We start from the raw sequence: 72089 nt of genomic DNA, 5'->3' as shown, positions 1-72089 counted from the left end.
AGCCCAATTTGCCTTACTATCAGTGCCTAACCAGCCCATGAAGGCTTAGGTGCACGATAGGGTGTGACCTTGACAGTGATTGGTTCCTCTTCCTCCCTTGCCATGCCACCCACCCTTTTTGGCTTTAAAAAGAGCTGCTCTCAGTTAATAAATGAGTTTTCTACCTGCTGGATTTGGCTCCCTGTTGTGTCTGATTGTCTCCCTGGCTGAGGGAGGCTGGGGAACAGGCAAGTGCCACACTTACCTTTCCTCAGACCCCATCTGACTTTCATGGGATGGACTAAGACCCAACAGGGGATGTACAGAGAGATTACAGTTATATACATAATGAGTACATTTCTTGTCAAATATTGTTACCCCTGTTTCCTTTGGACAACTACTTAAAAATTAAAGAAAAATCTCCATAAAATTAGAAGTTGGTACTTGAATGATGTGTGGTGGGGTCAAGGAGAATGGGGTATGTGATTGAAGAGGAGAAGAAGGGGGGGGGAATGTAGACAAGAATCTAATGTATATCTTACAAAATTAAGAGTGAGGGAAGAGGTGGGTAAGAGGTGGGTAGGGGAGGGATGGGTGAGAATGCTGAAAAGGTAACATTGATCAAAATATATTCACCGACTGCTTTGCTAAATGGCAACTCCTTTGTAAAACTACTTAAAGATAATTTAAAAAATAAAATCACATAAAACTTGGCAAACAAAAAATTACTTGTTGTTTGTAGTGATATAGTGTTGATAGCTGTGTCATTTCATGTCAGTACTCCTGAGAATAGCTTAGTAATGCATACCAAATTTTCTACTAGATATAGAAAGGGCAAATAGGAGATGTCCTTGAAGTAACATATACAATGACCTTTACTATAATGTAATTTTGTGGGAAGAAAATAAGCAGCGATAACAAAGTTGTTAAATGAATTATGATATATTCGTATGATGAAATGTCATTAAAAGCAGATTTTCAAAGAATATTAACATAATGAAAGCATGCGAAAAGAACTTATTACAATATATCAATTTTAATTTACAATGCATGAACTTGGGAGTAAGCATAAAGGAAACATCAACAGGTAGCAACAATGAGGTTTGAACCTTAATCATTGTGCTTCCTGGACAGGTACCCATTCCAGAAAGCCACAGCTGCAACTCTGATTTTGATCATTCTTTTTGAAATAGGGTTTCACTTGCCTTCTGTACGCTTATTTATTTGCTTAAGAGGAACAAGTTTTTAAGAACTAGGGCTCCCATCTACAATTCTCGCTACTCAAGAGGCTAAGATCTGAGAATCAGGGTTCCAAATAAGCCTGGGCAGAAAAGTCCCCATGATCCTCTTTTCTCCAATTATTCACCAAAAATAGGAAGTGGAACTGTGTCTCAAAGTGGTAGCGCTTTAGACTTGAGCAAAAGGACTTAGGGACAGTGCCCAATCCCCCGAGTTCAAGCCCCACAACTGATAAAAAAAAAAGAACATGTTAAATGTGAAAATACACATATTATGAGTTATACATTCAATTGGATATTTTACACAAAATAATGAAGACTACTTAGTTTATGAGAAAATGTCTGCAACATATCCTTGAATGATGGGGAGAATAAAATGATCTGTGTATATGATGATTTCAATTACACAAATTCATGAAATTAGAAGCAATGAAAGATAATTCAAAATAAAAAAATATTTTGATGTTTTCCATACATTTATTATAATTTTTGGTGCAAACTTTAACAACTACTTCTTTCACAGTTTACTGGCTATATTTGTGGTGGTTCTGAGGGCTTGGAGCTACTTTGTTGCTGTTGATTTGCAAAGAGACCTACTATATTGTCCAGGCTGTCCTTGAACTCTTGTGTGTGCTTTTTTTTTTAGCCTCTTTAGACATACTTTGCTTTCACAATTTAAGTAATATAAGCCAATGGATATTTATTTAAAAGACATTCAGTTTTTATGTAACATTGTATTTGTACAACAAAAAATGGATAATTAGAGTTTAATGGACATTTATTAGGTCTTGGTATTCCTTTTAAAACAGTTGAAGTAATTGCAGTTAAATATAATATTCCAAAATGAAAGACTTTCACATATTTAGAATTTCCATATTACATATTACTGATGGGATATTTTTGCTTCCTTAGGTATAAAATAAAATTCATTGATTTTGTGACTGAATTTTGCTGGCATTTGGAGATAATGTGATGAGAAGCTTCATAATTAAGTTCTTCCCCAGCTGTCCATAAGTTTAAGTTCATGATCCTTCAGCAAAGGACTAGGTTGGCTAGGATCTAGAATAGCTATATTCTCCAAAGTCACACACCTCCAGTGATGGTTGGACATTCAGCTTGTATGCAGATATAGTTTCAGATATAGCAGATTCAATGACAAGAGACAAATTTTCTTTTCTTGGATTAATCTACTTAGGCTACCATAAGCTTAATTCTCTGATCTCAGACTCCTGACTACTTGGATTACAGACATGAGCTCATGGTGCCCAGCTTGAGACAGAAAAATTTCCTAATTTTATGTAAATAATAGAAGAAACTCAAAGAAATATAAGAATGAGAAACAAAAAGTAAGAAAGTACATATCAAAATCAAAGTTTTCAAAAACCAGTGAACAAGAAAATTTGAAAAGTTACCAGAGAAAAGAAAATAGTATAAAAGAATAAAATACATTCTTTAAATTTTTTTTATTGTGAAAATACTGTACAGAGGGGTTACAGTTACATGAACAAGGTAATAAGTACATTTCTTATCAAACATTGTCTGGTTGCTCAACCAATTCCAATTTCATGGAAAAATGAAAATTTAATAATTCCTTATGTGTGTATGTCTATGAGCCCATAATGAATTATACTAAGTTCTAGAGACAGTGTAGATGGTGTTAGTAATACTTAAAATCATCTCAAAGTCTTTTATTTTGTGTTATTAAGTATATGAATTTAAATTTAATATAATTAGCCAATTTTTATTCCTAATCACTACTAATAGTTCCACATAGAAATATGAATTTTAGAGCTAGTTATTTTCTCTTCTAGAGATTTCTTCTGCTGGAAGGATGTGAATAACAATGTTACAAATTATTTCTCAGTCTGTTAATTTTCATGACTGTCAGCTATGTCTTGTGTACATACCAAAGTAAAAAATAGAGACATTACTTCTAGTAGAAAAACTAACAAAATTCTCTAATAACCTAGATAAATAGACTTATAGGTAAAATCCATGAAATGTTTATTGATTATACACATTTTGCCATTTATTTAATGGATTTTAACTGTATCATAGTGAAATATTAAAGTATTTTTCTTAGTTTCATTTTAATCCTATAATCCTCAAATAACCCCAAAATGTAGGATGGAATTTAACAGGACCTGTCACTCTAGCTTAACTCCTTGGATACATCTCTGCTGCCATTCATTATGTCATAATTTTAGGTCATTTCTGTATAATGTAGACTTTAAAATCCATGAAAAATGCTGCTTTGCATTCATTAAATTGATAAGCAAGGTAAAGTAAATGCAAGTAACCAAATACAAATAAAGCAAATACAAATGTTTAACAGTTCACAGAAAATAACAACCATCTTTAAAAACACATGAAGTCATCAAGTCACAGTTGCAATTCAAAACATATACAATGAAACAGAAGTGAGATAACAACTTTAACTAATGAAGAAAAATAAAATTTCATTATATGGATGTTTCTTGAACTGTGATGGGATCATATCCCAATGAACTCACTGTACATTTAAAATAGCATGTCATGATCATATTTAATGCATCTATTCTACTTTGTATAAGCGTTTAGCAACAGACTACAAGATAGACTGTTGGAAATTTACCTCTATGTGTGTGATCATGAACTGTTGTCTGGAATCTCAAGAGTGTGGCTATACATATTCCTAGAGCAGGAAAAGGTTACAATTCACAATAAAATTCTAAATATATATTGCTTCAATATTTTGACAGAAGAGGACCCTATTGGAAGTACATGACTATCTTTATTCAGTATTTGTGTTCTTGTAAGTATGTGTGAAAGAGACCCTTTATATGCACTTTGTTGTGAGGAATTCAAACTGAGTTAATCTTTTGTAGAGTAATTTGATAATACTGTTCAATATAGAAAATATTCATACTTTTAAGATATCATCAGAAGACTAAGCTCTTTGCAAATATGAATGACTACCTATACAGTATGCTCTTTTATTTTTTTTACTAGATTCTACATTGCATCTAAATTAAAGGGCAATGTTTTCTGCATCTTGAAATTTCAGCACCTAGGGATTAAATGATTATGTATACAAGTTCCAAAGGAATGTTATAGTTCATGCCTTCTATTTATTACTCTGTTGAGGTAAGTCTCTTTCAGTCATTTTATTTTATTTCTTTAAAGAAAAAATAACAATAGTAACTCCTTCATGAGACTATCATAAAAAGTAAGTCACAGAAAGCTCCGATATATAGTTTTTCACGTATAGAAAAAATAAAGGTCATCTATTATTCATATCTATACTGATTAACACATATTTAACAAGATTCACTATAAAATTTTAGCTGGCCAATTTGTAGAAGGATTTTTTTAAATATTTGATAAATGTTTTTCATGTTGTAAATGATAATATATTCACTGTCATTTATCCATGCCTTTAAAAATTGTGCACAACATAAGATAGAGTACCATCAATTATCATTTATTTGTGAAAAAGGCAAAAAAATAATAGATTTGTGTATCATCAATGGGTACATTGATAGACTAAACTAATTAGCCATGAACTCTGAATTTTACATTGAGATGAATTTGGAGAGAGAACAGTGAGAGAAGTCTTGGAATAGTGTAAAGAGTATATGTGTTTCACAGTAATAAATTGTAATTTTACCTTCATAAAGTGTCCTTTCTCATAACCTGCCTAAACCCTTCTCTTTCTTTCATGCTTATGATAAAAAAGTCTTCTTTTGAAGTCTTTAAATTTCTCTGACAATTTTCTGTCCCACTTCATTAATATTATATTCTACAAATTATATTCTCATTTTTTGCTGTAATTAATCTAAGTGTTCTTGCTCACTGACTATGAGCTGCTGTACAGAAGGCATTATGACTTATTTCTTGTTGGTCTCCCATATCCAGTATAATTAATATAAAGTTCAATTTCAAACTAGAAGGTTAAGACAATGGAAATCTTATTATCTCAGTATGAAAGTAATCAACAATACACAACATGTATGTAATGAGCAACTCATGGGCTTTATGATAAAATTTCATGACTAAATACTTGACAATAAATGTTTAGAAATTATCCATTGTTGTTCCAGGGAAGAAGATAAATTTATGCTACTTAACAAACTTGCACTTTGAAGTGAATTGTGTTGTACCACTTACTATATTCCAATTGTTGTTTTAAACTTTAAAATACATCATTTTTTATAATAACAATAGAAATATTTACTGAAAAAAATAGGACTTACAGCAAATGTTATTAATATTATTTACATTCTAGTACAATAATTCAATTGACTTATTTCATGTCATGTTCAATTACAACAAATGCAACTGATGTTTGGTAACAGTATTTTTCTTTCACCAAAAAAACCCTTCTACTTATGATTCTTTTACTTCATATTTTTATTAGCATCAGCAAGTTTCATAAGGGGTGTTAATTATGACAGGTCTATACAATACAATGTTCCTTGATCAGACTCACCAACTCTTGCTTTCCCTATCCCCCTTCCTAAACCATCTCAACAAACTCCATCATTCCATTTTCACACATAAACATAATGTATTTTGAAGTTAGGCGCCAGTGGCTCATGCCTGTAATACTAGCTACTCAGGAGGCTGAGATCTGAGGATCACAATTTGAAGCCAGCCTGAGCAGGAAAGTCAATGAGACACTCATCTCAAATAAACTACTTATAAAAGGCCAGAAGTGGAGCTATGCTTCAAGTGGTAGAGTGCAAGCCTTGAGCACAAAGAGGCTCAGGGACAGCACCTAGGCCCTTAAATTGTTTTCTATTTCCAGTTTGGAAATTGAACCCAAAACCTTGTACATGCTACCAAGGCAACTGTTGTATCACTGAACAACCTTCAAAACTGGAGATCTTAATAATCCAAAATTTGGCAGTTTCTTTGGGGAAAGAAAACATGAGAATACTCATTATAAACAACTTAGCACTCCATATAGTTTTTCATCAACAAAGGAACTCACCTTTTTAATTGCTACTTCATCTGCAAAATAAATATATTAATAATATATAACTTGTGACATTGTATTGATAGCAACATATATCAATGAGTAAAATAGCAAAGTTTCTTAGCAAATAATTTTCATTAGTCTTGTTTACATCAATTTAATCATAATTGCTAATTTATTAAACAAAATATTATTATAACAAGTTCTACTATCAAAACACAATATAAAATAAACACCTTATAAAAAGTGAGATGTAGACAGCAAGGTCCCACTCAAGCACAATGGTAGTCTCCAGACCAGCTTTTTAAACTCTGAGTACTAACACTTTTGTGTTCATTATACCAATTGAAATCAGTATAGATTTTAATGAAATGGAAAATTAATGTAGAATACAAATAACACTTTTGTGTTCATTACATCAACTGAAACCAGTATAGATTTTAATGAAATGTAAAATTAATGTAGAATGCAAATGAAGTAAATAGTATGAATTTATATACAGGATGGCTAAAAAAGTGTGAGAATGAACGGGTGTGTACATAGGTTTTACATAATGTCTATATCTCTATCTATCTATCTACTTATCTATATCTTTGCAGTATTAAATTAAAAATTTCAACCAATTTTTCTGGATTTTGGTGAAGTCATCATGTATCACCTTATGAAAAAAATCTCTGAACAAATTACCAATTTTCCAAATATAACTGACAATTCATTACTAAACCTATGATTATTTTTTCAAATTGTAATTCAAAGCAAATGAAAAAAATAACACTACATGCAAGGTTACTCAAAAAAAAACACAGAATACCCAACATGTTTACCCCTAAAGAACAATCAATGTGAACAGATAATTGAACTGATTAGGAAAGACCCAAATATGCTCCAGATTTCCTGTTATAAATTCAAATTCTTTATACCCAAGTTTTCAAAAGTTTACTTTTGTGTATCCTAGAGAATACAGAAATATGTGAAGGTTATCATTAGAGGAAATAATGAAGAACATAAATGTGGAGGTTGGAGCAATTTAATCTATTGTAGTTACAGAAACTGGCTTATAAATATTCCATGTTGAGTTCTTACACACAATGTTCTAAATCTGGGAAGTGGCACTGTGGCTCAATGGTAGAGTGCTCTCCTTGAATTGAAGAGCCAGGGACAGCACTCAAGCCAAGAGTTCAAGCCCCACGAATGACAAAAAAAAGTTCTAAATTTGCAATGAGCTTTGTAATCTAATATAGTGAGATGCCCTTATTGGAATAGACAGAAAACTTTAATCAATATGACATCTGCATTACATAGTGTTCTCAGGCTGAGCTATTCAGTTAGAACCTAATTGCCTCAAACTCTCATGTAGCATTAACCTTTTGGGAATAGCAGAAACATGAGCATATTATATTCAGTGAGATATTTCAAGGAACTTTGAAATAATTTATCGTTAAATCTGCTTCAGGTACACATCAAAAATTCAAATTAGCTTTTAAATATGAAACTATGCATTATAGAATAAATACCAAATTCGTTTCTTTCTGGTTTTAAGTAGTCTATTCCATCTGCCACTATTTGATACTATTGGACTATTGTGGTCTACATATTTTTATATTTCTAGAGTAAAAAAAATTTTCCTATAAATGTGCCTCTTTATGGAATCTTTCTTTTCTCACAGCACATATATGAACTCTTCATAACTTCAAATTTCCTCCAGCTTTTCCTCATGCTTGTTATATATTTTCTAAGAAGGCAGTTAGTCAAAGGGCCAAATCAATGTGGACACACCAGATTATATAAAATTAAGGGTGATGTTTCCATTACAGTTTTTAGCTCCTTTCTTATAATTCCCAGCATTCCACTGACCTTTTTGAACTTGTATAGCAAGCTATCTTATTCCCTTCTAAATTTGTCTTGGCTCATTTATATTGAGTTTAATAAAGCAAATCAAAATTGCTCATCTCGTTCCTATGATGAAAGGACAGATGGACAAAGGTTGTATGCTGTGAAAAATCACAGCAGTACATTAATTGAGAAATCCTTCTAAATAATGGAAGAGAATGAATTTCAGGAATGTTATATTTTACTTTCATGGGCTGAGATTAAAGTGTCAAATTTATGTTTATAATTTTAAATTAACTATATGTCTATGCATAATTATTTGCTATGAATAAATACAAATATTAACACAGATTATATTCAATGAGTACAATTGAAACCTCCCATCTTTCACACATGTTCCAAAATTCTTGATACTTAATCCATAATTTTATTGGGGATTATTAAAATTTACATTTTTTCATTCAATTTTAGCAATGAAAATGTTTTTGAACATATAGGGCATATGGATAATTTATATCAGGTAGCCACACTATAGAAATTAATAAATATAGGGCTTAAAAATTACATAAAATCATTTCAGATTATAATAATCATTAAAATATCTTCCTCACCAAAAATAATTACATGAATGGACTAAAACAAAACATAGCAGATTTCAATTTACAAGGGACACTTCTTAGAAATAGGAGATGAATAATGAATGCTATAAATGTAATTAAATATTAAAAGAAGTAGATACGATATCCTATGGAAGCACACATCAACATAAGAATAGTGCAGTTATAGTGAATATAAATAGGCAATAGCCTAATGTCAATCCATTAGGGAATTACAACAGTTTTATATTTTATGTGATCACTAAATGGCTTCAACTCATATAGGCCAAATAAATAGAATTAACAGAATATAAAAATTAACATTTGTATTCAATGATAAAATATACATGTCTTAGTATCTCATTACTTGCTATGATTGGCTGACAAAAATATCAGTGATTAAGTCAGATGTGATTACGTGAGATCCCAACAATCAGTAGATTGAAGTAAGAAGACCTCCAGTTCCAGGTAAGCAAGGGCTACATTAAAAAAAAAGTTTCAAAGAAGAATAAAGGAGAATATATATCAATATTTGAATAATGCTAATGTCCATTAACCCATTTGATAAATACATATAGACAAATATGTTTATAACAATTAAAAACAATTATAACACATTCACTTCAAGTGCATATGGAAGCATCATCAAAATGTATCACATATTTAAAATACTAAACATGTCTCTGCAAACTTCAAGGGACTGAAATTATAAATTAATACATTACTTGATTTCAACTGGATTAAAAATGCTGACTAGAAAAGCCAAGATTGTAAAAAATTGAGACCACATGCTTGTAAGTAAATCATGGAAAAGATGAAGTATCAAATGAAAAATTAGAAAATATTATGAAATGAATGACATGTTCAGAACTAAGAACACCCAAAATTCTAAAATATACCAAAAGACATACATGTATGCTGATTAATGATTCTCACTATATTTGTTAGGAAAAACAGAATGCTAAAAGTTAATGTGCTCTGGGTGTACTGTAAGAATTTAAGAAAACATCATATGAAACAAGAGAAAATAAGTAGAAAATAAGAACAAAGGAGGGGGTAACAATGCTCGGTAGGAAATGGACTCATTACCTTGCTCATGTAACTATAACCCATCTGTACAGTATCTTTACAATAAAAAATATATATTAAGAAAAAAGAAAAAAACAAAATTTAATAAGATAGGAAACAAAATTCACTAAAATAGCAAATAAAATTGCTTTTTGAATAACCTATGCATACCATGGATGCAGCATATCATGTCTTGCATTCAGAATACTAGGAACAAAAATCAGAATCACAGAGCATTACCTAGGTGGCTGACAACCATGAACTACATTCTGTACTAATCAATGCAACAAAGTGAGAAAAAGAAATAGCTATTCTTTATTTTAAAAAAAAATATTGTACAGAGGTGTTACAATTACATGAGCAAGGTAATGAGTCCATTTCCTATCGAGCAAAGTGGTAAACTTCATTTCCCCACAGAGTGAGTATCACTGCTAAATTAGTTCACCCTTTGTTCTACCATTTCTGTGCATTCCACACCTCCCCAAATTAGGCAGACTTACAAAGGGTAGAGTACAGAAATCAAAAACAGCAAAAGGAAAAAAAAATGAAGTGGAGGGAGGGATAAAAACACAGGATAATATAAAAACAGGTTTCAGTTTCTTGGAGTTCATTTCAATAAACACCAATTTATATGATCATGTGTAATAGTTACTGGGCCCTTAAGAACAGTGGGTGTGTGTAGTGTAATCAAATTTTAATAAAACATTTGAAGGCACCTTTTGGAGCTCATAGAAATTTACTAGGCCATGACTTAGGTGTTGAGTATCCAAATGTCTTTAGACAATTACCCATGTGTGTAGGTATGTTCATCAAAGTTCATCAAATAACAAAATATGTACATAGGCATATGTATACATATATTCATATTTCAAAGTTTACATATATACATATCTATATATATGTAATTGTTTGCTTTATGTTTTGCTTGCAGCATAGTCACATAATGTTTTTATAAAATTGTGGTTAGGGAAATTAAAAGTGATTTTGTGCTGAGGCAATATACATTAATATTCCATTTATGTATACAGTTTTATATATATAAATATGTATATTAAATGTTTGAAATTTGTACTTCAAAACAATCAAATTTAAATATATAAATTTTTCACTTTTTGTAAATGAAGATCATCCTCTCTTTATAACAATAAACCAACTTTACTTCTTTTAACTTTCTAAAATAATTTATGTATTAAAAGAATTTTGTTTCTTGAAAACTGTTAAACTTGATAGAAACAAAATCCACTTGAAAAAACATAAGTTGGCAGAGCGATTTAACAACTGAATGAATTTAAACATTATTTCTTTATTTCTTCCAGTTGTATGAGCCACCTATTCATGTCTTGCACAATATTGTTGATTTGCTTTAAAACATTAAAAATTTATATTATTTATTATTTGTTTTTAAAATATGGTCCTGAATTAAAAACGTTATACATATATTGTCATCTTTTGTTTTAAATATTTTGAATTTATGAAACTGCCACTCAGTCTTTTATGATGGTTTTTATTCTATTATTTTTAGTCTCTTCATTAATTATATTTTTTTACTAGTGCTTATATCCTTAGCATTTTCTTTTATTGTCTATAGGCTTACACTTGCATTCTTTATTAGGTACAATTTAAATATCCCCACATTACTACCATTTTGCTTATAAAGAATATATTCAATAATATAGACTTATTTATAAGTTGGATTTTGAAAACTGATTTTAAAATATATCTTTGATTCTCTTTGAGGCAGAATATTGCTATATTGCCAAGGTGAAACTCAGACTGGTTTTCTTCCTATCTCAGCATTTAGAGTGCTAAGGGTACAGTTTTATGCCATCATATTTAATTCTTTTTTCAAACATATTTTAGACAAGTGCTTTAATTTTATTTTGCTTATATTATAATCACATTTTCATTTACAAAAATACAGTTTGGGAATTTAAACTTGCTTATGTGCTATGAGGCAATTTATATTAACATTCCAGGACTGCCTGGAAGATGGTAGCACTGCCACAAATAAACTCACTAGGTGTCACTGATCAGAGATTTAGGGTCTCAGGACACATTTCACCTCAATAGAGTCACATCATTCGAACTCTAAATAGATAAAGACATCCTATTACAGAAGAATTGACTCCTCTGAAAACAAAAGAAAGAAAACAGCAAAACAGTAACCCTAGTCCTGCTGTGCAGCTGCAGAGGGCATATGGCTGCTAGCAGCTCCATGGCATGCAACACCCCATGTAGTATGGAGAGACCCAGAAAAACAAACCTGAAGTACCATCAATCAAACTTTAAAAACAGGACCACTTAACAGGCCCATATCAAGCATTGAAATAGAAACAGCAATGAGAGACCTCCCATCTAAGAAAATTCCAGGACCAGATGGTTTTACAGCGGAATTCTACAAGGCCCTCAAAGCAGAGCTCACACCAAGACTACTCCAACTATTCAATGAAATTGAAAGAGAAAGTTCACTACTGAACACATTCTATGAAGCCATCATAACCCTCATCCCAAAACCAGGCAGGGACTCATCAAGGAAAGACAACTATAGACCCATTTCTTTGATGAACATTGATGGAAAACTTCTCAACAAAATTTTGGCCAATCAACTTCAAAACTCATCCAAAAAATCATACACCACGATCAAACAGGATTCATTTCAGGGATGCAAAGCTGGTTCAATATATGCAAAACAATTAATATAATTCATCACATCAACAGGAGCAAGGATAAGAACCACAGGGTTATCTCAATAGATGCAGAAAAAGCATTTGACAAGATCCAATACCCCTTTATGATGAAAACTCAGGAAAAATTAAGAATCCATGGAACATTCCTCAATACAATAAAGACTGTATATGACAAACCTACAGCCAGCATTATACTTAATGGTGAAAAACTAAAGCCATTTCCTCTTAACTCAGGAACAAGACAAGGATGTCCACTCTCTCCACTTCTCTTCAATCTAGTATTAGAATGCCTAGCTAAAGCAATAAGACAAGATGCAAACATAAAGGGGATCTAAAAAGAAGGGAAAGAAGAAGTAAAACCCTCCCTCTTTGCAGATGACATGATCTTGTATTTAAAGAATCCCATAGACTCCAGTCCCAAATTTCTCTAGCTGATTCAAAACTTTGGCAAAGTAGTAGGGTATAAAATTAACCCTCAAAAATCAATGGCTTTTCTGTATGCCAACAATGAGAAAGTGGGGCTGAAATTAGGAAATCCACTCCATTCGTAATAGCCCCACAAAAAATAAAATACCTAGGAATTAACCAAAGAAGTGAAGGACCTCTATGATGAAAAATTTAAAAACTTGAAAAAGGAAATCAAAACAGAACTTAGAAAGTGGCAAAAACTCCATTGCTCCTGGATTGGAAAGATCAACATCGTGAAAATGGCAATACTTCCCAAGGCCATCTACAAATTCAATGCGATACCGATCAAGATTCCAACCTCATTCTTCAAGGAAATAGAAGAGGCAATCCAAAAATTCATATGGAACAACAAAAGACCTCGAATAGCAAAAATGATCCTCAACAGAAAGAATAATGTTGGAGGAATATCAATACTAAATTTCAAACTCTACTATAAAGCCATAGTAATCAAAACACAAGAGCAGACCTCAGGACCAATGAAATAGAATTGAAAACCCAGAAATGAACCTACAAACCTATAGCCATCTAATCTTCGATATGGGAACTAAAACAATAGAATGGAAGAATGACAGCCTCTTCAGTAAATGGTGCTGACAAAATTGGTTAAATACTTGCAGAAAACTAAAGCTAGATCCTTATATATCACTCTGCACCAGAATCAACTCCAAATGGATCAAAGACCTCAGAGTCAAATCAGACACTCTGAAAACACTACAGGATGGAATAGGAGAAACCCTAGGTTTCCTTGGCACAAGCCAAAATTTTCTTAATAGTGACCCAGAAACACAACAAATCAAAGGAAGGTTGGACAAATGGGATTGCATGAAATTGCAGAGCTTCTGCATGGCAAAGGACATAGTTAGCAAGATCAATAGAATGCCCACGGATTGGGAGAAGATCTTCACTAGCCGTACAATGGACAAGGGTCTCATATCTAAACTATAACTTGAACTCAAATAATTAAATCCCCCGACAACAAATCTTCAAAGAAACAACAGCCCATTAAATAAGTGGGCTAAAGACTTAAAGAGAAACTTCTCTGAAGAGGAAAGAAGGATGGCCAATAGACACATGAAGAAATGCTCAACCTTCCTAGCCATAAAAGAAAGGCAAATCAAAACAAGATTCAGATACCACCTCACTCCAGTTAGAATGGCAAAAATCAAGAACTCTAATAATAACAGATGCTGGAGGGGATGTGGACAGAAGGGAACCTTACTGCATTGTTGGTGGGAGTGTAAACTTGTTCATCCACTTTGGAAAGCAGTATGGAGGTTCCTCAAAAGACTCCACATAGAGCTCCCCTATGACCCAGCAATCCCACTTTTGGGCACTTACCCAAATGCTTACAAACAATACCACACTAAAACTAACAGCACTACTATGTTTATTGCAGCATTATTTACTATAGCTAATATATGGAACCAAACCTGATGCCCCTCCGTAGATAAACGGATCAAGAAAATGTGGTATATGTACACAATGGAATTCTATGCCTCCATCAGAAAGAATGACATTGCCCCATTTGTTAGGAATTGGAAAGGCTTGGAAAAATTATATTATGTGAAGTAAGACAGGCCCAAAGAAACATAGGTCCCATGGTTTCCCTTATTTGCAATATCTAGTATATATCTAAGTCAAGCACAAAAGGTCAGATAAGGTGATATTAGGGAAATGAACTCTAAGATATGTACTCAAATGTTTGTTTTTTCTTTCATGCGATTGTTTCTAACACATTTATAAGATTATTTCTTTGTTGTTTTGTATGTCCCTCCCCCACACTATAACCCCTGCTTTCACTGTATTTGATGTCGGTATAATTTGTGGAGGGGAAGGGGAAAAACAAATCGTTTAAATAGGGATACAGGTGGACCCATTGCAACAATGAGATGTACAAGTCGTTATGTCGAAAACGAACTTTACAACTTTGGTTTGGGGGAGGGCGGGGAGGATTTGATGGGGGGCCGGGGGAGGATGGGAAGGGATGGGAAGGGAAAACAAAGGAGAAGGCTACAATGCTTGATAAGAGATGTACTTATTATCTTGCCCATGTAATTCTAACCCCTCTGTACAGTGTTTTCACAATAAATTTTAAAAAATACCAAAAAAAAAAAAAAAAATAGAAGAAAGCACTCAGAACCAGACCCATGTGTAAAGTCCTCTCCTGGATGGTAAGCAGACTCCACCCTCCTCGAATCAAAGTCTCCGCCCAGTACCTGCATTACCTAGGCAACTGGCACACCTGGAAAAGGTCATATCTGCATCTGCTGAGGTCACATCTGAATGTGATATGGCCACACCTTTCTCCACCCATACCCTAGATAAGGCCTAGCCTAGGCCTAACGCCCTCTTTTCTAGCTCTTTTCTCTCTTTCACAGCTCTCTCCCTTTCCCAGCTCTCTCTCTTTCCCTGCTCTCCCAGCTTTCCTTCCCAGGCCTTTCCCCACCGTGTGGAGAATCAAGATGGCCTGGGACAGCCAGAATGATGAATAAACCTACCCCTTACCTGAATACCACGTGCATGGTATGGTTCTTACTCGGCTACCTCTTTTTAAAAACCTAACACTGTGGAAACCAAGGAGGGGAATCAGTGAGGACCCCAGATTCCTCAGCGGACCCCACTCTGACTCTGTCTGTCTCCCCGGTCTGTTACTGAGTACTCAAGCACCTCTGCTCCTGCTGTCACTCCCTCAACATCAAGAATCAGCACCACCTAACAAGTGCCCCAAAGCCACTTCTCCAGTCAACGTCATGGCCCTAGCCATCCCCACTTTCCTGATACCCCCTGCTACCACCAAGCCTTGCTGGCATCACCACCCACAAACCCCCCACTGTGAACCTGCCCTCACATCTGCCTATCAAAGAGACCTCTCGACAAGTATCCACTGGCCAGTGCAACACCATCTCCAGATCCTGTGAGTAACCCATCTGGGACCCTTCCCTGGAGGAACCCAAAGTCCCCATCCAGAACCCCCACCTAAAAGGGAAGGATCATATCTGAAGAGAACACAGACCCAAACTCTTTTCCTAAACCTTCCATGGCAATCCAGGAAATCCTGGGACACAGTGGGGACCCTGTGCTACTAGCACACTACAAATCCTAAGTCCTAATGAATCTCCCACAAGCAGGCCTGAGAATGGGATTCTAGGTAGCAGCCACAATCCCATGTCAAGAGTGTGTCTGAATAAAACCACGTCACAAGCAAAGCTGACCAGTGCAAGAGACAGAGTAGACAATATCGTGGAGACTCAAACTCCCACAAAACATACTGGAAACCTCTCACTTCATTATTATTTTTTTCTATTTTCTTTAAATGTCCTATTTTAAATTTTTTTGCTTCTCTTGTCTTTTCCTTCGATCAGTGCTATTCTGTTTAATTCTAGATATACTAGTCTAGACTGCTACGTTTTTTTCCTATTTGTGAGCACAATTAATAAGGCTTTATCTTTGATTACTCAATTTTGTGCTTCTTTATCAGTGTTAATATTTCTAATTTAAGCATTATTCTTATATATGCATAATTTCTTACTTTGATGTTGATTTTTATTCTATTTTTATATAATCTTAATTTTTTATTTTTAATCTCTTTCCCTATGAAACTATTAGTTCCCTTTCTTCTGTTCCTTTCCTTCTATATATTTCTCTACTCTTATCTCCTCTTATCTCTCTGTTTTTCATTATACCCCTCAATTTTTTTTCACTTTAACTCATTTCCCTTAATTCCTAACCCTATGGTCCTCCCTCATTTTCTTTAGTACAATGATACCCAATTGTTTGTATCTGAGTTAATGTGCATTTGATACCATTTTGACTGAACATAAGTGGCACATGTTGTTACCTATAAGGTTCAGGCTACTTAGTCACTAACCACAGATCACTTCACTGGTTACAACTGTAGGTAATCCCAATTCCCAAACTTCAACATTCCTCTCCAAATAAAGAAAAAGAAAGGTAAATAGGGAAACACTTATCTATCATTTTGAACCTCTATCATCTGTACAACTACAGAGTGCTAGGCTGGTTCCTATCCTAAAATCGTGTTTTCTTGTCATATTGGAGTGGCTTTTGTTTCCAAATGGACAGAACTAACCATAGAAACACAAGGAAAACGGTTAGTCAACAAATCTCAACTCATACTCATAATAGTCAATAGAGCAGTCATGGAAAAATCTAGAGATAATCCTCAAAATGATTTTAAAACACTGTTGGTAACTATGCTGAATGAAAACATTGAAAAACTGCACATGGTTATATGTGAATGAGTTGAGACTAAATGAAAAGTAATAGAGGAATTCACCGAATCCACAAACATAAATATGAAGGAACTCCAACTGCCCAATGAAATTATGGGCACCCAGTTAAAGGAGTTCAGAGAAAACACTCAAAACCAAATCAAGAAAGTAAATGAATCAATACTAGATCTAAAACAAAGCTTCAATAGAGAGATGGAAACCATCAAAAATGACCATCAAGAAGGAAGGGAGATTAAAAAAATCAAAACAGAAAGTCTTGATAGCAGGCTGAACAACACAGCATAATCCTCATCCCAAAATCAGACAGTGATTCATTAAAGAAAGAAAACTATAGACCTATTGTTTGATGAACATCGTTGCAAAGCTTCTCAATTAAATTCTGGCCAATCAACTTCAACAATTCATCTAAGAAATATACGTTATGCTCAAACAGGATTAATTCCAGGGATGCAAAATTAGTTCAATTAATGTAATGTAATTCAACATATCAGTAGGAGCAAACACAAGAGACAAGTGATCATCTCAATGCAGAAAAAGCATTTGATAGGATCCAACACCCATTTATGGTTAAATCTCTGGGGAAACTTGGAATCCATGGAACATTCCTCAATATAATAAAGGCTGTACATGACAAACCTACAGCTAGCATTAAATTTAACAGCAAAAGGCTAAAGCCATTTCCACTAAAATCAGGGTTGAGACAAGGATGTCCACTCTCTCCACTCCTCTTCAATATAGTACTGCAATTCTTACCTAGAGGAATGTGGCAAGAGTGAAACATATAGTGGATCCAAACAGGGAAAGAAGAAATAAAACTCTACCTCTTTGCAGATGAAATGAGCCTGTATTTAGAGAATCCCATAGCCTCCTCTCCCAAGTTACTTGAGTGAAACTGAAACTTTGGCAAAGTAGCAGGCTATAAAATTTATGCACAAACATCAGTAGCATTTGAATATGCCAACAATGAGAAGAGCAAGGCTGAAATTAGGTAAGCAACCCCTTTCATAATATTGTAAAAGAAATAAAATACCTAGGAACTAACTTAACCAAAAAAGTGAAGGATCTATACAATGAAAACTTCAAAACTCTGAAAAAGGAAATTAAAGCAGATCTAAGGAAGCTGAAAAACCTCCCATGCTCCTGGATTGTTAAGATTAACTTCATGAAAATGCAAACACTTCCAAAGGCAACATCCAAATTCAGTGCAATACCCATCAGTATCCCAATTTCATTTTTCAATGAAATAGAAGAAGCAATCCAAAAATTCATATGGAGTAATAAAAGACCCTAAATACGAAAACCAATCCTTAGCAGAAAGAACAGTTCTAGAAGAATATCAATACCAAACTCCAAACTCTACTACAAAGTTGTAGTAATAAAAACAGCATGTTACTGGAATAACAGGCCTGATAACAAATGGAATGTAACTGAAGATACAGAAAGGAACCCCCAGATTTATGGCCTTGTAAACTTTGATAAGAGAGCCAAAAACCAAGATGGAAGAAACACAAACTTTTCAACAAGCAGTGGTGCAAAATTGGCTAAACACATGCAAAAACCTGAAGTTAGATCCTCGTATATCACCCTGCACCAGAATCAACCCCAAATGCATCAAAGACATCAAGGTAAAAGCAGATACATTGAAAAAATTACAAGAAGGAACAGGGCAAACATGAGGGCTCCTAAAATGAAGGAGGAAATAATAGTTTGTAAAAACAAATGTACTCATTACTTTGCTCATGTAACTTTAACCCCCTGCTCATCATCTTTTCAACAAAAACAAACAAACAAAACAAACCCAAAGCATTCCAAGCAGGATTCAAATGATATTTTCCGGTCTGTTTCTACTTTTTAGTAACTATGACCACTATTTCTTTGAATAAAAAGTTATGTATATATATATATATATATATATATATATATATATATATATATGCAATATAGACATATACTATATATATAATTTTCTTTTATTTTTTAAATTTAATTTAATTTTATTTGTGAACATACTGTACAGAGGAGTTACAGTTACATGGGCAGGATAATGCGTACATTTCTTACCAAGCATTGCAGCCTCCTCCTTTGTTTAACCTTCACATCCCTTCCCAGCCTCCCCCCTCCCCCCTAATCCCAATCCTTCTCCTTCCCCCCCCCCCCCCCCCCCCCCCCCCCGCACCAACGTTGTAAAGCTCGTTTTGGACATGACAACTTGTACTTCTCATTGTTGCAACAGGTCCACCTGTATCCTTAAACAACTGGTTTTTCCCCATCTCCTCCACAAGTTATACTGACATCAAATATAGTGAAAGCAGGGGTTATACTGTGGGGGAGGGACATACAAAGCAACAAAGAGATAATCTTATAAATGTGTTAGAAACACATGCATGAAAGAAAAAGACATTAAAATACACATTTAAGGGTTCATTTTCCTGACATCACATTATCTGACCTTTTCTGCTTGACTCATACATATACTAGATATTACAAATAAGGGAAACCATGGGACCTACGTTTCTTTGGGCCTGGCTTACTTCACTTAATATAATTTTTTCCAAGTTTTTCCATTTCCTAACAAATGGGGCAATGTCATTCTTTCTGATGGAGGCATAGAATTCCATTGTGTATATATACCACATTTTCTTGATCCACTCATCTACTGAGGGGCATTTTATATATATAGCTAAGATATATATATAATTTTCTATGTACATGATCAAAAGTTTGGGGGCAAATATGTCAGAGTGACTCTTTAAGTTTCACTATCTAGTCATTTAACAAATAATTCTGATCTGTTTAGAGGGAAAATTTAGGCTTTACATTGGTTCATGTCATTACCAAGATTATCACTCTTTTTTCCCCAACATTTTTGTGCATGTTTAACTAGTTTTGAAATTATTAATTGACTTGGGTCATTTATTTTTGTATCTTACAAACTTTCTCAATTGTTGTTTCATACTTTATTTTTAGATTAACGTGGATTCTCTAAACACCCATTTATACTGTCTGCCAATATTTTCCCTTTAAAGTCCATACACATTGATTTTTTTCTCTTATTTTTTCTACCACAATGTTGAAGATATCAATAATGGTACATATACTTTATTCTTTACTATGCAGAAAATGCTTTCAAAATTTCACTAGTCTTGTAATTTTTATCCTAACCATTTAGAAGATGTTTTTTGTATGTTAAGGATTGGATAATCTTAGTTTTAAGTTAAAAAAAATTAAGTGGATGCCGAACACTACCTTATAGCCACAATATCTACACAAATGACCCCTTAATCAGAAGCATGACATTATTTTCATGTAAAACTAAATCATCATCATTTGGAGAAAATTTCAAATTTTCATGGAATAATATATTTATTACTTATCACTCAATTTAAGAATTTGTTTATGTGTGTTGGTTATACATTTGACTTTTAAATATATCTAATTCATAGGGTCTGAGATAACCTCCTATATTAAAAACAACCAGAACATATGGTCATTTATATATAGAAGAAATTCATTCTCTTTCAAATAATAATCCAGAAGTAGCTAATAGGTTTTCTCTGCCAGTTACAACTACAAAAACACAGCTTGCATCTTGGATTCCTATTTGGCTCTTCCTCTTCTTACTACTGTATCTACATTCTAGCCATCAAAAAAAAAGAGGGGCTGGGAAGGTGGCTTAGTGGTAGAGTGCTTGCCTTGCATGCATAAAGCCCTGGTTCGATTCTTCAGCACCACATAAGCAAAAAGAAAAAAGCCCAATGTGGCGCTGTGGCTCAAGGGGTAGAGCACTAGCCTTGAGCTGAAGAGCTGAGGGACAGTGCCCAGGCCCAGAGTTCAGGCCCCATGACCAGCAAAAAAAAAAAGAAAGAAAGAAAGAAAGAAAGAAAGAAAGAAAGAAAGAAAGAAAGAAAGAAAGAAAGAAAGAAAGAAAGAAAGAAAGAAAGAAAGAAAGAAAGAAAGAAAGAAAGAAAAAGATGAAAGAGAAGTAAATATAATTGTTCCTGATAACTTTGCTTACTTTCATTTTTTGGGTGTTTCAACTCCAGTTTCAGTTATTCATCTTTTAGGTCTGATAATATTAAATGTTTAAATCCAGATATAAACAATTTAATAAACTTGAATCATGTGCTATTTTGAATAGTGTAATGAAATTTTGTCGGACACTCGGTTCTCTGTTCTTCCCCACTGAATAGGAATCATCATTTTTTTCTAATGCAACAATATTCTATATACTACTTGACCACTGGTCATGTAATAAGCATGTGGTTGTCAGATGAACAGCATTACAGAGCTTATATTCAATTAACTCCTATGTAGTAGCCTAATGTTTCAACACAATGTGTATGACATTTTTCTCAGTTCATCTCATAATGTAGACATTGTATCATCTCACATCATCACAAGGTTGAGTTAGTATAGTAGGATACCTTGAGAGAGAACAGGTTTGTATAACTTTTATTATAATTATATTTTATTACGTATTTTACTTATTTTGATTAATTTATAATGCTTATTATGGGTACGTATAGGAACACAGCATATAGAAAGTCTAGTTCTAGTTGCACTTTTAATCATCTACCAGTTGTCTTGTTAAATATATACACCTATTTTAAGTTCACTACTCAAAAGTGATGAAGATAACTCATATTTACATCCTGGGATATTAGTCATACTGTATGCCTAGATGAAAGGAAAGGCTAAGAAATGTAATCTTTGAGTTCAAGTTACTCATGTATCCAGCTAAATCTTGGGGGCTATAATAGAATGAAAACAAGCAATGACATTGATGGATAAGTAGAACTTTTTTAAATAATTTTTTATTGTGAAAATACTGTACAGAGGGATTACAGTTACATGAGCAAGGTAATGAGTACATTTCTTATCAAGCATTGTTGCCTCCTCCTCCTCCTTTGTTTTTCCCCTACCATCCTTCCCTTCCCACGTCCACAACTGCACTCTCCCCAACCCCCAGCCTAAAATGTAAAGTTCATTTGTCAACATAGTGATGTACATAACTAGAACTTTCTTATGCAGTTTCTTTGTTTCTGTCTTCCTTATCTGGGTTTGATATCAAAATGATGTTAGTCTAGTTACACTAATTTAGAATCAGCTCCTTATTTCTGACTCACTGGAACATGTTACTTAACATGAAGTAAGCTTTAAATATTTGATAAAATTCTGCTATAAAGCCAACTGGCCTGCTGTGTTCTTTGTAGAAAGACTTTTAATTATTGATTTTATTACTTTGTTATAAAACTACTTAAGATTTATATTCCACCTGAAGTCACTTTTGGTAAGGTGTAACATTCTCGTAATGTATTAACTTCATTAAAGATTTCAGATATATTCATAAAAAGGTAATAAAAATTTTCTTTAATAATCCCTGATATATCTATGATTTTAAATTATATTATTTATAACTTGTGATTCTTCTGTATTTTCATAATTAAACTTACAAAAATATGGTTATTTTATTCATATTTCTAAAACCAAGCTTGTAGGGTTTGTTGCCTCCCTTATTTCAAAGTCTAGTTTCCATCCCACCTTATAATTTAATTTTTATTTTCTTCTGCTGCTGTATTACTTATTATCTGGTTCAATAGCTATTCAGTTAATCAAACACAGGGGCTTTTATTTTATTCAAGGAAAAACAGCCACATGGGACTTAAGTTGAAATGGAACTGTATGGTAAATATCAAATTGACAAGAGGAATATGGACACAACTTTATTATTATGTACATATCATAAATACATGGAAGGAACCAGATATGAGTAATTTTCAGAGAACAACTTTGAATGCATCATCCTCAACAGAATAGCAAATATTAAGAGAAGTAATAAGATCATGAAAATGAACTTAAGAGTCTCTAGTGACATTATGGTTGAAAAGAAATTTAAATAGTAAAGATTGTTACTGTAAGTTCCTCTGGTAACCACTCCAGCCTAAGGAGATAGAAAGTTTTCTTCAGTGGTTAATTTTTGTTTCGCTGGTAGAAAGGGTGCAGGTTACCTTTTGTGTTTGTATATTTTTGACTTTCAGGAAAATAAACAATAGAGAATTTTTCCTACTTTTTCTCAATTACATTAAATTTAACAACCTTTTCTATTTTGATATGGCATACTCTGTCCTTACCTGCACATAAGGGTTAGTGTCACTTAGTTGCATCTCACATGCTTGATATATTTATGTTATCATTCAATTCTAAGTAACTATAATTAGAATCATGATTTTTTGAAGTATTGCTATTTAAACTCAAGGTGTGTAGTAGGTAAATGCTCTAACATTTGAATCATACTCCTTACAACCACCCCCATACTCCATTATTTAAGTTTGTGCTAATTCTGTTACTTGAACTCAGTAACTATGATTAGAATTATAATTTTTTTGGAAGTATTGCTATTTAAACTCAAGGTGTGTAGTAGGTAGATGCTCTAACATTTGAATCATACTCCTTACAACCACCCCCATACTCCATTATTTAAGTTTGTGCTAATTCTGTTACTTGAACTCAGGGCCTAGGAAATGTCACTGAGCTTTTTTGCTCGAGGCCAGAGCTGTGACATCTGAGCCACAGTCACACTTCCAGATTTTTTTGGTACTTAATGTGGAGATAAAAGTGTCATGAACTTTCCTTACCCAGCTGGCTTCGAACCATGGTTTTCAGATCTTAGTCTTCTGAGTAGCTAGGATTACAGGCTCCATCCTCCTCTTTTGATGTACTTTTTAATATAAGTTCCAGCTTTTCTGTCTGAGCTACCATCAAATTTGTATACCCAATGCCTCTTTATTGTAGGTGGAATTACAGATGTAAGACACTTTCTCTGGCTTGTTTTGAAATGAGCTGTTTCAAAATTGTGCTTAGGGTAGCTTTGAAATCTTCCTGTTGAATAGACAGGATTATAGACATTGGCCACTGTGTGTCATCTGCAAGAATATTTATAATTGTCCAAGAAAAAAAGGATATTTTAATTGAGTTCTGACATCTATTTATAATTTTATGCCATTGTAGTTATAGAACGTGATATGAATGATGTATTAAAATACAATATTGGAAAGCCAAGAGCCAGTGGCTTTTTCCTGTTATCCTACCTACTCAGGAGGCTGAGATGTAAAGACCACAGCTCAAAATGTAGTCTGAGCAGGAAAGTCCATGAGAAATTTATCTTCATTTAGCTACTCAAAATGCCAGAATTGGAGCTATGGGCTAGACTTGTGCAAAAAAGCTCAAGGATAATTCAAGCCCCAGCACTGACACCTAAATAAATAAAGAAAGAAATAAATAAGCAGATCATTAGTGGAAAAAAGCCTATATTACACAATGTGAAATTGATTATCACCTGTAAATCTCACCTTAACAAATAAGCTGCAACTATTCAGTAATTAAATTTGCTAAATTTACTGTTCAGGTTGTCTGTGTTTTCTAACCCAGTCAGCTACAGTTACGTACCTGCTGTTTGAGGGCACTGTGTGCTAAAGCATTCACGTTATTTCAAGTACTGTTTCTGAACTGGCTGCCTTGATTGGCTAAAGTCTGGCGGTTCATAATATTTATAGCAGGTTTGATTTTAATACATGCTAAATTAAATTTTGATTCATTATGTATTATAGAAACAACAACAAGCTCATGGCCTAGTGCTTATTTACTGCAACTCTTATTTTTTATTTTTTGTCGGTTGTAGGGCTTGAACTCTGGACCTGGGCACTGTCCCTCAGCTCTTCAGCTCAAGGCCAGCGCTCAACCTCTTGAGCCACAGTTCCGTTTTCAGATTTCTAGTGCTTAATTGGAGATAAAAGTCTAGTGGACTTTCCTGCCTGAGCTGGCTTTGAACCCTAATCCTCAGATTTCAGCCTCCTGAGTAGCTAGGATTATAGACATGAGCCACTGGCACCCAATCTCTCTTAAATTATTCTTAAAGACATACTACATTTCTGGGGCTGGGAAGGTGGCTCAGTGGTAGAGTGCTTGGCCTTGCACGCATGAGGCCCTGGGTTCGATTCCTTAGGACCACATAAGCAAAAAGAAAAAAGCCGGAAGTGGCGCTGTGGCTCAAGAGGTAGAGCGCTAGCCTTGAGCTGAAGAGCTGAGGGACAGTGCCCAGGCCCAGAGTTCAGGCCCCACGACCGGACCCCCCTCTCCAAAAAAAAAACATACCACATTTCTATTTGAAGCTTTAAAGTACTTTGCTATCTTTTGTTTACTCTTAAACATAGTTTTATTTTCTCTCCATTACTTTTCATTACATATAGATTTTTCTGATTTTAATTTTCTTTTTGCCCAATTGCTTAATTTGGAAAATGCATTGGCTAGATTGAATGAATCATAAAATTATTTATGTTTAGTACTCTAAAATGACTTTATTTCAGTTCAGGGTTGAATGATAGCTGTTGGATACATTACTCTATTTGACAGTTATCTTCCCAAAACACACTGTATATTGACACTAAGTGTTGCTGAGAAGTTAAAAAAGTATATTAGGTTAAGTTGTCAGGTCTCTAAGGTAATTTTGTGTGTGTGGTGTGTGTGTGTGTGTGTGTGTGTGTGTGTGTGTATTCACATCCTGGGCTTGTACTTAGGGAATGGGTGTTGTACTTGTGTTTTTTGCTTAAGGTTAGCGATCTACCTCTTGCTACCACTTGAAATGAAGCTTCATTTCTGGATTCTTTTTTTGGGTCATTAATTGTAGATAAGAGTTGCATGAATTTTCCTGCCCAGGCAAACTTGGAACCATGATCCTTAGATCTCAGCATGCTGTGTGGCTAGGATTATAATTGTGAGTGACCAGTGCTTGGCTCCAAAATTTTGGAAAACTAACTTTTTAAAGAATTTCACTGTATTTATGGCTACTGCAGATTAATTGGAATTTGGGCCAATAAATTTTAATTTACCATTCTTGGTACACTGTGAATATTTCTATGGAAACATAGAAATCCTTGTCTTTATGCAATAATTTTTCAGACAGTCTTTTTTCAAGTATTGACAGTATCCCATTAACCTTCTTTATTCCTCTGTTCTGAATGTATTGTCAGTTACTTTTAGTACTTTTAATCTTGGTGATTTTATTAATATATTCTCAATGTGTCTAACATTGTATAATATAACCAGTTAGGAAACCTTATTTTAGTAACTTAAATATACTGTTTTATTCTGATACTAAGAAGTTTACACTTCTAAATTTTTCACTTTTTAATTCTCAATTATTTTGTCTACTAATATCTTGTTTCGATGGAGAACAATCTTGCTTTTTATTATACAACTTTATTGAGAAATATTAAAATGACAGACCATTACACATTTTAAAGTATCACTCACACCCACTGATTTGTAGTATATCAATAGAATTAAGGGAACTTGATACTCTGTATCATAACATTTTCATTATATATAGAATCTTGTATCAATTAACCATCACTCATCATTGCTAACATCTTCTAGTCCCTGGTAAGTACTATTCTACTTTCTTTCTTTACAGATTTTTCCTATTCTGTACATTCCAACAAATGCAATGATTTATTACTGGCTTATTTTACTTACCTTAGCAGTCATTTATATAGCTTAGTTTTTCAGATATTTGCTCAAATAATTTAACCATTTAAAATTGTTAGACTTTAATTTTAATTTATATTTTCTATTTATGTACTTTAGATGCAAGTCCTTTTATGAAATAAGTGATTTGGCAGTACTTTGCCAAGAAGTTGGTGGTATCACTTTTTTGACAGTACTATTTGTAACACAAAGCCATCAAAATTAGGATATGAATATTTTGCCATTTTTTTGTTTTTGTCACAAATACGTTGGAGCCGATCAAGAACTGTCCATTGCTAAATCAATAACAATTACATCTAAGTTTTCTTATGAGCATGTTGTAGTAATTGGACATTTGATGTATTTTGGATATTTGATATATTTTAAAATAATTTAACGTGATTTTTAAATAATTTTATTGCTATATTGTCATAGTGTTACCATCCATGATGCACAAATAAATAAAAAAGCATGCATTTATGTAATAACAGTTATGATTGCTTTTAAAAAATTACAGATGCAATTTCTTATATTTACCCGAATGCATATTTGCCAGTTCCAACTTACACTTTCCCATCTCAGACCATTCTTAAACCTCTAAGATAATATTCTAAATCTTAGAAACTAGATAAATTATTGGATTAACTTAGTTTTCTGAGCAATATAATAAGATAACACAAGATTCTCAAAGTATTCTTCTAGTAACTTTGTAATACACCATCTGGTGTTCTTCTTAAAGATGTATTCTTTAACTAGCTTACTAGTATTTGATTTAGACTGATATACCAAGTTTCCTAACATCTTAATTGACTAAATGTCTTTATGCTTTAATATCATTTTTTCAGCAAACAGTTGTAGAGCAGTGTAGATAGTTCAGAAATAATAGATCTCCAATTTATACACTTACTGCTTAGGAATACTGCTGTGCTTGTATAAGAATGGTGTTTTGTCTAGCTATTGAATGGAATACCACATATTTTGTCATTATTTCTAATTTGAGATTCTCTGTGCTCTGAAATAAAAACTATTTCACTTTAAGATTGTTTTTCTCCACATAGAGCTCCCCCATGACCCAGCAATCCCAATTTTGGGCATTTACCCCAAATGATCACAAACAAGACACTAAAGCTACCAGCACAACTATCTTTATTGCAGCATTATTTACCATAGGTAAGATATGGAACCAACCCAGATGCCCCTCATTAGATGAATGGATCAAGAAAATGTGGTATATATACACAATGGAATTCTATGCCTCCATCTGAAAGAATGACATTGCCCCATTTGTTAGGAAATGGAAAGATTTGGAAAAAATTATATTAAGTGAAGTAAGCCAGGCCCAAAGAAACATAGGTCCCATGGTTTCCCTTATTTGCAATAACTAGTATATGTCTGAACAGGCAGAAACGGTCAGATAAGTTGATGTTAGGCGAAATGAACCCCAAGTTAAGGACTCAAATGTTTTTTTTCTTGCTATTGTTTCTATCATATTTATAAGATAATTTCTTTGTTGCTTTGTATGTCCCTCTCCCATGGTATAACCCCTGTTTATACTGTAGTTGATGTTGTTATAATTTGTGGAGAGGAAGGGAAAAAACAAATTGTTTAAATAGGGATACAAGTGGACCCATTGCAACAATGAGATATACAGATGTTATGTCGAAAAATGAAATTTACAACTTCGGCTTAGAGGGATGGGGGAAGGAGTGGAGGGGGGTGGGAGATGGGAAGGGATGGGAAGGGGAAACAAAGGAGGAGGCAACAATGCTTGATAAGAAATGTACTCATGGGCTGGGAAGGTGGCTCAGTGGTAGAGCGCTTGCCTTGCATGCATGAGGCCCTGGGTTCGATTCCTCAGCACCACATAAGCAAAAAGAAAAAAAACAGCCTGAAGTGGCACTGTGGCTCAAGTGGTAAAGCACTTAGCCTTGAGCTGAAGAGCTGAGGGTCAGTGCCCAGGCCCAGAGTTTAGGCCCCACAACCAGACCCCCCCCCCCCAAAAAAAAAAAGAAATGTACTCATTACCTTGCTAATGTAATTGTAACCCCTCTGTACAGTATTTTCACAATTAAAAAGATGAAAGGATTGCTTTTCTCTTGATATTCATTTTTAACAACCACGATTTTTATGTAAGTGTGTCATTTGCCTTTGTAATCACAGTCATTTGCTTTATGACTTAAATCATTGGCTAATATTTTAAAATGTAATCCCTAGCTTCCCATTACTATAGTTTATGGTTGCCATTTTCCAACTATTGGCCACTTCCACAGTAGCTACAAAATGAAAATCTTTGGAAACACTAAAACTGACTATAGACTAATGTTAATGCTGACTTACTTTTTTTTTTTTAATTTAATTTAATTTTACTTGTGAACATACTGTACAGAGGGGTTACAATTACATGGGCAGGATAATGCGTACATTTCTTAACAAGCATTGCAGCCTCCTCCTTTGGTTTACCCTTCACATCCCTTCCCAGCCTCCCCCCTCCCCCCAATCCCAATCCTTCTCCTTCTCCCCCCCTTCCCCCCCCCCCCCCCCCCCCCCCCGCACCGACGTTGTAAAGCTCGTTTTGGACATGACAACTTGTACTTCTCATTGTTGCAACAGGTCCACCTGTATCCTCAAACAACTGGTTTTTCCCCATCTCCTCCACAAGTTATACCGACATCAAATATAGTGAAAGCAGGGGTTATACTGTGGGGGAGGGACATACAAAGCAACAAAGAGATAATCTTATAAATGCGTTAGAAACACATGCATGAAAGAAAAAACATTAAAATACATATCTAAGGGTTCATTTTCCTGACATCACATTATCTGACCTTTTCCGCTTGACTCATACATATACTAGATATTGCAAAAAATAAGGGAAACCATGGTACCTATGTTTCTTTGGGCCTGGCTTACTTCACTTAATATAATTTTTTCCAAGTTTTTCCATTTCCTAACAAATGGGGCAATGTCATTCTTTCTGATGGAGGCATAGAATTCCATTGTGTATATATACCACATTTTCTTGATGCATTCATCTACTGAGGGGCATCTGGGTTGGTTCCATATCTTAGCGATGGTAAATAATGCTGCAATAAACATAGTTGTGCTGGTAGCTTTAGTGTGGTCTTGTTTGTAAACATTTGGGTAAATGCCCAAAAGTGGGATTGCTGGGTCATAGGGGAGTTCTATGTAAGTCTTTTGAGGAACCTCCACATACTGCTTTCCAAAGTGGTTGAACAAGTTTACATTCTCACCAACAATGAAGTAAGGTTCCTTTCTGTCCACATCCCCTCCAGCATCTGTTGTTGTTAGAGTTCTTGATTTCTGCCGTTCTAACTGGGGTGAGGTGATTTCTCAATGTTGTTTTGATTTGCATTTCTTTTATGGCTAGGGATGTTGAGCATTTCTTCATGTGTCTATTGGCCATCCTTCTTTCTTCTTCAGAGAAGTTTCTCTTTAAGTCTTTCGCCCACTTATTTATTGGGCAGTTGTTTCTTTGAGGATTTGTTGTTGGGGGGTTTAATTTTTTGAGTTCCAAGTATATTTTAGATATGAGACCCTTGTCCGTTGTATGGCGAGTAAAGATCTTCTCCCAATCCATGGGCTTTCTATTGATCTTGCTAGCTATGTCATTTGCCCTGCAAAAGCTCTGCAACTTTATGCAATCCCATTTGTCCAACCTTTCTTTGATTTGTTGTGTTTCCGGGTCTCTATTCAAAAAATTTCGGCCTGAGCCAAGGAGACCTAGGGCTTCTCCTATTCCCTCCTGTAACGTTTTCAGAGTCTGCTTTGACTTCAAGGTCTTTGATCCATTTGGAGTTGATTCTGGTGCAGGGTGATATATAAGGATCTAGCTTTAGTTTTCTACATGTAGTTAACCAATTTTGCCAGCACCATTTACTGAAGAGGCTGTCTTTCTTCCATTCTATTGTTTTAGCTCCCTTATCGAAGATTAGATGGCTATAGGTCTGTAGGTTCATTTCTGGGTTTTCAATTCTATTCCATTGGTCCTGAGGTCTGTTCTTATGCCAATACCAAGCTGTTTTGATTACTATGGCTTTATAGTAGAGTTTGAAATTTGGTATTGATATTCCTCCAGCAGTGTTCTTTCCGTTGAGGAGCGTTTTTGGTATTCGGGGTCTTTTATTGTTCCATATGAATTTTTGGATTGCCTCTTCTATTTCCTTGAAGAATGAGGGTGGAATTTTGATAGGTATTGCGTTGAATTTGTAGATAGCCTTGGGAAGTATTGCCATTTTCATGATGTTAATCTTTCCAATCCAGGAGCATGGGAGGCTTTGCCAGTTTTTTAGTTCTGTGTTGATTTCCTTTTTCAAGATTTTAAAGTTTTCATCATAGAGGTCCTTCACTTCTTTAGTTAAGTTAATTCCTAGGTATTTTATTTTTTGTGGGGCTATTACAAATGGAGTTGCTTTCCTAATTTCAGCCACACTTTTCTCATTGTTGGCATACAGAAAAGCCATTGATTTTTGGGAGTTAATTTTATAACCTGCTACTTTGCCAAAGTTTTGAATCAGCTTGAGTAATTTGGGAGTGGAGTCTATGGGATTCTTTAAATACAAGATCATAATGCTGACTTACTTTAATGTACAAAACCTCAACTAAGAAAATTATTCAGATAATATAATTACATTTTTACCATATCACAATGAAATTGGTGTAATTTTATTCTGTAATTCACCCACAATATATTTCATTTGGAACTTTTGATAAAAACACAAGTTGCTTTACCAGATTTTCTTTCCTATTATTATCTGAAATTAGAGGTCACTTTACTATTGCTCACAAGTCTTGTATCCCAACAGACTAAAATCAATTTCAAACCTTCTGTGAGATCACGTGCTTAAAACAGGGAGTACATGAGCTATGTGAAAATCTCCAAGTCACACACTGAAATTACACAGCCATCTTTCTCCATTCAACTTTACAACTGCTAGAATTATGTCAGACCAAAAAAGAGTAAAGAATTACAATCTCAAGAAACTGACAAATCAAAGAGAAAACAACTCTCAATAAAAACTATCTGCACAAAATGACAGGTCTCCTCCTAAACACCTTTCCATTAAGTTACCCAACTAACCAATCTATAAACATGGCTCCAGAACTTCAAATAACTCACCCTTCTCCCTCTCAATCCTTGTTTGTTTTTGTAACACATGGTTTTTGACATTGTTTATTTGAATATTTTGAAGGTTTTTCTATATTTTAATTTCTTCTATCCATTAATCATTTAGGAACATGCTGTTCAATATGAATGTATATATTTTCAATTATTTTTCCTGCTGATTTCTAGTTTTTCTCTAAAGATATCTAAGAAGATAGATGACATGACTTCAACTTTTAAAATGTTTTTATTTTATTTGTGGTATAACATATGCTTTGAGAATTTTCATGTACTTTATCTGTAAGACTGTATTCTGATGCTATTTGATGTAATGTTATGTAGATATATGTTAGGTCCATTTGTACTATGCATAGCTATATTCCAAATGTCTAACTGTTGATTTTTCTGACTGGAATGATATTCCTTGATCCCTTTGGATGAAATATTTGTTTTACATATTGGGTTGCTCCAGCTTTCAGATTTGTGTGCCTTTGCAATTGTTATGTTGTCCTGCTGAAATGATATTTTATCAGTATATGATGTACTTTTTGTCTCTTTTAACAATTGTTTTAAAATATAATTCAACTAATTTGAGTATATCTACTTATGCTTGCATTTACTTCCCATTTGTATGGTTTATCCAATTTCATGTCAGTCTTTATGTATCTTTACCAGTGAAGTGAGAATGTTGTTAGTAAAAACAGATTTCATATTGTTTTCTTATTAATTTGCAGTTCTTGTCATCTGATGGTTGAATTTGATCTGTATATATTCATGGTTATTATTGATTGTAAGAAATTATTCCTGTCATTTTGTTGTTTTCTGACTTTATATTTTTATTAATTTTTTACTTCTCTTACTATTTAACTTTCTGATATAATAAGATTTAATTCTCTTCTCTTCTTTGCATATTTCATCTATACTAGTGAGTTTTACACATGAGATTTGTTACTAGTTTAAGACTTCTTTATATATTTGTAATATGGGAGAGGCTAAGGATTATGAATTACCTCCCTTACTATTTGTCTGGGAAACACTGTTATTTCTCCTTTGCTTCTGAAGGATAATTTTATTGAATGCATAGTATTCTTGGTTGTACTTTCATTTTGTTTCACCTCATTGAATTGATCAATTTCACTCCAGTTCTTCAAGGTTTTTGCTTAGTTACCTGTTGTTAGTCTAATGAAGAATTTTTTATATGTCACTTGATTTATTATTATTATTATTATTATTTGAGACAGCTTTTTTATATTGCCGAAGTTGGCCTGGAACTCACTGTATATTTAATGGTTACCTCAAAATCATCATTCTCTTGTCTGCCCTAATACTGGGATTGTGTTGAGCCCAGCATGACCCATCTCAATTATTAGTTTTTTTAAATGTAAGTTTTCAATAACTATTCCCTTTCCTTCTGAATTTTCAATCATGTCCTATTTATTAACATAATAATATCCTATCTTGTATGCTTTATATTTGTTTTCATTTTTCCTTCTATTCTTCCTTTATTCCTTTCTTTTTTCTTTCCATCTGCTATGCTCTCTATCTGTATCAGTCTCAGTGTCTCTGTGTATTTTATGTCTTTTACATTGTCTCCTCTTTCCTCTTAACTTTCTTCTCTCTCTCTTCTCTCTCCCTTCATTTTTGTCTCATCTGGTGATCTCAAAGAGTTGACCTCAATTTAAAAAGCTTCTTTCATCTGCTTGGTGTAGTGTGTTGGGTAAGCTATCAATAGTAGTTTTTAATTTTATTCATTAAAATATACAACTGAGATTTATGATTGGTTCTGTTTTTATGATTTCTACCTTTTGGCTCAATTCCCAGTTTATATCAGGATCTATCCATCTGTCCTTTTTCTTGCTTTTCACTGAATGTACTTAATTTTGTTCTTGTTTTTTAAATTCATGTCATTGTATAGATTTCCCTCATGTTAAGATCTATGTTTGGGCTCGCTTACTGCATTGGTGATGGCATTCTTCCTTGATATTTCATGATTTCTATGTTTCTACATTGATGTTTGAATATCTGGTGTAGAATTATCCTTCTCAATTCACCGATCAAACAAAATATAAAAATAGAACAAATTGTACCAGTTTGATATTTTCTTTCTCTTTGATAGCTTCCAGGTGATATCTTCATCTCTAATCAATGTGAACAGTGCTTATGAGTACTTCAAGAGTTGAGATTTCAGTAATTCAAAAATGTAGTTAGGCCAGGTGATTCACTCCTGTAATCCTAGGTACTCAAGAGACTTAGAAGATTAAAAATCAAAGCCAGTTGGGTTAGGAAATCTTTGACCCTACATATCCAATTAGCAAAATGCTAGATTGGTGATGTAGATCCATTCCTGAGTCAGAAAGCACGTGAAAACACTAGGCCCCAAGTTTAAGTCCAACTTTAAATACTGTAGTTGAGGGACTTTGCAAGGGATATGGATATCTAAAATGGAATTGAATGATGGGAGCACTAGGGATTCTGACAAGAATAGTCCTTGTCCTACTGCTTCTAGATGGAGAGAATTATGGCACCAGTCTCCACAGAACCAGAGCTACAGAATGTAAATGAAATGTTCTCTTAATGCTGTTGGATGAATATGGATGATATCACAACTTATAGCACCAACAGCAGTGGTCCTGGAGCTGCAAAATACAAACTAGATTTTCCTGAGAACACAAGTGAGAAGCATGGGTGTTTCTGGTGTCTGTGATACTGGTGATGGTAATGTTCAGTTAGGGAATACAAAGGGTACCTTCCCTGTGTCTGTCATTTCAGCGTAGGTGATGCCAGGTATTTTGACACAAACTAACATTGACTGCAGAGATGTCCTTCACTATGACCTGTGGGATAAGCACAAATGATTTCAGTGGTTGTGTAGTTGGTAATTGTGTTCCTCAAGCTTCAAAACCTAGATAAAACTACTCCTTGGTTCTGATTAATACTGATGACATCCTGCTTTTTAGCACTGATATCCACAACCAAGGAGCTACTGGATGCAGATGAATCTTGTTTTGGATCAAAAAGTGATGAGAATGAATGATTCCAAGACTACAGCACTGGAAGTTATATTCCTGGAGCTGAGATACACAAATGCATCTTCTCTATTTTCCCAAGGCAAATGCAGTTGATAGTGTGACGTCTGAAACCAGAAGTTCTGGTTTACAAGACTATGGGCTATCGAAGAGACATTCCTTAGGTCTCATGTGGTAAATAAAAGTATCACTCAGCTTTTTGGCACAAGTACCATGGTTTTAAAGCCACACAAATGAAACCTTTTTTTAGTTCACAAAAGTAAAGTACAGATGATCCTAGGTTTTGTAGTTTTGATAGCTATTGGTCCTAGAATTGCAGAATGTTGAGAATCCTGTACTTTGCCCCGTGTGGTATATATAGGCTCATGAATTCTGAAGCAATCAGGGAACTAACTACTGCCTCCGAAGGCAGGATGAAGTCTAGTAGAGACTATTGTTGACTGGATTCTGGGAATTGAGGAGATGTGCCCAAATAAGAATTTCTTTTTTGGAGCAAATCACACACTCAAAATCCATCCAGCTCTTCTAAGTGACTTTAAACCCTATGAGACATACTCGTTTAAAGCTATGAAGAAGGTTGCTGATTCTGTCTTGCTTCTCTTTTCCTGGCATGTAAAAATTCTACTCAGCTAGAATTACATTGCAGTATGCTTTACTTCACTCTGTATGCTATTTGATTCTTGCTTCTGTTTAGTATTCTTGTCAGTTTCTTATTGATTTTCACAGTTTTAATTCTTTCACTTTTGATTTTAGTATTTAGAACTAAGTGATATTTTTCTCTGTTCATCTTTTAAAGTTTGTTGTAAAGATTATGGTATTCAGTAGTTTTTATTACCACTGTATTTTCTTAATTTTTAATTTGCTTACACTTTTCAGTTCTTTAATAGAAATGTAATTATCAGTTCAATTGATACTTTTAAGCTTTCATTCATTTCCAATTTTATTCATATTAATAAGACTATAGTTTTATGTCTGCTTATAGAATTTATTTGGGTCTTCCTACAATGTAATATCTAATCTTCTTTTAATAAATTTCCAAAATGTTCTTGAGAGGAAGATTTGTTCTATATCACATGAGCACAATTACTGACAAATAAGTACACTATTTACATTTTTGATTATGTTCTTTGGATATTCTATGCTTTTAATTACATTTTTGTCTATTTAAAACTTTTTGACTATGAATTGTTATGCCAAGGTCGCAGGACCCTCCACAAGAAGACCACCGAGAGTCACACTCTACAGCTGTTTTATTTAAATGGGCTGCAGCTCGGGCCTTGTCCTATACTCCGACACAGCAGAGCCTAGGAGGAGAGCCCTGAGCTAAGGATTTGCAGGTCTTATAAAGGCACACAATCAGGTGGTTTAGCACCACGTGTTGCTCTGCTCTGAAACAAGCAACAAATGGTCAATGCCTCAAATACTCTAACCTTTCATTCCCCCCTTGACTTATGGTCCTGAGCCACAATCTTGTGTCTCTGGCCCAAAACTAAACTCCAACAGTTCTTGATCTTGAACGGGTATGCCAATAGCAATCAGTCCATTTTTCTTTTCTTAAGGCGTATGCGGAATAGTTGGGTAGGATGCTTGGAGGCTTCCCATGTTTCTGCACGGTCATCCAGGGAAAAGGGGTCAGCCGGTCTGGAGTGGGAGCAGTGGATCCAAGCAGCAATGCCATCTACCTTAAGGGCAGTGGGTGTAGCCAGTAGCACCATGTAAGGTCCCTTCCACTGTGGTTCCAGAGTTCTGAAGTTGTGCCTTCGAACAAACACCCAGTTCCCTGGTTTAAACCAATGGGGGGTAGGAATAGAAGCAGAATCATATAATTCTCTAAGCTGGGGCCACATACTCATGCACCAGCTATAAATAGTCAAGCTTACACAGAAATTCAGTATCATCCAAATCAGCAAGCAATTAAAGCCAAGCCGATAGGGTGAATTTCTTATTCTAAACAAGGCAAAAGGAAGGAGCGATACCCAGTCTGCGCCAGTCTCCAAGGCCAATTTAGTTAAGGTCTCTTTTAGAGTCTGATTCATTCTTTCTACCTGCCCTGAACTCTGGGGTCTATAAGCACAGTGCAATTTCCAATCCATCCCCTGTGCCACGGCTATTCCCTGACTTACTTTTGAGATGAAGGCCGGACCATTGTCCGACACTATGGTGGATGGGAAGCCATACCTGGGTAGGATTTCTTCCAGGATCTTCTTAGCCACGTTCACGGTCTCATGCTTTGTTGGGTAGGCTTCAACCCATCCTGAAAAAGTGTCTACAAAAACTAGCAAATATTTATATCCAAATTTTCCAGTTTTAATTTCTGTGAAATCTGCTTCCCAATACACACCTGGCCTGTCTCCACGGAGGCGAGCTCTTTTTGATTGGTGGCATTGATGAGCTGACAGGCTTTACAATTTTTAACAATGTTCTCAATGAGTTGATTTCCTTGACTAATTTTTACTTCTGAGTGTCAGAGCAAGTCCTGCATTCTTCGGGTTCCCATGTGAGAGACCCAATGGATTCTCTTAAGAATCCCCTTGCCCAATCCTTGTGGCAAGATAAGTTTCCCCTCACCAGTTTTCCACCAGTCTTTGTTTCCTTCTCTGTCTAGGGGTTTATAGGCCAGGGGAATTTTCTTTATCCACTCCAAGTCTTCTTGGGAGTACTTAGGCTCAGGAGGCAAAGCTCATGGCCCTGGGTCTACTAGAGTCAGTACTTCTGCTCTGGGCTGGAGGGCCACTGCCTTAGCTGCCTGATCAGCCAAGTTATTTCCTTTGGTTATAGAATCAGTTCCCTTTTGATGGCCAGGGCAGTACATAATGGCAATATTTGCTGGTTCCCTTATGGCCTGGATGAGGCTTAAAATTTCTTGTTTGTTTTTAGTAGTCTTTCCCTCACCTGTCAGCAGCCCCCTCTCTTGGTAAATGGCTCCATGGACATGCACGGTGGCAAAAGCGTACTGACTGTCCATGTAAATATTTAGTTTCTTCCCTTTTCCCATCCTTAGGGCTTTTGTTAGTGCCACTTGTTCTGCTCTTTGTGCAGACGTTCCCTGGGGGAGTGCTTCTGCCCACACTATCTCAGTGTCAGTGGTGACTGCTGTGCCTGCGTACCTTTTTCCATCTCGAATGAAACTGCTGCTGTCAGTGAACAAGGTATGCTCAGCATGCGAAATTGGCAAGTCCAACAAGTCTGGCCTCTTTGCCTTGGCCCGGTCTTTCTTTTCACGCTCAATTTCATGTTCTCTATCCTTTCTTTTCTGTCTTTGCTCCTCTGTCTCTCTCTTATTGTAAACCTTTTCCCCCATGGCTACTAGAACCCTAATAGACTTTTCACCAAATCTGTCTAGAGCCTGCAACTTTCGCTTTATGTCTGTTGCAGCTTGATTTATATAAGCAAACATAATTATCTGAGCCGACTCCTGGGTCTCAAGATCATACTGGGTATATTGACTAAAAGCTTCCATGAGCCGCTCAAGATATGTTGCAGGACTTTCACTTCTTCCCTGTCTTACATCATACACCTTGGCCATATTAGTTGGTCAGCTAGCCACCGCCTTGAGACCTGCCAACAGAGCCTGGCAGTAGACAAGGAGTCGCTCCCTACCTTCAACCTTATTGTAGTCCCATATTGGTCGGATCTCAGGAAAATAGGCAGACATCAGGGTAGGATATGTGATGGGCCCTCCTGTGGGGCCAGGGATATGTTTCCAGGCCACTTCTCGGATAAGGTCTCTCTCTTCAGTGGTAAAAAGGATCTGCAAAAGCTGACTACAATCATCCCAAGTGGGCTGGTGAATAGAGAATAGTTTCAAGCAAATGAATTAAATCCTGGGGTTTCTCAGAAAAGGGGACATTTTGGGTGCGCCAATTGTATAGATCACTGGTAGAAAATGGCCAATATTGGAGTTACTGTTGACCATCCACATCCACAGGACTTATGGTGCGTAAGGGAAAAACAGCTGCGTTAGAAGGGGGGTTGATACCACAGCGTCGTCGAGTGACTGGCCCCTCAGAAACTTTAAGGGCAGGTGCCGAGGGTTTGGCTGCTGGTTCTATAGGTCCCTCCTCCTCTTGATCATTCTCAGGTTCTGCAAAAGGAACCTGGGAAGAGGAGTATGGGGGAGGAAACATTTCTTCTTCCAAGTTATCTCCCTGTAAAACTGGGGGGTACAATTTTTTTCTCTTTCTCAGTTTCTTTTTGTAAGTCTAGGGTGCTAGATGGAGTGGTGCCCATGGTTTCCAGTCCCATCAGTCATACAGTCCAAAAAAAAAATTAACAGTACAAACAAAACACATACAGGCCTGACAGTTACTAAAAAAGCTTCACATGGCGGGGTTCCAAGGACCCCTGCCCCACACGGCAGGGTTACCCCCGCCCTACAAGAGGATATGGGACATCTCCCAGTTCCTCCAGGTTTGTCGTACAAGCGCATCAGCTTCGACAACCCTTTATGAATCAGAGCAGCCATCCTCACAAGAGAAATGAAAGTAAAACAAACGACAGGACAAGACAAATTAACAAAGACAGCGCTGATTTACCTTTGGAGTCTGAGGTCTTGGGGGTCTTTGAGGGGAGATCCTGGATGAGCCCCCACTAATATGTTATGCCAAGGTCGCAGCACCCCCCACAAGAAGACCACCGAGAGTCAGACTCAACAGCTGTTTTATTTAAATGGGCTGCAGCTCGGGCCTCGTCCTACACTCCGACACAGCGGAGTCTAGGAGGAGAGCCCTGAGCTAAGGATTTGCAGGTCTTAGAAAGGCACACAATCAGGTGGTTTAGCACCATGTGTTGCTCTGCTATGAAACAAGCAACAAATGGTCAATGCCTCAAATACTTTAACCTTTCATGACTATGAACATATTGGCTCACTGATTAAAATTTTACCATTCTATTTTAGGATTCTGTGTTTACATTCTTTGACTTATAACTCTGTGGTTCCTCCAAGTGATAGGCCTAGATTATTGATGTACAGGTTAGGCAAGATAGTGGAATGTTTGTATAGATGAAGAGAAACATTAAACATGAGTACATTTGTGGATTAACATACTCTCTTGTACTTCTGTAAGCAATCATGTGGAATATATAATAACATTGACTCTTCAGCCTGAGTTCTGTGACAAGACCTGCCTGTATACAGGCATTAAATGTTCTGTGCTGATTGTCAAAAAATATAAACTTGGACATGGGTATGATAAAAAATTGGAGATGGATTACAATTTATCAGAGCATATTGCAGTGTTGAAAACTGCCATAATGTTATAAGGTAAATATCTACAGCTTAGAAATTTAAAGCTTATTTTATTAAGTAGAAGTACATTATTTTTATATGAAATTTAAGAGCAATTATTGAGGATAATTTTATTTTTAATTATGTACTACTAATTATAAATTTATTTAAAAATAAAAAATACAATGTAGAAACATGTTTGGAAGCATTTAAAATAATTAAGTCAATTTTTATTTCTTGTACAAACTACAAAAGCTATAGCAATTGTCATTAGAACATCAAAATTCCATTAAAATTAAATTTGAGCTTCATAGAACTGGTTTGGATGGAGAGTTAAATGATTTTAGAACAAGCGTTTTGCAATCTTATATGATGTGCACTCAAATCAAAGTTTTAAAATAACTGACTCAGAAATTTACAGTTATTTTTACTAACTTCTACAGGTTTTTTTAAACAATATTAATAGTTTTATCTGCCAAAATAACTTTCAAAACTAACATAATAAATGGAAATATATTTGCAATCTTACACTTGTCCCAATCAAGTGGCAACACTGTCACTTACATTGGCTGAAAAGAAATTTTTGAAAGTATGTTTTTCCTGTCTAAATAAATAAATATATTTGCATTCTGGTAACAAATAAATAAATTTGCATTCTGATAAGTTATAATGTGTTCAATAAAAATAAGTAATAATTATTATATTACTGTATGTTTGATAACCAAATGCTTTAAGTTCACTTGTTTAATTTCTAAGTTGATGATGTTACTAAGCTATCACTAATAACTTTAATCCATTTTATGACAAAAATATCTTTGAAGCAAAATATTGCGTAAAGAATAAAAGTTTTATATTTTACTACATTTAGATAACAGTTTTTCTGGTTAGATTTTTTCAACAGTAACCTGATGTTTTTATGTTACATTGTGCTTTTAAAATAATGTGCCTGGTCTTGACTAGAGGTTAACAATCAGAAGCTTGATACAGTGCTATTTGTCAATGCAGACTGATGAGCAAAAGCATATATAAACTTATTTCAAACTATGTCATATGCAGCATCATTGCAGAAAATATTGACCTGCTACATGTGTTTAAAGAAATCCCTATTGTGCATTTTTATATGTCTTGGATTTTTTCACTGTATTTTGGCCTGAGTTAAAGTTGCTATGGTATTAGGAACATAAGCATCATTTCTTATCATCTTGTATACTTTCATCATCTTTTCATCATTAATTTGCATGTCATGGTGTTAATTATACTTCTTACATTTCTAGAGCCCCATTTTGTGTGTGTGTGTGTGTGTGTGTGAGAGAGTGTGTGTGCGTGCGTGCACGCACGTGTGTGCGTGTCCACGTGTGAGTGCCTTAGTCCTGAGGGCTTGAACTCAAAGACTGGCTACTGTCTTTGAGCATTTTTCTCAAGACTAGTACTCCAATCCTCCAAAAATAAATCCTCAAACACCTGCCCCATTAATAATTGGGCTAAAGATTTAAAGAGTCTTCTCTGAAGAAGAAATAAGATGGCCAATAGACACACAAAGAATCAAACGAACAACTTCTCTGGCCACAAAAGAAATGCAAATCAAAACAAAATTGAGATTCCACCTCACCCCAGTTAGAATGGCTATAGTCAAGAAATCGAATACCAACAAATCCTGGAGGGGATGTGGCCAATAGGGAATCCTACTGCACTGCTGGTGAGAGTGTAAACTTGTTCAGGCACTCTGGAAATTAGTATTGAGGTTCCTCAAAAGACTACACATAGAGCTCCCCTATGACCCAGCAATCCCACTTCTGGGCATCTACCCAAACGATCACAAAAAAAGGCCATTCCAAAGCTACAAGCACAACTATTTTTTTAATCACATTATTCACTATAGCTAAGATATGGGACCAACCCAGATGCCCTTCAGTAGATGAGTGGATGAAGAAAATGTGGTACGTATATATACAATGGAATTTTATGCCTTTTTCAGAAAGAATAACACTGCTCTGTTAGGAAATGGAAAGACTTGGAAAAAAAATCATATTAAGTGAAGTAAGCCAGAGTCAAAGAAATATAGGTCCCCTGGTTTCCCTCATTTGCAGTAATTAGTATAAGTCTAGGATATTTTGATCAGGTGAGCAGAAAAGCTCAAAAACTATGTACATAAGACCATATAAGATGATGCTAAGTGAAATGAACCCCAAGATCTGGACATAAGAGGTCTTTCTTTGTTGCTGTTGTTTTTAATGTATTATGATTTTTTTTGTTTCCTTTGTATGTTCTTCCCTCAATCGTATAGCCCCTATTGTCACTGTACTAGATTTTGGTACCTTGTACCTTGTATATATATTTGTCTAATTTGGGGAGGGGAAGGGGAATAACCAAATGTTGAAACAAGGGCATAGGATGACCCATTGCAATAATGATACCCACAAGACAGTATATTGGAAATGAACTTTACAACTTCAGGTGATGGGAGGAGAGGAGTGAGAGAGGTAAGGGAGAAAAAGGATAGTGGGAGAACTAGGGAGGGGGTGAAAATGCTCTACAAGAAATGTACTCATTACCATATTCATGTAATTGTAACCCCTTTGTCCAGCATCTTTACAATAAAATAAAATAAAAAGAACTAGTACTCTACCACTTGATCCACACCATACCACTTGCACCACACCTCCAGTTCTGCCTTTTTGTTTGCTAATTGCTTTCTCACTGACTTTCCTACCTGAATTGGCTTCAAATCATAATCCTGAGCTCTTAACCTCCTGAGTTTGGATTATAACTGTGAGCCATAAGCACTTGGCTTAGAATTGTTATAACCAATGTGTTAAATTATTTTATAAATTCAGTGACTTAACTAACTTACTTGTGTTAAATTACTTTATATTCAGTGATTTCACTTACTTGTTTCAACTCACATTACTTTGTTATATATATTATTTCTTTATTATTTATGTTTGTGCTGTTTTTCCTCTCTTTTTCCTCTCTTTTATCTTTAAACATAATTATCTATTTTTTTACTATTTATTTAAAATACTTTTTACAATGCATTTGGATGTTTTGGCCTTTTAATCTTAAGAGATAAAATTTGACTATCATCTACACAGAAGAAAATAATGAAATTTATTCAGTTTTGCTTCCTTTGTCATTGTTTCAGGATATTATTTCTCCTTTGTCAGACCATATAAACACACTGTTCTTATACATTTTCATTTGCCATAGACAATATTCTATTATTGTGGCAAGGATTAGAAAATATTTTTTAAAAAAGAGAATTGATCATCATTCTAAAGGCTGGAAATTCAAGACAGAATAGTCACTTCTGATGTTCTCCTCATTGGTATGCATCTTTGAAATCATTTGGCAAGAAAGGGCATATTATCTCAGGTCTTTCTCTTCTTATTAAGCCATGTTCTCTTTAATTAGTGTCTGATCCTTATGGCTTAATTATCTTTAACAGAAATATCTTTAATAGAAATTAACTTTCTATTCTATTAATAAAGATTAAATTCCAATACGAGTTTCAATGGGGATATTCAAAGTACAGCATCTTGACTTTTTTATATTCAACCTTTCATGCATTTGGCTTTTACTCCTCAAGCCCTTTGCTGAAGAATTTCCATTCTCTTGGATTGATACAATTTTATTCATTTCTTAGTGTTGCCACAACAGACTACAATAGAGACTGGTGGCTGAAAAGAACCAATTCTCTAACAATTTTGCAGGCTGAAAGTTCACAATACAGAGGTAAGCAAGCAGAGTTAGTATTTTACATTTTCTGAAGTAGACTCTCTCATTACTTTCTCATAGCTTTTGCAGTTTCTCATAGCTTTTGTGGTTTCTGGAAATTCTCATCATGGAATAGTATGGTAGTTCAAGTTAAATGTCAACTTAATGATGCCAGGCTGCTAAAATGTTATTTTTTACTGGGTATGTTAGGAGATTTATGGAAAACATTAACTTATGAATCAAAATTGAAGATAGATACCTTCTTACCAATGTAGGCACACATCCTCCAAAAATCAAAGCATAAGTTGTTATTTTGCCTACACTACAGATATTTTAATATATAGCGATGGAAAACATTCAGCTGAAATTTAGCAATAAAAATGTGTACATTTTTGCCTGGATGAGCCTGGAACTGCATTCCTTCCAATATCAGATTTTGTGTCACATTGCACTGATTTGTGGGTAAAGTAGAACTATCACAAACCTTTCTGTTTAGGCTAGCAATGAACAATGATCTTCCTGATATCAGCCTCCCAAGTAGCTAGGACTACAGGCAAAAGCCACCGGTGCCTAGCTCCTCAATCTAAACTTTACAGAATACAATGCTCACAATTAAATAATTATCATATAATACTAAATGCTGTCTTCACACATATACACAGAAATATAAGAAGGAAGACAATGAAGGAACAATATGTCAATTAAAATATTACCTTAAGGGCTGGAAAGGTGGTTCAGGGGGAGAGCCCTTGCCTTGCATGCATGAGACCCTGGGTTCAATTCCTCAGCACCACTTAAGCAAAAAGAAAAAATCCAGAAGTGGTGTTGTGGCTCAAGTGGTAGAGCACTAGCCTTGAGCTGAAGAGCTGAGGGACAGCGCCCAGGCCCAGAGTTCAGGCCCCACGACCAGACTTCCCAAAAAATATTACCTTAAATCAAGTATATTAAAGGGATTCATTGTGATTTTTACAAAATTCATATAATGTGCATTCATCAAATTTATACCATCTATATTAGTTTATGTTAGCCCCTATAACCTTTCCTTCCTTCCTTTAAACTGTTTTTTTTCCTATTATTCCATAAAGCTTTTATCATGCATATAGTTCTATAATATCCACCCCATTATCTTCTCCTTTCCCTTACCAACCTACTGGTTACCCCCAAACATTAACCCTTTTACAATTGTGTATTATTATTACTATAATTATGGTTGTTGTGGTTGTGATTGTTGTTATTCTTGGTCTACTTTTGAATATGAGAGAAAACATACAATCGTTCGATGTAAATTACTTAACATTATGATAGGATGGCCTGGTAAAATGCTTTAAAGCAGTATTTTTTGGATTATTTTAGATTATTGGTATATTTAATTCATCAGGTCCAAAGATGAAACAGTTTTAACTACAAAAGAGCTCAGAGTATACTCTATTCACAAGCTATCATTGAGGAACTTACTAAAAACTATTGTTCTAGGGTTAAATCATACCTTCCCTAAATATACAGATGATATAATTCCCAATACCTTTAATTGTATTTTTATTTAAAAAGTAGATATTTGTAAATGTAATCAAGTTAAAATGAGACCAGACATATTAAATGTAGACTAAAACTTAATACAATTGTTATTATTATAAGAGAAAGAGGCACTGCCACATAATAAGGGAGAGCCATTTATGGTATTGGAGGCAGAGACTGAAGAGAATTTTATAAGCTGTTTTAGCAAGCTTCTACAGCAAAAACAGAAGCAATAAGTACAAATATACACATTATCTTGAGAATTGGCTCATTTGTGATTATGGAAGCCAAAAAGTCTCAATATGTTGTCTATATGCCAGAAAACAGAAATTTGCTGATGTAATTTCATTATATTCAGGGTTCAAAACAATGGAATGGATTAAAGAGATAAAGGACTGCAGATATAAACTGTAGTCTAAAGCCCCAAGAATTAGAAGAACCAATGTTCAGAAGAAAATAGATGTCACTAATTCAGATGATGAAGAGAGAATTCTTTTCTCCTCTGCCGTTTTTGCTCTCTTCATATCTTCTATAGAAAGTTATCTATCCACATTGATGAAAATGAATCTTTACTCAATACTGATTCAAATGCCAATATATTCCATAAATTTCCTAACAAATACATCAAAAATGTCTTAGTAACTAAGCATCACTTAACATAATAAAGTTGACATTTTACCTGAACCATCACACTAACAGACAATGAGAATTTTCAGCAACACCAGAAGCACAGAAAGGCATGAGAGAGATTCTCCTTTAGAATTTTGTCTAAAACTTTACATTTCTTTTTGTTTAGTTACCAAGTCCTCTACCAATTCTTAGGAATTACTTTCCATTATGGTTACTTCTATTTGGGGATATTAGGGTCATTGGCTCTTCAGTCCTGGGGTCTCTTTCCACTTTTATTGTCTATGATAGCTCCATCTGAGCATGTAGAAGTGAAGATCTTTATACATAATTTATGACTCACCTTATGTTTAATTTGAAATTGGCAGTATTATATATTTCCTGGTCATGTTGTAGGTATTAATTATTGTGGATTTATTTGCTCTTTGTTTCCATCTGTATGTGTTTCTATGTAGGAAAAGATGGGATATTTAAAGAGATTTTTGATTGCTGTGCTAACACTAATCTTATGTTAACCTGGATCTCATTTTTCACACTTAGCCATGAAGAGTTAGTGATGTCTAGAAAGCTTCAACATGAAAGACAAAGATCAAAGCAAACAGAGAAGCAAAACAAAACAAAGATAAAAAGCCAGTGTATAGAACAGGGAAAAAATATTCTCATAAAGATGATAAAATAGTTAACAGAAGTCAAGGTGGTATTGAGAATAACCATAATACAAAATAGCAACTAAAGTATAAAAATGACCTTAAGTAAATCAAAGGAAAACACAAAATCTAGAATGTTCTCTAATGTAAACATTTGTAAATTTTACATTAAAGCAATTAAGGACAATTATTTATGAATAGTTTCTGTTTTTGTCAGTAACAGGGCTTGAACTCAGAGCCTGAGTGCTGTCCCTGAGCTCTTTTGCTCAAGGCTAACACTCTACCACTTGATCCACAGTTTCACTTCTGGCTATTTTGGTGATTAATAGGCAATAAGAGTCTTATGGACTTAATTGCATGAGCTGCCTTTGAACCATGATCCTCAGATCTTAGCCTCCTCAGTAGTTAGGATTACAGGCATGAGCCAACCTAATTGATAGTTTCAATTTTTAGTATAGTATACTTATAACTAAGAATCATTTGAGCCTTTTTTCAATTTTTCTAGTCATATTTCAGTTTTGGTCTAGTGTTTCTACCAATTTAGAAAAAAAGTTGTTTTTATTATCTATGTTCTATAATAATACAAAAAAACATAGGAATGAGATTTTTGAGTTTTGTTAGTGTTTGCCTAGAGGACTAAAAGTTTCTTATTTTATTGCAATTTTCTTTCTTTTCCTTAAGGCCTGGCTTTTTCTTAGGAAATCTACCACTTAAGTCACTCCTCTAGTATTTTTTTTTGCCTTGGTAGTTTTCTACGTAAATTCTCACTTTTCTCTGGGATGGTCTGTACTATAAGCTTCCTATTTGTGATTCCCTTTGTTGCTGAGATGACAGCTATATACCGCTGTACCAAGCTATTTTTCTTCCCATGTAGTTGGGATAACTTTTATGCCTTGGTTGGCCTTAAATAATGATATTTAAATTTATATTTTGCAAGTGGCTAAGGTTATAATTTGAGCCAGTGCTCCATACCTATGTTACAACAAATTCTACTATGTATGTGTATGTGTGAGTATGCTCATTCTGAAATAAGAATACTGGTTCTAATGGATGATAAGAAATTGGGTTTAACTGGAACAATCTTGTCTTCTTAATGAGTGAAAGTGAGTCCCACCCCCAGGTGATGGCCATGCCTGAATTTCCAGAGTTAGGGGGTGAGAATTTGAACAATAAGTTACTGGATATACCAGTCCTGTGCCATGAACTCATGAGACTCTTGAGTTCTCTGTGACTCTCCCCGTTGATCATGACCTTTTTAGGCCCCAACCAGATCAGCTGCCGTTTTGTGCCATGCCTTGTGTCTCTTGATTCTCCTCATATCATGATGAATGTGCATTGGCTCTCTCTTTTTTTTTTTTAATTTAATTTAATTTTATTTGTGAACATATTGTACAGAGGAGTTTAATTGACCTGGTTTGTTGGAATTGTTTTTCTGCTTTCTTTTTACACTCATGGCTCAGTTTTCTAAATGTAAAGTATATTTGAAACTTTAAGATTTTTGAGAACATGTGTCTGCCTGCTCATGTTCTAATAAAAACTCCCCTGATTCGACCTCTCAAAATGTGGCTTCTCTGTATCTCAGAATTGAATTCCTCTATAACAATTCTAGGCAGGGAACTCATGGCTTGAGCTCTTCATTAGCCCATGGCTAAGTCATTTTCACTTGAGCCACACCACTAGCCATGGTGAATTTTTTCTAGTTATTCAGAGATGGAATCTCCAAGACTATCTGTAACTGGTCTCAAATTTTAATCCTCTACATCTCAGCCTCCTTAGTAGCTAAGGTTTACTGGCTTGTGCCCCTCATACACAGCCTGTATTCTTTGTTTCACTAGCTTTCTACTCCAGTCAGAATCATTTTTAAATAATGCATATTTTTCTAAAATTTGATTTTTGCACTAGAATTTAAATTTTATTGGTTCAAAGATTTTTTTACTATATTCCTAATTGATTTATGTATCTATATCGAGAGTTATATTTATATGTATCATTTATTATTTGTTTGTACTTTTCTTTATTTTTAAAGAATTAATCCCTTTTGAAAAGTCATTTTCTTTAGCACAATATAGCTTATGTAGCCTCAAGTTGCCCTTGTAGGATCTGAAGTCTTTCAATGGCCTTAACTTTGTTCTGAGGTTTTCTTCAATCTGCTTTCTTCATCTAAAATCTGGATTTTCCTGGTAGGCTGCATTTCTAGAACTACATCCAATAAAGAACTTGTCATTCTCTTATTCCCCTTTGCTCTCTCCACTTATAAGGGAAGTGTTTTCCAAAATTTTCAGTCCTCAGTCAATGTCATGGAGGTTGGGAAAGATAATAAAGATAAATGGGATGAGCCTCAAATTAATAGTAGTTTCTTTGGGAAAATAGGAATCTAGGTCTGTGAGTGGCATTAGTAATTTGTGCCACTTTTCAGTTTTCTCTATTATCTTTATCTGATCTCAATCCACAGGGTAACTTCAAAGTCCTATTTGTGAGCTTTTTCTAAAATAGTACAGTAGATGAGCTTGTGGAGTCCCTTCAAATTTCATGGACTACGTTATAGGTTATACTGCCAGGACAGTGAATGTTCTATTTCAAATTTATTTCTTTTTGTTACAATAATCTAATAGGCTTCTATATGTGGCAATGCTGTCACACTTCCACATCAATTTCTCATGTTTGAGTTCAAAATGATTGTTTACACTGCTGCTATTTATTGGCTATCAGTGAAAAGACTCAGAGGAAGGAAGGCAATGGTGCTATTGCTGTTGTTTTAATTAGAAGTAACCAAGAAATTTCACACAAAGAGATTTCCTAGACAGATTCTGATGAAAAGGGAGACAAAAACATAAAGAATTTAAATGGATAGTAAGATACTCATGTAAATCATAGAGATTCTATTATTTTTAAGTGAGTAAGAAAAACAAAGGCGGGGTTAACAATGCTTTACAAGAAATGTACTCATTATCTTACTCATACAACTGTAACCCCTCTGTACACCTTATTTACAATAAAATAAAATAAAAATAGTAAATAAAAAAGTACTAATGGGATGATGACAATCTCTCACACAAGCTAGGAATAATGTAAGATAGACTTTTACTTGAACTGAGTTATCTGACTGCAGATATAAGTAAAGAAGTGCCAAATTTTATTTTCCTTAGACTATTGTTAATTGGCAAGAAACACATACTGGGTATGTGCAGGGTCAGCTAGTACTTCTCTTCTGGGGGTCAATAGTTGTGTGTGCAGAGAAATAATTATTATTGAAGAAGGAAAGTACGATATGGCAGAGCTATTTTGGCAACCTTGCTGCTTGCTAAGCCTTGCTCAAAATGCCTCTTCTGTTGAGCCTTCAAATTCATCTTCACGATAGTATTCTACAATAAAACAAATCCTACTTTATTCACAAAACAAACCATGGGGATATATTCTTTGGATGGCTGCCTTCAATGTGTCAGAGGGAGGAAGGTTTTATGACTTTGGGGATTGATACAAATCAATAATTTCTTATTATTCTGCTGGTTGCTCTAATAACTATCCTTGCAATAGTAATTCTAGGAGTTTTCTATGACATTTTTCTTTAAAAATAAACCAGCATAATTATGGTTCAGTTCAGTGTAAGTCAGAATAGTTTTGCTTTCTATTATTTATATGTGGTGACTAGAATTATTTCTCACTTTTTTTGATTTCTTTGCATATCTAAAATATTCCAAACATGCTAAAGAGTATTCTGTTTTATATATCTTCATTTATTCCTGGATTCTTGATGCCATTCTTCAATTTGATGGATTTTTTAAAGAAAATAATGACAGATAATGATAAAGGCTATAGAAGACAGAAAATCCAGAGAAAAGATGAGCATGGAAGGTTGAAATATACTTTTTAAAAATTTGTTTCCAAATTTTAAAATTGAGATGTACACTGTCTGCTATCAACACTGTGCTGTGCTTCCACGATTACTGAGGTTTTCAGCTCTTTCTATTTGCTTTCTCCACTCTTCCCAATATATACATTCTAGTTCATGTTTTAAGATAGACAGCTTATCCCAGCTGTTGTATTTAGATTGAAGCATTAGGATAGTGGCAAATGAAGGAACATTCTTAACATTATGTTTTACTGGCTATAACTTAGTCTTTTAACCACAATTATTTATGAGGGATATAACCCAATGGGTAAAGGGAGATGGGTATTTGGAGAAAAATAGCTGCATTTGCAAGAGGAGAAATAACTGTTTAGGTTCATTTTTCTTCAAACCTAGGAAATATTATTTCTTGAAATTTCTTTAAATAATTGCATTTTTTGTATTAAAAGGTAAATCATGTATATTACGACACCCTTAGTAATGCTGCTTATGACAAAATTAAGCTGAGCTTGCTGTTCTGTCCATAGGTTTCTTTTTTGTTTTATTTTTACTTCAAAAAAAAGACATAAAGGACAGGTAATACATTTGTCTATAGTCTGTGAGGGGATTGTATCATATTATTTAGAATTTGAAACCCTCTATCTGAATATTTTATATCCCATGCATATTTTTCTTTACTGAGACACTAATGAATTCAAATGCTTTGAAAGAGAGAGTGACATTAGCCACAAGGAACCAAACAGGTTCTTGTTGTATAAAGCAGTATTATCATTATTGCATAGAAAATATTCCGAAAGCCACCTTTATTTGTGAAAGAATTGATATCCTGAAAGCATAAAAAATATCTGGAGAGAAAGGTGTGCTACAGTAGCACTGTTTGTTCTCATTTCTTTCTTAAGCCTTGGGAACAGGCAATTAATACATTTTATGCTGATGAACATTGGGTGAAAGATCTTGGCATGAACACCACAGTTTTCAAACAAAAAGCTATTGAACTATTACAGGGCCATTATGGCAAGAGCAACAGCTTAGCCCTCTTGTCATTTGTGATAAGGACATCAATATTAGTCCTTGTCAACCTTCATTAAGTTCAGATCCTACATGCTTCCATCCCTAAGGGTATGATTCATTGATGTATTTTTAGCAAACAACACAAGGACACAGGGATACAAGCTCATATGAAACTGGCATTTACAGCTGGATATTTTTTCCTCCATAGAACAGTTACAACAAATGAATATACATGATTTCCAACAATTCTTTCAATTTTATTTAAGTTATCATGGATGCTCAGTTGAATGAATTTAAGTACCTGTAACATGGGAAAAAACAAAGTATCTTAAAATATGTTTTCTACCTGTTTCTATATACATTTTGACTTTTTAAGATACATGGAACCCATGTCAAGTATATGATTTATATTATAGCTTTTTGTGTTAATTTTATTTATTCAATTAAATTCAATTTCATTTACCACTGCTTTTCATGTTTTAATGAAATTTTTATGAGCCTATAATTCCCTGATAAGAATAAAATCAACGTCTGTTTTTAAGCCATTGTTAATGTCAATTTCTGTGCAGATAATATGTGTCATGGTGTGTGAATGGGAAATTTTCTGTTAAAAAAACTTCCAAAGCTAAATCTTAAACACTTCTTCAGGAACTTCTATACAACTCCATGCAAAAATATCCAGACATAAAATATTGTATTTCATCCAGTAAATTTCTTTTATCTTTTCCTTTTTTTCCTGTCGGTTGTAGGGCTTGAACTCTGTGCCTGTACACTGTCCCTCAGCTCTTCAGCTCAAGACTAGCAATGTATCACTTGAGCCACAGGGCCTCTTCCAATTTTCTGTTGGTTAACTGGGGATAAGGGTCTCGTGGACTTTCCTTCCCAGGCTGGCTTTGAACTGAGATCCTCAGATCTCAGTCTCCTGACTAGGATTACAGGCGTGAGCCACCAGCACCTGGCATTAATTGAGTAAATGCCTTTAAAAGATCATAGCAATGTGGATAGTTTCAAAGGCCAATGTGAAAAAACAAAATCAATAAAGTGACTTTGAGACTTCTACATTTTAGCTATGATTTAACTAGATCTATATGCAGATCTCATACAATTTTCAGCCATAAGACTTTTTCCAAACAGTTTGGAGTAAAAGATTAGTTTCTGCCCCACTATTTGTCCAAAATAGTTATGGAATTATCTAATGATTAGAAGACTTGAAGGTATTCTTATTTCAAATGTGGTAGTTGTATCTAAAAAGGAAATGGGTATAGAAACTGTCAAAGAGTAAATAGTACTAATAATCTAACACATAGAAGGAGTACGGAGGGAGAATAGAAAAACATGACAAATACTGTTAGAGACAAAATGTTTAATGACGTCTTGTGTTATTTCTGGTGTTAAATATATTTTCTCCTATTCTTAAAAACATACTGTGTTTGCATATTTGCATGAGTTTCAAATTTTTCAGCCATGTGTTTATAAGATTCAGTATGGTAGTACTTTTAGCTTTACCTTTTTTGTACATACATCTATTTAGATAGAGATGCACAATACAATATCAAGTGATCAGAATGAAGCTTGGCTGTTCCTTACTTGTTACAAACTTCAAATTCACCTTTTACCTAATGAGAAAAAAAGGACAAAATGATTGACTATGACGATGGTAATTCCACTAAACTACTGCCTTTATTTTAATGAAGCTATTCCCTTTTTCTAACAAGTTATCTTTTGAGGACCCGTGCTTTTCTAAATGGATATTGGTGTTAAAATTCTTCACTCTATAGTTACATGATTTGAAACAAAACAAATAAAAATTCTGTGATATATTCAGTAACTCTCACATATTGACTGAAATGCAACTGTACATTAGACAGGAAGTGGTTGATGAAACCCCTTCATTGGCTTCTAAAAATAAACTTTTAAGAAGCAGAAACTATGAGAAAAGTTGAGGTTTCTGGAAGTGGCGCTGTAGCTCAAGTGGTAGAGCGCTCGCCTTGAGCTGAAGAGCTGAGGGACAGCGCCCAGGCCCAGAGTTCAAGCCCCACGACCGACAAAAAAAAAAAAAAATGATAAAGAAAAGTTGAGGTTTCTATAAGAACCCTACGAAATCGGACCAATGCAAGTCTATTCTTTCCATCATTTCTATAAGGTTCAGACACTTACCCAGGTTTGTTTCCCCCTCTCTTTACCTTCTACTCTGTCCTTTCGCTTTCCTTATTTTCATATCATATGTAAGTGCATTGTATTTTATTGAGCATCTTTCTTTTCTTGCTATCCTGGGAAAGAAGTATGCCAGACTTTTATTCTGAGACTTACTATTAAATGCTAAAATATAGAAAATAAAATAGAAAATATAGAGAAGAGATAAAAATTAATAATCAGTACAAATGATAATAGTGGACATGGAGCTCTGGCTCAAAGTGGTGGAGTGTTAGCCTTGAGCAAAAAACGCTCAAGGATAGCACACAGTCTTTGGTTTTAAGTCCCAAGATACACAAAAAAATTATAATAATTAAGGTTCTCAATCTAGATTCCAAATTTTCTTGGTGATATATCTAAAGATTTTGGGGGATACCCTTCTCTTTTATTTGGAAAAGGAGAAGTTAACAAAAAGTCATTTGTTTTTAGGAAAGAGGTTTCAAGGTTTGGAACACAAATTAGCAGCATTAGCACTCACTAATTTCTTGGTTAGTAGAGGAAATTTCCTGATGATGTACCATACATAAGTATACCTGCTTTGATCAAATTCACTCCATTTCTCTATTATTCACCCATTTTTATAATTTTAATGAATTTTATTACTCCTTTTTCATGCAAGCATAGAATTTACTTTATCCTCCAGCACCTTCTCCTTTCACCTCTTCCACTGCTCCCATAAAGAATCTTCCTTTTACTTACAAGCCATATTTTATTTCAAGTGTAGATTTTACATATGAAAAAGCATGTAGTATTTAAATTGCTGAATGTGGCTTATGTTGGTCAATATAATGATTTCTAGTTCCACATATTTTTCTGCAAATTTCATAGTTTATTTCTTTTATATGGTTGAATGACACTCCATATGTATAATATATAATCCATATACTATGTATATATTATATAATATATATATATATATATATATATATATATATATATATATATATGAAGCTACTAAGGTAAGGACATACTTTTCTAAAATTTTTAGTATTATTTCATGATGCTGGGTTTTGAACTCAGAGACTCACACTTAATAGGCTGCCACTGTATTGCTGAGTCCTGCCTCCAGCCCTGAGGACATTCATTTCCGTGAGTTTATTATTGCAATACCAAGATTAAAAATCCTATTATTTTATATCTTTTGAATGTAGCTGAACTGTTTTATTTATCTAAAATATTTTATATGTTCCAACATAAATATAATTACTAATTCTAAGGGTTTTTTTTTACAAGAAAAAATAGATTGAACCCTAAGGCCCTCTCACTTGCCCTTCTTTCTTAGCCTTTCAATTCCATTTATAGAATATTTTTGAATATTTTTTATTATCTTTAAGTAGTTGTCCAAAGGAGTTACCATTCAATAAAGCAGTTTATGTATACAGTACATCTTGATCAGTGTACCCCTATTCAACATTCTCACCACCCTTCCCATCCCGCCCTTTCCCTCACTTTTCTTAATTTTTAGTATATATATTAAAATTTTTTGGCCTTTTAATGGAGCAGCTCATGTGTACAATTTAAAACTTCATGGAAGGTAACTGAAAACTGCTGCATTTTGTCAAAAGTCTTATTCTTTATGCATCAAAATGGCTAATAACACTATAAAATACAGGATGAAAACTTGTATTTTTTATAACATGAAATATCAATTCATTGTGAAAACTTTAGAATGTATAGAAAAGTATTTAAAATCAGTGGAGAAAACAGGAAATTTTCAAACATGGTTATTGACATTTCTTGTATATATTTCTGGTCTTTCCTCCTCATATCACTTTATCCCTTTATCCCTCTTCCACTAGAAGAATTTTTATTATAACTTTTATTATAACTAGGACAATGATTGATGTAGTTCAAAGAATAAATTCTTTTGAATCACACAATTCTACATTCAAATCTTACTTTTTAGGATAAGAAAAATCATAGGGTAAACTTTATAACCTTAATTCTTCCTTCTTTATTTTAAGTAGCTCTAATAAAATATCTATTAAAGTGGTCTTGTGAAAATTAAATACATCAGTATACAAAATATTTTGGACAGCATTGACCTAATAGTTATTGTTTCCAATTTTGTTATTTCCCTTAAATAAAGCTTGTACATTAAATTATAGAACTTGAGATACTCAAGTTTCTTGAAAATAATTATAAAAGAGAGAGGATTTAGTAAGAAGCATTCCTTTATACTTGCTGAAATCATACTATATGAATTATCTTAAGTAATTATGCATAACCATGAATTTGGGTTATATCTTGTCTCTTCAGGAAAATGACTACTACAAGTCAATATAAAGGTCAAGGCTATTTGTGCTGTCCAGTATTTTTGTCCTCTATGGATAATATAAAAAGCACCATGGTTTGTAGCTCAAATTCTCTCTCTCTGTATAGATCTTTGACCTTGATACATCAGTAACTTTTACTATTCTTTCTTTAACAGCATCTTGAAAAATAAAGACAATATATGATAATATATGTAAAATAATCTGGATTGTACCAGTCATACAGAAAATGTTTAATGACTATGAGTGATCATTACCAAAAATATTTGAAATCTCTTGGGTCACAAATAATTGTGTAATATACATTTAGAAATTAATGCAGTTTGACATTTGTATAGATGCTATATTTGTTATGTGCTTGAAATAATAATGATGATACTTTCGTAACCTAAAAAGACATCAAGAAATGGAAATTATCCAAAGGAACTACAACTTAAGTTTCAAGAACAACAAACTACAAACCAGTTATCCCTTTCCCTTGTCTAATAAGATTCAAGGGCATGTTAAATTGAAAATTGATTAACTACATAAGAGAGGAAAATAATTCAACAAAAAGAACTCTTTCTTTAAAAAAGTGACAAATGGGCGTCCCAGAGTCAAGCCTTAGATTTCTCCCACTTAAAAATTATTTGTTCTTTTTCATTGAGAAATGCTTTTGAGATGTATTGCAAAGTTTCATCATTTTCAGAAAATAAAATGCTATGCTGAAAACCTATTCACTTTGGAGTGCAGATCAAGATATTCTTTCTACAAGCACTGCAGGGATGTAATCAGATTCTCTCACTATTTCTGTCTTTGTCTGACTCGAATTCTTTCTTAATACACTGCTCCTCAATAGAAATGCTCATAATAAAGATCACAATCATCTAAAGCTGAGAATAAGATATATTCTAGGTTAATCAGAGCCATGAAACTCTGCCTAATACACTAAGCTAAGTTCAGGACTTTAATATATTGAGTAATTGTTTGGTGTATCCCCATATATACTCTAAAACAAGATAGCAGTTGTTAATATGACTTTTCAGAGGATTAGAATGGGTAGAAGTGCTTAAGTTGAGTGTCAGAATGTTACACGTTTTTCTAAAACAATTGTTATTTATGTGGTGCTGAGTATTGAACTCATCGACATTAAAATGCTAAACACATGCTTTTCCATCAAGTAACACCCCAAATCCCTGGTATTTTGGATTTGAATATCTTTCTTTAAACAGACTTCAACACTTTTAAGATGATGTGGGTGAAGATACATATAGTCTACATAGCTAATTTTGAGGGGAATATAATTACCTTTATGTTTAGTACATTAAGGTGTAAACAGGATTGCTAGATGTTTCAAGATGAGCCACTGGGCACTGGTGGCTCAAGCCTTTAACTCTAGCTACTCAGGAGGCTGAGATCTGAGGATCTCGGTTTAAAGCCAGCCCGAGCAGGAAACTCCGTGAGACTCTTATCTCCAATTAACTACTAGAAAACCAGAAGTGACATTGTGGGTCAGATGGACAGTGCTAGCCTTAAGCTTAGCTCAGGGACAGCACCCAGGCACAGATGTTTCAGAGGAAGTTATGCCTTGACCAAATCTATTCATGTAACCATAGGAGTACTGCAAATTATTTAAAAAACTTATTCAAAGGAAGAATTCTAAACTTCACTTCTGGAAATTTCTATACAAAATTATGAAAATGGAACACAAGTGGTTCTGATAATAGAAAACTTTGTATTCTTTAGGATCCATGGGTTGTAGTCTCTTCCTTTACAGGTCCTGCAAGTCAGCCATATAGTGCTAGAGTTAATCTATCCTTCCATATTTAATAGCTTGGTACTTACTCTGTTTATATAATAATCTTATATAAAAAATTCAAAAAGTTACTTTAACACAGCATTGGGATAGTGTGACAATTTGTTTAATAAACAAGAAGATAACTACTGAGAGACAACTAAACAATTATGCATGTTGTAGGTATGCAGGACCAAGGGAGGATTCACATCCTCAGATAGAGGAAATAGAGAGGTGTGAGGTTTCACTTTGGTACTTAAAATAGCATACAACTTAAAACTTATGAATTATTTCTTCAGTTTTCAATTTAACAACTTTAGACTGTGATTGGCTGAGTGTAACTGAAAGTGTGGAAAGAAAAATTGCAAAGGTGATTATTGTTTATCTCAAACTATTCTGTTATTATGGTGAAAAGCATGCAAAAATAAAACATAGAAATTTATTTTTCTGACATCTTCATAGGCACAGAAGACAAGCCTCTTTGATCTATAATATTATATATATATATATATATGTATATATATATATATATATACATATAGAGAGAGACATTCTATTTTTGGCACTACATATCCCAAGTATTTTCTTTGTCTGCAGAATTTGAGGCCTTGCTAACCAGCTGGACATAATAAAAGAGGACTGAGAAGAAAAATGCTACTCAAATCTAGATTTAGATTCTACCTCACAATGCTCAAAATTGCTGTCACCAAAAACACAAACAAGAAGAAATATATGCAAGGAGTTGCAGAGGTAGGGATGGAGACTAATTCCATGCTGATAGGAATGTAAAGTATTTCATTCACTATGGAGTTTTTGCAAAAGAAAAAAAAAACAATAAAAATCTAGAAGCGCAACTTCCAAATAATGCAGCCATCCTACTTTACTCCTGGGTAATTACCTGAAGGAATATAAAATAGTATATCATAGAGGTACCTGTACATTCATGTTTACTGCTGCAATATTCACAATAATAGCCAAGATATCTAATCAGCCTAGGTGCCTATCAATCTATAAAATGGTACATTTTTTAGAAATAAAGGAAAATGAAATTGTGTCCTTCACAGAAAAGTAGATGGAACTAAAGGGGACTAACCCACTATTACAAAGACAAGTATTCAATGTTTTCTCTCATATGTGAAATCTAGAGGGGAAGGGGGTATTATAAGCAAAGGAGAGGATTGGAATAGGGAAAAGAGAGGGAAATGTTTTAAGAAATGGTAATAGACAAGGTGAATATGAAAAAAAGTAAAATGTATATATGTATAGAACTGTCACAATCAAACACTTTATTTGCATAATTAATAAGTAATAACAAAAAAGGAGAGCTGTGGTGTGTTAGTAAGGAGTTTTCTTTTAAGAAAGTGACACAGCAGTGAACACATCATTTTGGATCACTTAACACGGATAAAATATCAGTCATATAACCATATCAAGCTACTAGGAAAGTCTGCATATGTAGTCTCAAGACAGACAACCTTATGTTTTGCTAAAACCTGATAGTATATCTATTGAAATAAAATGAAGTGAAAGATAATAGATAACAGACCAAAGGAAACCTTCATAGGCTTCATTATTTACAAATGTTAAATGTGCATAAAATACTCTATAGAATGCCAATGGTGTGTTAAAGCAGATGACAGTACAATGGTAAGTTGTCAGCAGAGGCCATGAGACTGAGTTCAATTCCAGAATATATAGACCAGTTAAAATAATTAAGACTTTTGTTTAAGTAAAAGATGATACTCCAACAACCCCACATCATGGAACATATAGCTTAAGTAGCATTTTTTAAAATCCATTTCCTGAACTTTAACATATGATAGTCTGATTTCCAAAGTTTTTGACACTGAAAGGGGGATTTAAGTGTTACAGAAATACAAAAGAAAGACCGATCACTTCCAATTGAGAAAGCTCAAAGGAACCTTCTTGAATGAAATGACATTTGAAACAGATCTTAAAGAATGAGGAGCATTTTTGCAAAGAAACAAGGCAGAATGAACACAGAAAAGCTTTTATAACGGGTGAACACAGAGAAGGCAACTTAAAAAAAATACAAGGCACTCCAAATAAGGATTTAATTCAACCCTAGAACTAGTAGACCAACTCCTACAAAAACAAACATTTAAAAATCTTAACTGGTTTGCATTTCTCATTTTTTTTTTTATCAGTCATGGTGCTTGAACTCTGGGCCTAGGTGCTGCCCCTAAACTCTTCAGCTCAAGGCTAGCGCTCTACCACTTAAGCCATAGTACCACTTCCAATTTTCTGGTAGTTAATTGGTTCTTTTTGCCTGGGTTAGCTTTGAACCGCAGTCCTCAGATATCAGCCTCCTGAGTAGCGAGGATTACAGGCGTGAGCCACCAGCACCCGGTAATCTCTCATAATTTTTAATCAACTTCCATACTAATTTAATATTTTATGATTTAGGAATATTTTTACAAATTTGTAACTATATTCCACATTTCAATGATTTGACATCAAGAGATATACATCCTCTAACAAATTAAAAGGAAAAGGTTAAACACAGAAGAGACTGACATATGTGCTACTCTTAAATTAACATTAAATCAACTCCCTTGATCCTCTTACTTTGTTTGATGGACATCAGCTATAATGTCTTTTTTTCCCTGAGATTTATTCTTTCTAATCCATATGGTAATAATTTCATACATTATTTTGTGATATGAATATGCAACTCTTATTAGTATTTCTATTCATTCAGTGAAGGGTCTGTGTAACAGAAATAGCAGTAGTTCATCCCTTTGTATAAAGATAGTTTGACAGTTGCTAAGGACAAAGCTAAAAAGTGTTGAAGAAATTGTCAAATGTCCTTCATTTATATAAGGCCCATACACCACTATTCAAATACTATTCTCTTTCTTACTAAGGTATTGATTTTTGTTCAGTTTCATAAAAGCAATTTCTCTCTACGTTCTTAGCATACTTTTTAAAAAGTCTTCCATCAATTCTTAGTAATCCACATGAATAGTAGTGGAGAATATTGGAGAAATTCAAGTTAAATTTCTGTCAATTTTATTAGGATAATCTGCATATAGTAATGTGACATTTCTGAAGGAGGAAGATCACATTGACCATCAACTAGTATATTTTTCCATGTTTTCTCAGCAGAATATTAGCTTAGGAGTGACACAAACTGGAACTAAAAGTCTGTGAATATCATTTATTATGTGGCCTAGGCATGCTACTTAAAATTAAAGGAAATGATACACTTACAACTTGAAAATTGCCATACATATAATGAACACACCATAATCAGTGACTTTTTCAAACTATTTGCATATTATATTTAAGAAATGAACAACAAAAAAGACATAAATGGCAATCGCTTCAACAAACATAAAATATGAGCACATGATTTTATTTTAGCACCAACGTTTTAGACATTGCAAAGGCTGTGAAATATTTCAATACCATTTTCAGTATAGCTAGTGATGTATTCAGAAATTATTGCTCAAGGAGTTGAATCTCATTTGCATCAGATGTTTGAAATAATTCAATTTAAGTCATTTCTGTTAAAGTTGGAAATAAAATAAATCATTTGAAACAATGACATCTCTTTCAAAAAACATTCATATCAAAGGAGTCTTATTTTCTTTTTAAATGATATATTCCATTTTCCCCTCTGGTATAAATTTTATGACCTTGTTTTATACAACAGTTCTTATTACTCTACATTAAAACTTACATAATATTAACAAGTCGAAGTAATACTGGTTATAAAATAGCTAGGATATTTCACAGAAAACTTTTAGAAATAATCAGTGTCAGTTCATTAGACAGATATTTTAACTCTCAGACATTTTCTTTTTTTTCTTTAAGTTTTTATTGTGAAAATACTGCACAGAGGGGGTCACAGTTACATGAGCAAGATAATGAGTGCATTTCTTATCAAGCATTGTTGCCTCCTCTATGGTTTTTCCCCTACCATCCCTTCCCTCCAACCTCCTCAACTACACTTCCCCCTCTCACTACCCCCCACCTAAATTGTAAAGTTTGTTTTTCAACATAGCATCTTGTGCATCTCATTGTTGCAATGGGTCAACCTATATCTCTATTTAAACAATTTGTTTTTTCCCTTCCCCTCGCCAAATTATACCAACATCAAATACAATGAAAACAGGGGTTATACCTTGGGGGAGGGACATACAAAGCAACAAAAAAAATCACACGGTACCTTATAAATATGTTAGGAAGAATAGCAAGGAAGAAAAAACCACTTGTGTCCCTATCTTGGGGTTCGTTTTGCTTAACATCAACTTATCTGACCTTTTCTGCTTGTCCCAGCCATATACTAGTTATTGCAAATAAGGGAAACCATGGGACCTATGTTTCTTTGAGCCAGGCTTACTTCATTTAATATAAATTTTTTCAAGTCTTTCCATTTCCTAACAAATGGGGTGATGCCATTCTTTCTGATGGATGCATAGAATTCATATACATATATATATGTAAAATATTACATTTTCTTGATCCATTCAATTACTGAGAATCATCTGAGTTGGTTCTAGGCATCTGGGTTGGTTCTTTATCTTAGCTGTGGTAAATAATGCTGCAATAAACATAGTTGTGCTGGTAGCTCTAGTATGGTCTTGTTTTTTTGATCATTTGGGTAAATGCCAAAAGTGGGATTGCTGGGTCATAGGGGAGCTCTATGTGGAGTCTTTTGAGGAACCTCCATACTACTTTCCAAAGTGTTTGAGCAAGTTTACACTCTCTTTTTCTGTGCTTTGATAGCTATATGTACATCTGATTTGGTTGACTTTACCTTTGTCCAATAAAAAATAATTAAATATATCCTTTACATATGTGCATCATTATTGGTTTGTTCATCTACACAAATGAGCATCCTTATTCAAGAAAACTATAGGGGCAAATTTCTTAAGGATACTCAAACGCGTTTAAATTTAAAGTATCATTTCCAGTTCAAGATATGATGTATTAACATGCAATTTGAAAAACTCAATATTATGGATTTTATGAAGTGGCTTTTAAAAATACTTATGAATTAAAGGTATAATACCAAATGCTACTGTTGACACATAATTGGCTTATGTGTTCTCTAACTTTATGACTGCATGAATCTCTTTGTTAAAGCATAGCTGATTGTATGGTTAAGAAATGGAGCCCAGTTGGAGGGAGTAGGCGTCATTGGGGGCAGTTCCCCCTTCTGGTATAACATTTTTTCACTTGCTACAGGACTGAAACTTCTGAAACTGGCAAAAAACATATGGAAAAAACATACCAAATGGTACATATAGGTAAGAAAGACTGGGGTAGCATGGTGTAATAGAAAGGGATTATCTGAACTGTTTTACATTTTTATTATAATTTATGTAATTCTTATTTGATTTCTAATCAGTGGAAAGTAACTGTAAAATGTTACCAATTTAAAAAGCAGTTTATGAATTCAATGCATTTTGAAAAATGTCACCTTTTTCAACATTCTCACAAATCCCCCCCTTACTCACCACTTTCCTCACTCTTCTTAATTTTGTAGAATGCTCACTGAATTCTTGACTCCATTCTCCTCTTACCAGTTTCCACTTGACCCTACCCCATGCATTTCAAGTAATTGTTTCCATTGAAATTTGACAGTGGTGGTTCAACTTTTATCACTTTCAATAGCTAGTACTCTACCACTTTCAGCTACAGCACCACTTCCAGTTTTCTGGTGGTTAATTGATAATAATAGTATCATGGACTTTCCTACCCATGCTGATTTTGAACCACAGGCCTCAGATCTCATCTTCCTGAATAGATAGGATTACAGTTATTAGCCACCAGAATCTGGTGAGAATTTTTTATAAAAGACAAAGCAAAAAACTTGAAGGAAAAATTATAGATAAATTTACATAAACTTAAAAGTATTTAAATTTTGGTTAAGTACTTTCAAATATAATAATGATATCATAATTAAGAGCAAAGTTTTCTGCTTACAATAAACAATCAAAGCCACCATTTTCAGTTTAGGTGTGAGTTCATCCTTAAAAGGTAAACTGAATATAGCATTTTTACTACTTCTTTTCGAAAGCAAAGTCTAGACCAATACACAAGTGAAGGGAATCCAAACAAGAGTTGAAGAAATAGATATGATAATTCAAATAAGTTATTGTTCCATGTATTTACAAATATAAGAAATTAGATATGCTGATTAAAAGCCATGGAAATATGTATAAATATCACCGTAACTTTTTTTTGTTTTGGTAATTATGCATTTTACTGGAAAATATATTTGCTACTTTTTTGTAGTTTCTAGTAGACTTCATTAAATTTTAGGCCAATTCCTCTGTTTCTAGTAATTTTCTTTGTCATGGAACTTTCAGTCAGCAGTATTGAAATTAATCTAAATTGTATTTTATATTTTAGTAAAATATTAATTTAGAATATTTACATGTTACATAGAATTCTAGGAGTTGAAATTTATAGAAATTTGAATGGAGCTTTTTTTGAGGAAAATGAGCAGAGATTTGAGCTGACAAAGAACTAGCATAAATAGACCCACTGATATCATCCAGTCTAAGAAAAAAAAAACTATAAAAAAAACTGAACAGACCTCAGAGACCCATGGGAGACCGTTGTGTATATGAATGTGTACAATAGAAGATTTAAAAATGAAATATAGAACATTTAACCTTAATTTTTATTAAAAATTTAAAGTTTAAAATTTTATTTAAACAAATGAACAATATTTTAGTTTGATTAAATATGTAACTAATTATTACATATAAGCAAGAACCTTCAAACATTGCAAATGAGATAAGTACATAGACAATTATTCTTTGGCTCAAATCAAGCAATTGAAAGAAAAATAAGAAATCATCAAAGTAACAAGCGAAATAGTTCAGCAAATAAAATGCACTCTCAACAACATTAACAAAATAATCAGAAAATCTGAGGACTAGAAAGGATTGGGAAAGCATATTGCAAGAGCAAAAGAAAATAGCCAATAAAGAACTTTTTGGTTCTGAAAGATATCCTTCAAAAATGATTGATAAATTCATTATTTTCCCAGAAAAGTGAAAAGAAAGAATTCATCACTATAAAAATTCCCTTAAGATATACTAAAAGAATATCTTCAGATTCACATGAAGAAATATAAACACATAATACAAACATTGAAATTAATATAAAATATGGCATAAATATATATTTGCTTATAAAACTATCCCTTTAAATAATTTAATAGCAAACATACAACAAAATAAGATAACGATGCCAATGTACACAATGTATAATCACATGACTTATATAATTAAAAAGTTATCTATGATCCAAATTGCTATATATTAATAAAATTGAGTTATTATTGGGATGGAAATGTGGCTCAGTCGTAGAGTGTCTGCCTAGCAATCATGTAGCCCTGGGCTCGATTCCTCAATACCACATAAACAATAAAAACTGGAAGTGGTGCTGTGGCTCAAAGGATAGAGCACTGGCCTTGAGCACAGAGAGGCTCAGGGACAGATTGCAGGTTCTGAGTTCAACCCCCAGGACTGGCAAAAAGAAATTAAGTCACTATTGAGCCAAAATTTTAGATAACAATGTAAAATCAGAATGTCATGTTAAATTTTTATTACAATATTGAAGGAAACTACAAAGAAAATAATTAAAAAATATAGCAAAGAAAATGAGAGCATTTATGCATATTTAATAATATTGACTTAAGGTAAATGAAATTAGCAATGAAGGAGAAAAAATTATATGACTTAAAAATCAATAGCAAATATACACGTTAACCTGAACATGTAATAATGTAAAATATATATGGGTTAAATACTCCAACTAAAAGGAAAATGCTGGTTAATAGATTAATAGGAAAATAAAAATACAGATATATTTATAAAACATCTTGAAAGACAAATTTTGTATTCAAGTAAAACTAGGTTAAAAATAAAAGGATGTAAAAAAAATAAAGTATGTCATACAAGTAATAGCCAAAAGACAGCAGCAGTTCCTACATTTATATCAGACCAAATAGACTTTAAGACAAAATATTTCTAGAGGTACAAAAAGTATACTATAATTTAATCAGGTTGGTTGTGTGTGTATATGTGTGGGGGGGGGTGTGGGTGAGGGATAGGGGTGGGTTTGGGGGAGTGCCCTTGTATGTGTTTACCTAGGAAATTTGTATTTGAATGATTCACATATAAAAGAATACATGCACCCTTAGTTTTTCTGGACCTGGCTTTTGTTTCACTGTGGTGAATATTGAACCCAAAGTTTCAAACAGGCTATGCAAGATATATGTTAGTAAGCTGCAAGTGTATTCCTCAAGCTTAATAAAATGTAGAACTACAATGATGAATAAACAGAAGTCTTAAACAACAACATATGTTAATTGGAAATATTAGAATGTATAAATTCTTCCATCCACCAAGTGAAATATACTTGTTTATAAGACTGTGACTTTAAATAATTTATAAGTAAATGTACAACCAAATAAGATATCAATGCCAATGTACACAATGTATACTTGAAATATTACCCAGATTTAAATTTAAAATAATACAAGACAAAAAATTGAAAAAAAATCATAAATACCTGAAAATTAAACAACGTATTACTAGGTTTAAACAATAAAATCTGAGGACTTTATTTCAGGGACATAAATGAAAATGAAATCATAGTATGTTTTACTTTTGAGGAGAAATTATACAGTGCTCAAAAGTTTCTTAGTTTTTTAGTATGCAAATAAACACATAAATTGAGTTCTTTAAACAATAGAAATGTATTGTCTCCGAGTTCTGAAGCTTGAAAGTCTGAAATGAATATGTCAGATATGAGCTTACACTGTAAACTACTGGGTTATTCTTTGCTGCCTTTTATTGGTTTCAGGCAGTTTTCTGGCAATCCTTGATATTCCTTGTCTTCCAAATGCATCACTGTACTCATTTGTTTCCACATGGTATTTTCTCTGTGTTGTTTCACATTATTATCCGTTTATGTATGTTTCTGTTTCCAAAATATGCACGTGTCATATTACACGCATGTTATATGAAAATGAAAAATAGAGTCATGCATATGTGAAATATGACTAATGACTTAACATACTAATGAACATATCTTAACATACTTAGGCTTCAAATTGCTAATATCTGAATAAGTTCCCATTTGAATATAATGCTTAGAAGTGCAGTGTATCTTTTTTAAGGCTCATAGTCTAATCTATGGGTGAGGGAATTTATAACTATTATTGCCTACACTAAGAAAAATAATTAGCTCAAACTAGTAATCAAAACTTCTACAATAAGCAAAAAAAACTAAAAGCTGTTTCTTTAGAAATGTCAACAAGCTTGGCAAAATCTAGCTAGAATGATGAAGGGTGTGATCTTGAATTACCAGCACTTAAAGATAGAGTGATATTAAACCTTAATATTACAGAAGGAAGTTACTCAAAAGAACATTAAGACTAAAACAAGCAGCTGCATTAAAAATGCAGATAACGATGAATCAATAAGTTTGGTATAAAGATATGAGTAACAGAAAAATATTCAAGAATAAATGGAAAGTCAGATAAAATATTTAATGAGTAAAGAGAATGTTATTAATTACAATATATTATACAAACAAAAAATAGGCCCAAATGACTCAGTTGATGAATATTAATAAACTTTCAAAAAATGTAAAATGATGGAACACTTCCCAACTTACTTTTCTCAACAAGTGTTACTCAAAACAAGACAAAGTGTATCTTTCTCACTTTGGGCTTTTAAGGCTTACAAAATCATACCTTAGTCTGTTTCAAAGACTCAATCTCTTCATACTATTGCATTGAAAATGATGATTTGTTATATTAAATTTAGGGTGACACAATGAGACCTTAGGATCTCCTGAGACAGCAACTTCTAATATCAACACATTAGATTGAATTTGTATGCATTAGTTTAGGAATGATGCAAATACTCAATATATAACAAGAGAAAACCAAGGAAATATAGACTGACATTTTTTATGACTACAGATACAACTCCATGCTATAAAAATTGCAAATATCTGCCAGATATAAAAGAATCATGTAAACTAATCAGGTAGAATTTAGTGTAGGGCTATATGGTCAATCCAGCACACAATCCATATTATTATTGGGAAAACAGACAACATAATATGAATACTTACTTATAATAAAATTACTAAAAGGAAATTCATTATATGATAATAAATTTCTCAAAGCTAGCAATAAATTAGAAACCTGAAAAATGGAGCTAATATAATCCACAGATAGAATCGTAAAGAAACTAAAGAAGAATTCTATTTATAACAATATCCAAGTTACTAAAATATTGGGCTAAAGATTCAGCTTTCTGGTAGAGCATTTATTTAGCATGTTAGAAACCCTGAGTTCCATGCTTAACACTGCAAAATATGAAAAAAATATATAGGTATAAAACTTTTAGAGCAATATAGGAACACTACACTATGCTCAGCACAGCAAAAAAAGATTATCTGAATGTATGGGGAAGCACTACATACTTATTTATTGGAACAAGTTATTATTACAATGCCAATATTTGCAAATGTATTTACAGGTTCAATACATTTTTGTCAAATTACCAGCTGGATCTAATCAAAGAAATTGAAAAACTGAGTCATTTGCACAAAAATACAAGGCACTTGTATGGCCAAAACAATTTTCATAAGGAAGAACAATGTTAGAGTACTCTTTTTTTTTTAATTTTAATAGTTACTCCAAACGAAATGAATAAGGAATGGTATGCATCTTGTATATACATTTTTCTAATTTGGGGAGGGGAAGGAAAATAACAAAATGCTGAAATAAAGATACAAGTTTACCTATTGTAACAATGACATGTACTAGACACTATTTTGAAAATGAACTTTACAACTTGTGGGGGGAGGGAGGAGTTGGGAGGTGGGGCGGGAAGCAATGGTAGGTGATAAACAAAGGAGGAAGTAACAATACTCCATAGGAAATGTACTCATTAACTTACTCATGTAACTGTAACCCCTCTGTACACTATTTTTACAATAAAAAACATTTTTAAAAAAAAGAATGTTCATGTAGGTTGTTGGGGGCCTGAGATGGCTGTCAGGCAGCCACTTAATGGTGGAAGAAAGGAAATGAAAGTGATATTGAGTCAAATTCTGAAGGTGAAGCTTTTCCTGAGAACTCTAAATTTAACTTACTAGAAGTTAAAGAGGATGGGACCAGTAGTAAATCAGATGCCTCAGATTTTCCAAAAGATATCCCAGAAGCCCCAGATCCAGGCAAATGAATATGAAGAGTGCCCTTCTGGCATTTCCATAAATATGTATAATAAATTTCAAGAACTGTATGAAAATCATTCTAAGCAGAAAAGTTCAGTCTCAAGATTCAGAGGAAGAAAGAAAGCACTCCAGAAAGAATAACAAAGAATCTCATAGTGAACAGTCCTCAAATGAAACCCAGAGGAAGGAGCTTACTCAGTATTTTGGAGCCAATGATAGATTTGAACCTCCTGTGGGGGGGGGGGGGGGTGGGAAAGTTGAAAAGTCAGGTCTTGAAAACAAGATAGACCAGGCTGTGGAGGAGTGGGATGTTGAGAAGGCTGAAGAACTCAGCAACCAGCTAGTTACTCATGAGCTTGGTGTAAAAATTGCCAAAGCAATTGCCTGTTACAAGTTTGTAGAAGCCAAAAAGGAAGCTGAAAATTCACAAGCAGCTCAAAAAAAGAAGAAACTGGCATGGAACAGATGGAAAACTAAAAACATAATGGGATATTTGTAACCTTGCAGAGCTCAGAACATTTAAGAGACTCATATACTCACATTAACAAGATTTTCCTGTTTAAATATGTTGGAAATTGACTGAAGAAGGAAAAAAATGTGCATAAAACTTAGGAGTTGATTATCATCTCTTGGACATTTCTAAGGAGTTTATTCTTGAAGTGGATGTTTTTGTTTTTTTGTGTAAGAAATTAAGCATACACAGAGAAAAATGTATGGGATTTTTGTGACTTATTTATTTGCATAGACCTACAGTCTAAAATCAATCTGCTTTTCATTTGTTTGGTATAGCAAAGCCCATAATGTCCTTGGACTTTCTTTATCTGCTCTAGGCATTACTATACTGATTCTGGAATTGTGACTTTAAGATTGTGACAGTTTTTACAAGTAATTTTACCTAATGTCATAAAAACAATTATTGCTCCCATACTGGCAGCAGTAGAATTGATATTTTTATGGTCACACAGTAAAATGATTTTTGTGTACCTTCAGATGAGATCATTAGAAAAGGGGGATAAAATGTTGCATATAGGGGGTGGTTTAGTTTCAGCTCTGCATAGAAATGTCATAAACTTTCTCAGCTCTGTCATTCATTAAATTATTAGATGGTATAGTTACATTAGATGTATAGATTATACTAGATGTATAGTTTGTTAAACAGATAAATATAATTCCAAATAACAACTGAATTGTTCTAAGAAAAAAAGAAATTCCATGTAAGTCATCTGAATGTCTAAAAATATATCTTCACATTTAGGTTCAATTGATTTTCTACAAGTTATTTTAATGGGAGATTAATAGGGTTCTACACATGATGCCATATCAAACCCTCGGAAATTAACATACAAAATTTAGTTGTAAATTAAGCAAAAACTAAATATAAAAAATATATAAAAACTTTAGACGCTTTTGGTGACTTTAATAATGGAAATTTTATATAGTTTGACACTCAAAGAAAAAGCAAATAAAAAAGAAAAATAACTAAATTAGACAAAAAAAAATTTTGTGCTGCAAATGATACCATCAGTTAAAAAAGTAATTGCCAGAATATTAGAAAATATAAATTATCGTGTATATGTACTACATTTTCTTGATCCATGCTTCCATCAGAAAGAATGACATTTTGCCATTCATAAGGAAATAGAAAGACTTCAAAAAAAATCATGTTAACGGAAATAAGCTAGACACAAAGAAACATAGATTCTATGGTTTCCATCATTTGTAACAATTAGTATATGTCTAGGATAGTCCTAGATGATCACAATAGTTCAATAAGTATGTACATATGACCATATAAGAAGATGCTAAGTGAAATGAACTCCAAGATACGGAAACAAGAGATTTTTCTTTGTTATTGTTGTTTTTAATATACTATGTGAAGTTATTCCTTTTTTTCTTGTGCTTTTGTTACTTTTTGGCCCCCTATGGTTTATCCCTTGTCACTGTATTTGATTTTGCTACCCTGTGTATTGCATATCCATTTATCTGAATTAGCAAAGGGAAGGGGAACAAAAAAATGGTGGGACAAAGGACAAATGGTGAGCCAATGCAACAGCGATACTCACAAGACAATATTTTGGAAAGTAACTGTTCAACTTGGGGAGTGAGTGGAGGAGGAAAAATGGGAGAAAAATGAGGGAGAGGACAAAAATTGGAAAAACAATGTACTCACTGCCTTATGCATGTAACTATAACCCCTCTGTACATCATCTTGACAATAAAATTAATTTTAAAAAAGAAAATAATTTTGTTTTATAAGTCACACATATTTACATCATATTTATATTTATAAATTATTTTTGTAGTTAATTTATCAATTAAAATGGATGTGAAATACAATATAAATTTTATATATATTATCAAAATAAGTGAGATAAATAAAAATATATCTTAAATGATTCTATGTTCAAATGTTGGAAGACCAAACACCCTTAAAATAATTTTACTCCCAATTTTTCTTACAAATTGTACAGAATCCCTATGAAGAGCCCAGGCGAATTATTTGCAAAAAGAAAGAAAGAGAGAAAGAGAGAAAGAGAGAAAGAAAGAAAGAAGGAAAGAAAGAAAGAAAGAAAGAAAGAAAGAAAGAAAGAAAGAAAGAAAGAAAGAAAGAAAGAAAGAAAGAAAGAAAGAGAAAACCGGACCCTAAAATTCACATGAAAATAAATTGTACAGATTTGGCAAAACAATCTTGCTCATATTCAAGTGACTCACATTTCCTAAGTTAGAAAAATTACTGCAGTACGATGGATTATATAAGTGATGGACTAGCATAGGTTCAGCCCCACAGCACATAGGATCAGGATAACAACCCAGATGCCTTCACACAATTGTTCTATGAAAGTGCCATGGGAAAAATATATTGCAGTATTTTTAACAAATGATGCTGGGTTAACTGACTATTCAATTAAAAATAATATAACCTTCCTCACAACATATTTACAAATTAACTCAAAGTTATCATTGAGATAAATCTAAGAACTAAAAGTCTTAGAAGAAAACAAAGGAGAAAATTTTTTGGTCTTGAGTCATGCTAGTTTTTAAAACCAGATAGTACCTGAAACTCAAAGCACCAAGTTTTCACTTGAGTTTCCTGCTCACAACTGACAAACTACCACTTGAACCATACCACCAATACAGTATTTTGCTGGTTAATTGGTGATGGAATTTTATAAACTTAACAGTGATCTCCCATGACTCCTATGATGATAGGCATGAAGCACACTGTTGATGATAGCTTCTAGACAGACAGACATATGAAGGTAAA

At 33.8% G+C, this 72089-nt stretch overlaps 1 pseudogene; it reads left to right on the top strand.

Annotated features, from left to right (window-relative positions):
• Positions 1–39072: 39072 nt before the first annotated feature.
• Positions 39073–69323, top strand: LOC122107196 (annotated as a pseudogene).
• The last annotated feature ends 2766 nt before the right edge of the window (positions 69324–72089 follow it).

Source organism: Dipodomys spectabilis, unplaced genomic scaffold (genome assembly GCF_019054845.1).
Source record: "Dipodomys spectabilis isolate Male_0828 unplaced genomic scaffold, ASM1905484v1 ptg000048l, whole genome shotgun sequence".
NCBI classification, from domain to species: domain Eukaryota; kingdom Metazoa; phylum Chordata; class Mammalia; order Rodentia; family Heteromyidae; genus Dipodomys; species Dipodomys spectabilis.
Note: the sequence above shows the minus strand (reverse complement) of the source record. Positions and strands in the feature narration are given on the sequence as shown.